This window comes from Phaseolus vulgaris, unplaced genomic scaffold (assembly GCF_000499845.2).
Source record: "Phaseolus vulgaris cultivar G19833 unplaced genomic scaffold, P. vulgaris v2.0 scaffold_16, whole genome shotgun sequence".
Taxonomy (NCBI): Eukaryota; Viridiplantae; Streptophyta; class Magnoliopsida; order Fabales; family Fabaceae; genus Phaseolus; species Phaseolus vulgaris.
The window spans coordinates 402,439-472,163 of record NW_027174085.1 but is presented as its reverse complement, the minus strand read 5'-3'; the positions used below and the strand labels follow the sequence as shown (position 1 = coordinate 472,163).

Below are 69,725 nucleotides of genomic sequence, written 5' to 3'. Positions count from 1 at the left end.
CATACAAAGAAGGCTAAAGCGCTCAAAAGGAGTCAGGGGAGAGAATATCCAAGTTTTGCGATTGAAATAAGTATCCGTTCAAAACACATATGCACGAGTTTTTGTTACAAGGTATATACAAGCAAAATTATAAAGTAGCAGATGAGGTGGAATTGGTTGAGTCTTCGCGGGAACGACCTTTCCATCTACCACTTCGTTGTTTAACGACACCATGCTGAGGTCGAGATCAGGGAATAGGCATGCGAATTGTTCCCGAGCGGCTTCGAATCCAGCAACCAGAATCTGAGCAGAGCTTAACTTAAGTTCGTCAATTTGCCCTTGAAGTTCTTCAACCTGTTTCTTGAGCTCCTTGTTCTGCTGCTCCAGCTCTTCGACCTGTTTTCGGAGTTGTTCGTTGGTCTCTTGAGCATGAAGAAGGTCGTCAGCAACCTTCTTGGATTCCGTTTGAGCTTGGGTCAACTCGGCAGCCATCTTCCCTTTTTCCTTGTTTGCCTCGGCGAGATCAGCCATGGCGACGTCCCTCGCTTTTTCTACTTGCCCAAGTAGCTTCTCGCGATCGATTGACCTTTGCTCCAGTTTTTGTACCTTATCGGCACTAGCTTGAATGTGAGCCTCCAGGTCGCTCGCCTTGGTGCGCAGAGGCACGATTTTGCTTTCTAGCTCAACTTTCTCTTGGGCAAGATCATGAATTCTGCGGCGGAGGTCGGTGGCCTCCTGGCGCGCCAATCTGAGCTCGGTGCTCATCGCGTCTTCTACTCGGGAGTGTTCCATCTCCGCGAGCGTCAGATTGGCAGACAACTTCTCCACCTCGAGCCTCATAGTGCTATTGTCGGTCTTGAGGTTGAAGAGTTCATCTTGAAGCCTCCTGGTGGAGCTCTCCACAGCCCTCGTTATGATCGATGGGATATCCTCTACTATGTTTTTCAGTTTAGCAGTCAGAGGTTCCCACATCCTTGTGACCTCGAGGGAAAGGTTTGCGGCTTGGAGAGGCGCCAGGGGGGCTTGTTGAGGGTTCTCGCCGCCACCTTCCTTAGCAATATTTTCAGTGGTAGCTTCCTGGCGTGGCGACGCAATCGGGGATTCGGTAATTAGGATTGGAGAGGTATGAGCGACCTCATCCCCGATTGGAACGATTCCTGCAGCTGAAGTGTTTGAAGGGGGGCCCCCTCCTGCTGACATATGTGGCGTAGAGGCGCTCGGGGGGTCCTCCAAGAAATTTGGCTCTTGGGCCTCAGCTGCAGGTGGCGCAGTGGCCAATGGAACTGCTTGGACTGGTGATGAAGGGGCTTGTGGTGTTGGCGATGAGGGAGGAGGAGCAGGCGTTGATGGTGGTGGTGAGGTTGGAAGAAGGGGTTGAGCAGGTGGAGAAGATGGTGCCACACTCTTCCTTTTCGTGACAAGGCCATCCTCTGTGACCTCGTCGTCCTCTTCTTCCTCCTCTTGGACGATTTGGGGGGCTTTCCGTTTTGGCCTCTTAAGGACCAGTTTCTTGCGCTGGGTGGGTTCCTTGGGCGGTGATCGCCCATGAACGATAGCCTTCTCGACCGCCGAGTTGGGAACCGTCTGGGAACCGGTCGCCAACCCGTGGTTTCGGGCGAGCGCCTTTAAGTCGGCGAGCATGTTCTTACCCAACATGGTGTCTGCATGAAACGAAAGTGCATGAGTTAGCTCAGAGAAGAAAAAGATAAGTGCATGAGGTAATGAAACAGCAAAACAGGTATATGCAGAAAAGGTAAAACCAAAGTCTTGTGCGTATCGCACAAGACGCCCAGAAGCAGTATCAGAAGCAATATCAAAACAAGAGTGTAGCGTCCTAACCTATTAGGAATTCCAACTGGTCCTTGAAGAACTCGAAGGAGATCAGGGTGGGGGTCAGGAATGTTATGTTGGCATCTGCCACCCTCTTCCATAATAGACAGAGGTCTCGGTCCAAAGCTCCCATGCTATCAGGACTTCTGGGCCTCCTGAAGCAGCTCTTGGACTCTTTTTTCCCCTTGTCCACCCAGTACAAGGGAAAGCCGTCGAGAAGGGAAGTGTCTTTATCGTTTGCGCGTACTTGGATGAACTTCCCCTTCCCGTCTTTGTACGATTGCTGGAAGATGGTAAAAATGGATCTCCCAGCAATGGCATTCAGGCTGACCCACGGGCGGTCTCCTGGGTGTTTGGCCTCAAACAGGAACAAAAACACGTCCACCGACGCGGGCAACCCCAGGTGGGCGCACGTTATTTCAAAGGCTCGAACAAACGCCCAGCTGTTGGGGTGAAGCTGGGCGGCAGCGATGTTGAGCTCGGTCAAGAGTTCCCTCTCGAATCGGGTGAGAGGGAACCTGAGTTTGACCTTCTTGAAGAAAGTGGTGTAGACAAAGCAAAAGGGCCCGTCGGCGCTTACTTTGTCATCGGCACACACTGGCAGAGCGGCGGGGCAAGGCAGCACCATCATCCTCTCGTCGTGCTCCTTGTGAAACGATTGATAGGCCTCGTCCCCCTTAGTCAACCGCAGAACTGCTCCCGCAGTGTTCACCGACGAGGTCTCCTTTAGAAGGGTTGGGTTAGCCCAGGGGTATAGAGTTTTGAAGTCTGGCAGAGGGACGGGGGCTCCTCCAGCGTTAGATGGAGTCGCCTGAGCCAGGGCAGTTTGGGAAGATGCAGGCCTCTCAGCCTGCGAAGAGGAAGCACCACGAACTTGTGTTGAGTCGTGTGCTTGTGAAGGAGGGTTTCGCGCTGATGGAGGGGGGTTCGGGGTAATCTTGGTGCGAGTCATGATAGCAACTGCAAAGGAAGAAGAAAGAAAAAAAAAATAATCAGGAGGGTTACAAAGGCTGACTCGATCATAGAAGGAAGGTGAAAGACGAACGAATGTGAGTTCGTTGCGACGATCGACAAAGCCCTAAGTTACGCAGAAGGAGAAATGGAAAAACAACCCACAGCGTATGCACCAGGCAGTTACAGGATGATGCAAATCGGTGAAAATGCAAGGAAACCCAGCAGATGAAGGAAAGTAGTTACCTTTCGATGATCAGGAAGACGGTGAAGGAAGGTGGTGATCTAGGGCGTTGAAGAGCGTCGAGAGTTTTCGCAGAGGGAAGTGAGAGCGTTTGCAAGCACGAAGAAGGTGATGGAACAGTGGAGCGTAATGGGTTTAAGGGTTTTCGAAATAAGTTAGGAAGCGCTAACGGCAGATGAAGAGAGCCGTTGATGAAGCCACGTGTCGAACGATGGGTGAAGGCTTTGGTGGAGCGTCAGAGCAGCAGAAAGTACAATCGCTTGGAATTCTGCGTCAGTGCCACGTAGATCGGCGTTAACGAAGGCTCTTTCAGTCTTTTCGCTAGACAAGTCTTCGCTTAAAACTGGGGGGCTTGTGTACCGCCCTGGTGGTCGGGTGTGATGACGTGGCATCCTGCTACAGTGTAGGCGTGTTGACAAGGCGCCAGGTTGGCAGATAGGAAGGAAGTCGGAAGGCACGTGTAGTCGCCGATTGTTAAGTTGGCGTGTTCCGAATTCCAGTTTGCCAGAATAGGCGATCGCCAGGTTGAAGATGAAGTCGCCAGATGTAGACTCAGGCGACCAAGCAGTCGGAGATCGCCAGAACAAGCACATCGCCGAAGACGAAAGAGAAGCAGATTATGAAGGCGGTCGGCGAGACCACAGGGAAGGTGTATGAAGGCCCTAACTCGCCAGTTTCCAGTAGAGATCGCACTCCTAAGTTTGCTATGCACTGGGCAGTACCATGCATACGTAACTTAGCCAAAATGAGAGTAGAAGCAGCGCCAAGTCAGGGAGCCTCCAGATGATGGCACGTGTACGGTTGGATGCGGGCCACGTGTCCAAGTCTGCAACTGCCAGGAGAGAGAAAGTCACCAGGTATATAAGAGCTCTTAACAAACTTTCTGAGGTACGCACGTTCAGTTCATACACTTTACGCTTGCGAGTGAGAGAGGATTTGCACGGTTCTCGTTCTTAGTATTTGGTGATACCGTCACTGACTTGAGCGTCGGAGTGCGATCGGCCGCAGCGGCGCCGTATCGTCTCTTTGCAGGTTCTTGAGATAGATCCCGAGGAGGAACGGAGGTGAGAAGCGGTGCGCACGTCGATCCTTTGACGAGGCATTCTCCAGCGCTCCGGTCAACAGGCAGGATCAATCAAAATACTATTGCATTTCATTCATCTAAATCATATATTATTTCACATCAATCAAACTACTATTGCATTTCATTCATCTAAATCATATATTATACTGAATAAATGTTAAATTGTTAACTTCTAGAACATCACAAAAGTTAAAAATTCTCAAACCTTACATTATTAGTATTTCTTCTTAATCAAATCATTATCACATTTCAAATTAAAAATTTTAAAAAAATAGAATCAATACTAAGGAAATAAATACTTATATAAAAAAAATTCTATTAAAACTATTTTGATTTGCTGGTGACTACATCTATAAGGATATAATTTTTCTAAAGAATAAATAACTTTAAAACTCAAACACTCGAAGAAAAATTAGAATTTTAGAGAAAGTAAATTCTTATAAATAAAAAAATAGAAAAATTATAATTCTTGATCCTGCCGGTTGACCTAGCGTAAAAGCGTTGCCTCGTCACGAACGTCCTCACTAGCTTGACTCCACGTGGCTCTCAAGTTCGCACCACAGAAAATCTCTCTGAGAACCTGAAAACACAAGGTGGCGCCTCTGCGGCCGGTGGCGCTCCGACGCTCAAGTCAGTAACAAGAACACCCAAAAACTCAAAGAAAATATGCCATGTAGAACCGTACTAAAGGCATACAACCCTAGCAAAATGAGCCGTAATGAAAACGTACCTCTGCAAATTCTGTTAAGTTTACCTTTATAGTTAGGTTTCTTCTCTCTCCAGGCCGTTATGCTTTTGGACGCGTGGCTCGCATCTAGCCCTGCACGTGTTGACATCTGGGCTGGGACAGCAGGTAGCGCCCAGCCCTACACGTGTCATCATCTCAGCTAGGATAGCTTGAGCGTCATTTCTCAATTGCATCCAACCTTACACGTGTCATCATCTGGATTGGAATAACAGGTAGCATCCAACCCTACATGTGTCGTCATCTAGGTTGAGGCAACTTGAGCGTCATTTATGTGTAGTAACCAGTCGCGCGGCTAAGTCCTCTACTCAAGGAATAAGCTAGCACGCGACATGCTCTAGAACACCACCTGACAAGGCGAGTATCGGGTGCAGCAAAGTGCACCATCTCTGTGATATCGCTTGTCGCTAATGGCACCCTCCTTATCACCGCGCCATGCATGTTCTGGCTGAGGAAACCTTGCCATCCACGAATGTCCACTCTGGGAATCCTGTCGCTGATAGGCAAGATGTTCCCTTCAACCCACACGCCCTTCACGCCCTATGCTGGCGCAACAATCACCTTACTGAAATTATACGCTTGAACTTACTCTTTTGAGCCTTCAGTAGCTTCAACTGAGTTTACTGGGAAATCCGGCGATGTGCTCCTCGCGGCGGCGTCGGACCACCTGATCTCCCATTGCCAAATACGTCGATGACAGATAAACCCGGCGACAGCCGATCATGTTCACTACAGAACGCCAGTTCCATGAACCGGCGACTACGCTCACCTCTGAACCATCCATCTTTCTCTTGCCCACGTGTTCCGCTGAGCACGCCCCACATAGTCACGTGCAAGACACGTCATCACACCCGATGACCTGGTCGGTACACAAGCCCCCCAGTCTCGAGCTGTGTCTTGTTCAGCGAGGAGACTAAAGAGGTTTAAATCCGGCGGCTTACGTGGCTTTGCGCGTTGGCGCTCATACTGTTCACTGACTAGACATTTCACCAACTTCTTCGATCATTCGACACGTGGGCTCATCAACGGCCATTATTCACTGTCGTTTGCGCTTCTCGCAACGTTCGAAACTCTTCGAAACTCTTAAACACTTCGTGCCATTTCACTGTTTCATTATCTTCTACCTCTCTTCAAACTCTCGAAACGCTCTAGAGAACGCTCTGATTCCCCCAACAACCATCTTTTTGAATATTCTTCTGATCATCTAAAGGTAACTTTTTTATCACTCCTACTGATATTTGCTGCATTTTAATCGGTTTGCATCATCCATTACCTGTCTGGAGCATATGTTGTGGGATGTTTTTCTCTGCTATGTTTTCTCTTTTCTGCGTTTAGGGTTTCTAAACCCTTCTCTGCGAGCCCCTCTTGTTCTTCCCTCTCCTCTTCTTCTGTCGAGTCTTTCTGTTTATGAACTCTCATACCTTTTCGTCTTCTTGCAGCTTCCACGATGACTTGTTCAAAAATCACCCCAAACCCTCCTTCATCTCCTCGCAACCTTCCGGCGAAAACCCGTAGGGCAAACCCTTCCTCTTCCCGCGACCCCCCAAGGGATCCCAACGTCCCTTCCGACCGAGTCGCGAGACCCGTGTCCTCTCATCCTAGCCAACCCCAACCAAACCCACCACAAACCAGCGCGATGGTGAAGCCTCTTCCAGATTACAAACGACTATACCCGTGGGCCTCCGCAACCCTGCTGGGTGAGACTTCATCCGTCAACTCCGATCGTGACATCCTTCGCCTCAAGAAAGGTGATAAGGAAAACCTCTCTTTCAGTAAAGAGCACGATGACAAAGTAGTTGTGCGGCCTTGTCCTCCCGGTGAGCCAATCTGCACCGACGATCAGGGGAGCGACGACGCCCCCTTCTGCTTCATATACACTACTATGTTCAAGAAGGTCAAGCTCCGGTTTCCCTTCTCACGCTTTGAGAGGGAGCTCCTGACCGAGCTCGACATAGCCCCCGCCCAGCTCCATCCCAACAGTTGGGCGTTCGTACGGGCTTACCAAATAATCTGCGCACACTTGGGACACCCCGCCTCGGTGGATGTGTTCCTTTACTTGTTTGAAGTGAAGAACCCGGGCGATCGTCTATGGGTCAGCCTTAATGGGGTCACTGGGAGGTCTATTCTCTCCATCTTCTAGCAATCCTATAAGGATTGGAAGGGGAAGTTCGTGCGTGTATGCTGCAGCGATCAAGACCCTTCCCTTCTCGACGGGTTCCCCTTGTACTAGGTGAACAAGGGGAAGAAGGAGTCAAGCTTCAGGAAGGCCAGGGGGCCAGAGAAAATGGGAGACGTCGACAAGGACTTGTGCGGCTTCTTGAAAAGAGTCGCCTCTTCCAACGTGGTTCTGCCCACTTCCGCCATCATCGCCTACGAGTTTCTCGAAGGCCAGCTAGACGTCCACATAGGTTTGTCCTTAAGTCCTTGAGTTCCCTTAGCTCATACTTGTATCGCCCTGCCTTTGCTTTGATGTTGCTGTTCTGACTTGTGTGTAGTTTTAACTTTCCCCATGCACTATCTTATATTGCTTATCTTTCTGTGCATCGTTAACTGCCGAAATTCTGTGTTGATTGGTAACTGTGGGCCACTAATGCAGATATGATGCTGGGGATGGATAGGATGGCTGAGCTATGCGTCATAGCCAAATCCCATAAGCTTGCGGCGGGCTCCCAAACGATCCCAAACTCTGTTGCGGAGGCCGCCGTCGCCCAGGGCCAATCTCCGCCAGCTGGTCCACCCACGGCTGCCGCTCTTCGAGCCCCCCAACGCAAGAAACTACCCCTCAAGAAGGCTAAGAGGAAAGCCCCCAGGGTAGTGTCAGACGAAGAGGCGGACGAAAACACCGAGGACGGGCTAGTCTGCAAAACGAAAAGGATGGTTGTGGTCGAGCCCCCAGCAATTGAGAGCGCCGCCCCAAACTTCATCGAGAACCCCCCAGCGCCTCCACACCATTCGAGTTCGCTGGGGATGCTCTCGTTTCAAACGCCTCAGTTGCTGAAGCCGCTCCTGAGCAACTTGCTGATACGCAAGCCTCCAACCCAGTCGCCGAATAACTCTCTGCCTCACTACCACGCCTCGAAGCTGCCCCCGCAATCCAACCTTGTGAGGGTGGTGGTGAGCACCAACCTCCGCCTCCTCCAGCAACCTCAAGCCTCCCAGCTGCTCTTCAAGAAGCATTGAAGTCCTTCACCGTGCGCCTAAGTGCCATGGTTGACGATTGTCTTCCCCAAATCGTCGGCGAAGGGCTCAAGGACTCTTTGGAGAAGTTTGAGCTCGATAACCGGATCAACCAGGAGGTGGCAAGCACCGCGAAAGCCGCAGCCGAGAAGACCAAATGCGACATGCTGATGCAAGGCCTCGAGTTTTCGCGGGTCGAAAATGCCCTCAAGGACGAGCTCCAAAGCGTGCGCAAAGACAACAAAGAACTGCGCAAGAAACTCCATGACAAACTCCAAGACGCCGTTGAGCTGGAGAATTGGATCGTCCCTCTGAGGGAGAAGATTGCCACGCTGGAGGAGGCAAAGGAAACTGATGCCCAAAAGATGGCCAACTTGGAGAAGAGGTCCATCGAGAGGGAGACTCTTCTGGGAAAGGTTGAGCAAGATCGGGATAAGGCTTCCCAGGAATTAAGTGAAACCGCTGCTGAGCTAGCCCGAGTTCGCGAAGAGAACAGCGGGCTCAAGAAGAAGGCCGACGAGCTCGAGCTTGAAGTCACCCGGGTTCGTGAAGAGAATGGTGGGTTCAAGACGAAGATCGACGAGCTTCAGCTTGAGGCTGCCCAGGTTTTAACTTCCGGCTTTGGCGCTGCTTTGGAGCAGTTTGCTTGCAAGTATCCCAACCTTGATCTCTCTGAGTTCTCGGTATACAACGAGGTGGTGGACGGCAAGATCGTACCCCCAATTGATTTATCGCCTTGAAAACTCTTATGTTTTACCTTGGTCTGTAATAATTTTCATTCTGTTCGAACTGTTCGATACTCATGTGCACATATATATATAATCTTCTAATTTATCAGCTGTGCAATCAACTGGTTTAGCTGGATGGTTTTTTCTCAACTCAACGTACTTTGCACCAACCGGTACTTAACTTTCCGCAAATCACCTTAACTTAAACAAATAGTTAATTCGAAGCAATAACGTTTAATACGAAATCACTTACTTAGCATCTGAAACTTCTTTCGCCCGACCCGCCAAGGGCCAAAGGCATTTCTACATCGTCGCTCAGAACTTTGCTGACGCGGCCTCCGCCGTGCGATTCTCTTTCTATTTCAATCCCAAACCATGGGCTTCTGGCGACGTCATCTTCCCTTTAACTGAAAACGTCCCTTGCGGGACCACCTTCTGATTTCATCTTTACCCTAAGATAACTTACACCATTGTTCCCTCATCTGGGGGTAGAGCCGCCTTTCGGATCCTTCTCTACCTCCCTGAACAATGATTTGGGTGGTGGGGTGTCCTCTGTGAACGTTCCCCAACCACACTTCACCTCTGATTTAACTGGTCTTACTAGGTCAATATTGGTGTCTCTCTCAAGGGGGAAAGAGTCCTTCTCCAACCCTCCTTTCCCACACTTGAGATCGTTAGCACCCCTGACTTTTCGGTTTCATCTTGCCTGAACTCACTCGAGGGTGAGAAGGACTTTTCCTGATGCCTCAACTTGCCCAGGGGTTACATCTCCTCCTCCCCGGATGCACTGAGGGCTTTCAACTTGCCTCAATTCACTCACGCAAAGAGGTCTTGTGATCTGTACTTGCCTCCGCTCGTTCAGGGCGAGGAGGACTTTAAAATCTCTTTCTCGCATGCGCTCGCACAAGGCGAGGAGGTCTTTTAAATCTCTTTCTCGCCTGCACTCGCTCAAGGCGAGGAGGTCTTTTAAATCTCTTTCTCGCCTACACTCGATCAAGGCGAGGAGGTCTTTTAAATCTCTTTCTCGCCTGCACTCGCTCAAGGCGAGGAGGTCTTTTAACTCTCTTCCTCGCCGGGAGGAAATCTGATACCTGTGCCTCCGATCGCCGGAAGGCGGTGAGGACTTAAAAAACTTTATTCTTGTGCCTCCGATCGCGATATGGCGATGAGGACTGATCCTGTCGCCAACTCTAACGTGGAGGAATTGCTTTGTCGCTTCCTTACCCCGCCTATGCAACTGTGGTATCTGCAAGAATGCTCTTAGAACCTTCCCCGGGAACTTCAAACGCAACCTGCAAAACACACAGACGGCACCTCTAGCGGCCGTTTGCACTCCGACGCTCAAGTTAGGTCACAGAATCACCAACAAAAATAATCTCACTCAATCTCGTTCTGATTCTCTCTCTGTGTCTGTGCCTAACAGAATTCTGTTACCTATTCTCTGCGTGTGTCAGAATTCTATTACGCTCTTGTGCGAAAACGTACCACAATGAGTAAAAACGTAGGTGTCTGTGTTTTCTGTGTGTACCTTTCACGACGCGGAGTGCACCTTTATCTTGGTCGCGCCCCTCTCAGATGGTGACACGTGGAGGCATGCAACTCACATCTAACCGTACACTGCCACTACCTGAAGGGCTCTAGCGCATCTCTTTGTGCGCCTAAGTTATTCTCTTGCGGAGTAACTTAGCGCGTTTCTTCCATCTGGGTGAATCGCACACTCCCAGGAAAACGCCAGGTGTGGCTGGACTAGGCACACTCACCAAGCATTGCTCTCTGCATACACGATTTCCCCTTCACATGTCATGCACGTAATGGGTTAAGAGAGTCACCAATCACTGACTGGTTTACTAACTCCTTAGGCCACTCTCGTGCACGATTCTTCCGGCGAGCAGCTCCTCTTTCTCTGAGATATGATCATGCGAAGTCCATGCGTAACGCTCTCGCTGGGAATCTCAGTCCCAGTTTAACTGCGTGTAACACGAAACCCCGATGACCATGCACTCGATGACTGATCGGTGCTCTATTGCTTCTGCGTTCTCCCCCCAGGTGTTTATCTTGGAACTGATCTGTCGGTGGCCACTCGGTTACTGACCACCGATCACCGTTCTGGGTGATCTCCTCCCTGGTTTCTCTGCCACCTGATCCACGTGTCACCCTGCGAGTGGTCCACGTGGTTATCTGCTGCTGATGTCATCGACTACCGATGACCGACCGGATCACAAGCCCCCCAGTCTCGAGCTGTGAACTCGTTCTCAGCAAGAGGCTAAGTGGTCGCGCCCTCGGTCCACGTGGCAAGTGGGGCCACATCACGTGCCACCTCACGTGTTGCCTTTTGACGTTATGACTTCCTCCGTTAATCTTGCGACACGTGGACGCATCAACGTCAGCATGGAGTGTCGCTAATGCTTCCCTTATTTAAATAGGCGCGCGCCTTCACTGTTTCATCATCTTCTTCAATACTCCAACTCTCAGACTTACTTCGAATCTCCTCTCTGCGCGCCCAACTTTCTTCAAGCTTTCTACCTCAAGACCTTCCGTGATCATCTAAAGGTATGAATTTTCTTCTTCCTTGATCCATTTAGGTTCTTTTCACCGATTGCATTCACCTCTTTCACTACCATGCATTCATCTTCTCTGTTTTTCTTCTTCTCAACCCGCACTAGGGTTTTTTGCGTTTCTCACTTGCTTTCTACTTCTCCATCTTCCTCTTCTTCGCCTGGACCTTTCTTTCTTCTTCCTTCCTCTGTTTTTCACGAACCATTCATCATTCCCTCTTCTTCCGTTCATCTGACCTTTTGCTTTCCTCCATTGCATTATCTCGCAATGGCTCGCTTGAAGCAAACTGCTCGGCTCTCTGAAGCCTTAGCAAGTGCACCAGCGTCACCTCCACCTGATGCAACTCCTATAAGGACCACGCCAAGGTCTATGACTGGGCTCCCCTGGCATTGCTGGCTGAAACTTCCACTCAACTACCGAAAGGCCACCTCAAAACCCTTCTGAGCCACGACCCTGATGAGCCCTCCTGCGCCATCGACAGGGAGAATGACTTCAACGTTCGTATACGCATTCCTCCTCGAGGGATGCCAATCTGCGCGGACGATAGGGCTACCAATGGGGTGCCCTTCACCTTCATATACTCTGCCATCTTCAAAAGGTTGAAGCTGCGTTTTCCCTTCACCTTCTTTGAGAAGGAGCTGATGATGGAGTTGAATGTCGCCCCTTGCCAACTCCATCCGAATGCCTGGGCCTTCATACGGGCATTCGAGATCCTCTGCAACTACTTTGGGCATAACGCCTCCGTAGACGTCTTCCTACATTTCTTCGAGGCGAAGAACCCTGGGGATAGGTCTTGGGTCAGCCTGAATGGAGTTGCTGGACGAGTGATCTTGGGCCTGTACCAGCAATCGTTTCAAGATTGGAAAGGCAGGTTCTACATGATATCTGTTACCCAGCAAAGCCCAACGCTGCTCGAGGGGTTTCCCCCTTATTAGGTTCCTGGAGTCGAGTTTAAGAAACCCCGGGGCCTTGAAGCCATGGCTCCCTACGAGCGCGAGCTGTGTAGGTTGCTCTTAGGGGCAAAATATAACTCGGCCCTTCTCATCAAAAACGAGTTTGATGTGGTGTCTCTAAAGAAGTACATAGGTAGGCTCTTCTTCTTGCACCTCTTAGAATACTTGCACACTCTCATGCATACTTGCATAACATTTTATCCACTTGCATAATTATGCCATCTAACTCTTCTTTTCACCCTTGATGTAGACATGACTTCAGGGAAAGATAGGAGGAGGGCATTACTGGAGCTTGCCCGGACCAGGGGTGCCAAGGGGACTAGTTCTTCCTCCTCTACCATCGAGCCCATCGCAGCTCCCCCTCTCTCAGTCGCGCCAGCTGAAGGCCCCGAGCCAGAGAAGAAGAGAAGAAGGCTAGTAAAGGCCTTTCCCGCAACTGTGGCGGTCGCTGCTGCTCCTACCCCCTCAACCGAGGAGGAGAATTCTGGCTCTCCTCTTATTCATCGCAAGAGGAAACACCAAGAGGTTGGGGGGGCTTCGTCTCTTAGGCCTGGGGAAATTGAAGTTGTGCAGATCGAGGAGGGTTCACCCCCACCTCCTCCTACTCAACCTGCCCCAACACCAGCTTCCTCCCCCTCCCTTCAGCGCCTACCATCTCCGACTCCTCAACTTCTGTCTCCAGCATCACTTCCACCCCCACCCTCAGCGGGCCAAGCTATTGGTCAACCCACTCCACCTGCTGGGAGTGATTCTGCCCACTCGGGGGTTTCTCAAGACTGCCTGCATCACCACCATCGCCAACCTCTGCTGCTACTGCTGAAGGTGGTGAGGCCAGCTCGCAGCAAGCAGCTCTGGTGCTAGCAATGAAAATTTCAGTCGAGTCATTGCCTTGGTTCGACATTTCATACGCAGCCGGGAGCTTCTCGAGTGGAGTGGGCAGGAGGTGGACATGCACTTGGCCAAGCAGATAGTGCTTTCCCTAGAGTTTTCCACCCAGCACCGCAATCAACTGGTCCTGGAGAAGAGGATCAAGGAGCTTGAGAACGACAAGGAGTCACTGCAGAGTGACTTTGAGGCTGCCCAAGGGTCCGTAGACCTGATGAGGGACATGGTGGAAAAATCCAGGAAAGAGTACCTATCGCAGGTCCAAGAGACCATCAAGACTGAGATCTTGATAGGGCAAGCTGTCAACACTCTGGACGGCGAAGTGGTGGAGCTGAGGAGCCAGGTAATCAACTTGGAGGCTGAGACTTCCTCCCTACGCCAACTGAACTCACAACTAGCGGGGGATCTCAAGTCTACCAAGGAGGAGGCCACTGATGGGAGGAAGAAACTTGAGAAGGCAGTGAACGAGCTTTCTGCGGTGAAGGTCGAGCTTGCCGAAGCAAAGGGCAAACTGGGAGAAGCTGCCTCTTCCATTGCTTCCCTCACCACTGAGAAGAACGCCTTGGAGACTTCAAAGCAAAAGCTCGAAGCTGAGAACGCCGATCTTATGAACGTGGGTGCTGACGCCCTTGCGGATGGGTTCGAGTTGGCATTCGAGCAGATTTGTTGCGTTCTTCCATACATGGACCTTACGCAGTTCAGCATCTACCACGAAGTGGTAGATGGCAAGCTCATTCCTCCTTCTTGAGTTTTCTTCTTGTAATTTCGTAGGCGTGTCGGGACACCTGGCTGACAGAAGGGAAGGAAGTCGGGGAGCTCGTGTAGTCGCCAATCGTTAAGTTGGCGTGCTCCGATCTCTAGCATATCTAAACCGGCGGTCACCAGGTTTGTATCGTAGTCGCCGGATGCGAACCCAGGCGACCAAGTGATCAGAGATCGCCGAGAGGAGGACATCGCCCAAAAGATCAGGAAAGCTTGTTCAAAGCTTTCAAAGGGCACGAGTGCGAAGGATGAAGTTATCAGATGATCATTCCCTAGCTAGCCAGAGGTTGAGGCCAGGGAACACCTTACCAGGACATGCACGGTGAAGCAAGTGAAGCAGATTATGATGGCGGTCGGCGAGACCACAGGGTAGGTGTGCCTGGTGACACCCCGTACTCGCCACGCAGAAGAGATCGCGCTCCAAGGCAGCTATACACCGAGTTACTCCTTGCATGGGTAACTTAGTCGAACAACCTGAAGAGTAAGAAGTGACGCTCAAGCAGAGGACGCTCCAGATGGTGACACGTGTACAGTTGGATGCGAGCCACGTGTTCAGATGTGTAACCGTCAGGAGAGAGAAAGTGCACATGTATATAAGAGATTCTAACGAACTTCTGAGGTACGCGCGTTTAGAATACTTTTTTACGCTTGGAGAATACTTCAGTGACTGAGAGAGTTTTTGCACGGTTCCTTGAGTTCTTAGTTTTCTCTCTTAGAGTTTTGGTGGTTCCGTCACTAACTTGAGCGTCGAAGCGCGATCGGCCGCAGCGGCGCCACTCTGTCTTTTGCAGGTTCTTGAGGTGAATCGAGGTGTGAAGGACGGAAGCTAGCGTGGTGCAAAGCCGATCCAAAGGAAGAATACCTTTGACGAGGCGAGGCTCTTGCGTTCTGGTCAACCGGCAGGATCAGCTGCCATCTGCAGGTCCTTGGCTTGGAACTCGCCAGTTACTTGTCCAGTGACCAACAACGAATCGCTCTTGGCCATCAGCACCTTCGCCCCCATTTCTTTTGCCAACAAGATACCGGCGATCAAAGCCTCATACTCTGCTTGATTGTTGCTTGCTTTGAAAGCAAACCTTAGTGATTGCTCTATCAACACGCCGTTGGGTCCCTCCAAAATGACCTCAGCCCCGCTGCTCAGCTGGTTAGACGACCCATCCACCGAGAGTACCCAACGAAAGTCATCCTTGGCGTTTTGAGCTGTTTCGGAAGACAGCTCGACCACGAAATCAGCGAAGATTTGCCCCTTGATCGATCCCCGGGGCTCATACTTGATGTCGAATTCTGACAGTTCCACCGCCCACTTCACCATTCTTCCAGCTACATCCGGTTTCTTCAAAACCTTCTGGATGGGCAAGTCAGTCATTACCAACACCGTAAAGCTCTGGAAGTAATGGTGCAACCTTCTCGCCGAAAATACAACCGCTAACGCCGCCTTTTCTAAGGCCTGATACCTCACCTTTGGGCCTTGCAGCACCTTGCTAACAAAATATATGGGTTTTTGGACCTGATCTTGATCTTGGACGAGCACTGCGCTTATTGCCCTCTCAGTTATGGCAAAATACAGCCTGAGTGGCGTTGCTGCTTGGGGTTTGCATAGAACTAGCGGGCTCGCCAAATATTCTTTGAGATTTACGAAGGCCTCCTCAAACTCCTTCGTCCAGACAAACCTGTTGTTCCTCTTCAAGCACTGGAAGTATGGGTGGCCCTTCTCCCCACTGGCCGATACAAATCGGGACAGGGCGGCCATTCGCCCCGTCAGCTGCTGCACCTCCTTCACAGTGGCAGGGCTCCTCATCGCCAAAATGGCGGCACACTTCTCGGGGTTACCCTCGATTCCCCTCTCTGACAGGAGAAACCCCAGAAATTTCCCTGCCTCCACACCAAAGACGCACTTCTCAGGATTTAGTTTCAACTTGTACCTGGCGATGGTGACGAACAACTCTTCTAAATCGGCGACATGCTTGCTTTTCTCCAGGGACGTCACGACCATGTCGTCAACGTATGCCTGCACATTCCTCCCGAGCATAGGTGCAAGCACCTTGTCCATCAGCCTTTGGTATGTGGCTCCCGCATTCTTCAGCCCGAAGGGCATCACCTTGTAGCAGTAGCATGACCTTTTCGTCATGAAGGCAGTCTTCTCTTCGTCCATGGGGTGCATTTTGATTTGGTTGTACCCTGAGAAGGTGTCCAGAAAACTGAGTAGTTTGCACCCTGATGCACTGTCTACCAGGGCATCTATACTCGGCAAAGGATAAGAGGCCTTTGGACAGGCCTTATTCAGGTCTGTGAAATCAACACACATTCGCCATTTTCTGCTACTCTTCTTGACTAGAATGACATTGGCGAGCCATTCTGGGTATTGGATCTCCCTGATGTGGCCTGCTGCAAGGAGTTTTTGCGTTTCATCCCCGATCGCCTGCCTTTGTTCCTCGTTGAACTTTCTCCTTCTTTGGCGGATAGGCTTGACTTGGGAATCCATTGCTAAGCGATGGCACAAGAAATCGGGGTCGATCCCCGGCATGTCCGAAGCAAACCATGCAAATGCATCCAGGTGTCTACTTATCACCTGGGCGATTTGGTCTTGCGTCTTGCTGTCTAAGGTTCTCCCCAGCTTAAACGTCTTGTCGTTGATCTTCCTCTCGAAACATTCCTCCACTGGCTGAGGCTTCTTTTCGCTGGCGATCAACGCCCTCGCGATACCTGTTTCCCTGGCGGTCTTCGAGCAACTTCTCTCTCCCTCCAAACGAGCGGCGCTCTTGGGCCTTGCCTCTATATCCTCCATAGGCACATCGCCCTCAGCGGCCACCTCCAACACTGTATCTGAAACTTGCCGGGTTTCCTGCGCAGGCTCCGCGCCAGGGGGAGGCGTTGTGGTTACGTGGCACACAGACCTCTTGTTCTTAAGGCTGTTTTCGTAACACTTCTTCGCCTCCTTTTGGTCAGAGCAAATGGTTATGATCAAACCCTCCATAGACGGTAGTTTGACCTTCATGTGCCTTGTCGAAGGCACAGCTCCCGTTCTGTTGAGCGTTGGCCTTCCCAACAGTATATTGTATGCCGACGGAGCGTTTACAACAAGATACCTGATCTTCTCTGTTCGTGAGGCCAAACCATCTGTGAAGGTCGTCCTCAACTCAATATACCCCTTTACCTCCACCTGATCGCCAGCGAAACCGTACAGGCAGCCCCCATATGGCCTCAGCTGATCGGGGGACAGTTGTAATTTTTCAAAAGTCGGCCAAAACATTACATCTGCCGAGCTCCCTTGGTCGACCAGTACCCGGTGGACAGTCCTTCCCGCCGTGACAAATGAGATCACAATAGGGTCGTTGTCGTGAGGTACAACGTCCCTAAGGTCTCCTTTGGTGAACGTGATGTCCACGTCGGGTGAGTGGTCCTCAAAAACTTCCACTGACATCACCGACCTCGCGTACTTCTTGCGCTGAGATGCAGTGCACCCTCCACCTGAGAATCCACCAGCTATGGTGTGGATCTCGCCGTGGACGGGCACCTCGTGCTGCTGTCCTTCGTTGCCCGCTGGTTGGGAACCTGCTGATTGGCCCGCTTGCTTTTCCAGCAAGTAATCTTTCAGGAACCCGCACTTGACCAACTCAGCGAGTTGGTACCCCAAAGCCAAACACGAGTTGATGGAGTGGCCAAAACTCTTGTGGAACTCACACCACGTGTCTGGTTTTGGACCCAAAACCTTCTCTGTCGTCTTCTCAGGCACTTTGAGCCTGGCAGCGATATTCGGGATGGCGATCAGATCAGCCAACCCCATCACGAACTCATACCTTGGCGGGCGATTAGTCTCTCTGGGCCGCCCCGACCCCTTCCCCTTACTCTTCTTAGGGTCATAAGGATGACGCATCCTCTGGTCCCTCTTTCCCGCCGCTGCCTCCATTACTCTTTGCGGCTGGACCCTCGTCTGGGCGCGCGGCTGGACCCTCGTCTTTACAGCATCCTCATCTGTCGACGGCGCGACTGAACTAGATCGCGTTGTCCTCATCCTTTCTCAGCAGCTCAAAGAAACTCCACACAAACGGTGAAAACTCCAGAAATCGACTGCGACAGCGAGCAGTCAAACAAAAAGCACCAAAAACTCAACAAACACAAACTATGGTTGGGAATCACCTTTTATACGCCCCCACGGTGGGCGCCAGATGATCCTGCCGGTTGACCTAGCGTAAGAGCGTTGCCTCGTCACGAACCTCCTCACCAGCTTGACTCCACATGGCTCTCAAGTTCGCACCACAGAAAATCTCTCTGAGAACCTGAAAACACAAGGTGGCGCCTCTGCAGCCGGTGGCACTCCGACGCTCAAGTCAGTAACAAGAACACCCAAAAACTCAGAGAAAATATGCTCTGTAGAACCGTACTAAAGGTACACAACCCTAGCAAAATGAGCCGTAATGAAAACGTACCTCTGCAAATTCTGTTAAGTTTACCTTTATAGCTAGGTTTCTTCTCTCTCCAGGTCGTTATGCTTTTGGACGCGTGGCTCGCATCCAGCCCTGCACATGTCGCCATCTGGGCTGGGATAGCAGGTAGCTCCCAGCCCTACACGTGTCATCATCTGAGCTAGGATAGCTTGAGCGTCATTTCTCAATTGCATCCAACCTTACACGTGTCAGCATCTGGGTTGGAATAACAGGTAGCATCCAACCCTACACGTGTCGTCATCTAGGTTGAGGCAACTTGAGCGTCATTTCTGTGTAGTAACCAGTTGCGCGGCTAAGTCCTCTACTCAAGGAGTAAGCTAGCACGCGACATGCTCTAGAACACCACCTGACAAGGCGAGTATCGGGTGCAGCAAAGTGCACCATCTCTGTGATATCGCTTGTCGCTAATGGCACCCTCCTTATCGCCGCACCATGCATGTTCTGGCTGAGGAAACCTTTCCATCCACGAATGTCCACTCTGGGAATCCTGTCGCTGATAGGCAAGATGTTCCCTTCAACCCACACGCCCTTCACGCCCTATGCTGGCGCAACAATCACCTTACTGAAATTATACGCTTGAACTTACTCTTTTGAGCCTTTAGTAGCTTCAACTGAGTTTACTGGGAAATCCGGCGATGTGCTCCTCGCGGCGGCGTCGGACCACCTGATCTCCCATTGCCAAACACGTCGATGACAGATAAACCCGGCGACAACCGACGATGTTCACTACAGAACGCCAGTTCCATGAACCGGCGACTACGCTCACCTCTGAACCATCCATCTTTCTCTTGCCCACGTGTTCCGCTGAGCACGTCCCACATAGCCACGTGCAAGACACGTCATCACACCCGATGACCTGGTCGGTACAATTCTTTATAAATTGTTCATTCTTAATCTATTATATATGCTCTAACCTTGTTAAACACAGAAGAAGATAATTAAAAAAATAGACAAATGGCTATGAATGCTAAAAATCAAATTCAATGTCTTCAAAAGACAAAAAAAAACCCTAGTTGAAGTAATGAGAAAAGATGGGTAAAAAAATTTCACAAAATTTGAAAATTTTCCTTTTCAAATATGGAGATCTCACTCCCTTTTATTTATTATTGACAAAGGTTAGTTATCGTTTTCCTTTAACTTTTAGGTCATTACTTTCTTCAACTTATATATTTCGTCTTGGACCCTTATAAATATGAAAGTTTATATTTTTACTTTTTTAATTGTATAACTCATAAGTTATTTTTGACTTTTGAATTGCACAATCTGAAAGTCATTTTGGCTTATGGATTGCACAATTCATAAGTCATTTGGGTTGTGCAATGCATAAGGTTTTTTTAAGAAAAACAACGATTTCTAAATTGTGTGATCTAGAAATCTTTTTAAAAAAAAAATGACTTTCGGATTATAATCCGAAAGTTTTTCTAAATTGCATAGTGCAGAAAACATTTTTGACTTCTAAATTGTGTCCTTTTAATTTCTAAATCACACACAATTTGAAAAGAAGAAAAAAAAGGAATTTGTATATTTTTAGAGCGGCAAGACAAAAATATGGAAGTGGAAGAAACAACCTCACTTTATCCTAACATTTACCATCCAAATAGCCAAGGAAATTCATGCATTTTCAAATAAATAACATCAAAGTAATTAATCAAATTAAATTAAAGTATATTCTTTTGAGATTTTGAGAGTTACTTCAATTCTTATTGTATTACTCCTAAATAATTACTCATGCATTCTTAAATTTTTTAAGTCTCTATTTTAATTTTAAATTATTTTTCATATATTTTAGTAATCAAATTTTCTTTTAGTACATCTTTTTGAGGTTTTAATTTTTATAAATTAATTTATATAAATATATATTTTATATATAATTTTAAATATTTCGCCCTAAATTATTATTTTTGAATTTTATTTGAATATATAAATTTATTAAAATATACATTAATTACTGATTCCTCAGTATTTCAAAATAAAGTAAATGGTTCTCAATTATTTGCATGCCTAATAATTAATTGGAACTTAATGCGAAGCACTTATAGTATGTAGGCACTCCTTCGTCCCTATTTGTTTAAAAAATATATAATAAATTGAAGAGAAGAATGATAGTTGTACCGCCCTGGTGGACGGGTGTGATGACGTGGCATCCTGCTACAGTGTAGGCATGTTGACAATGCGCCAGGTTGGCATATAGGAAGGAAGTCGGGAGGCACGTGTGGTCGCCGATTGTTAAGTTGGCGTGTTCCGATTTCCAGTTTACCAGAATAGGCGATCGCCAGGTTGAAGATGAAGTCGCCAGATGTGGACTCAGGCGACCAAACAGTCGGAGATCGCCAGAATAAGCACATCGCCAAAGACGAAGGAGAAGCAGATTATGAAGGCGGCCGGCGAGACCATAGGGAAGGTGTATGAAGGCCCTAACTCGCCAGTTTCAGTAGAGATCGCACTCCTAAGTTAGCTATGCACTGGGTCGTACCATGCATAAGTAACTTAGTCCAAAATAAGAGTAGAAGCAGCGCCAAGTCAGGGAGCCTCCAGATGATGGCACGTGTACAGTTGGATGCGAGCCACGTGTCCAAGTCTGTAACTGCCAGGAGAGAGAAAACCACCAGGTATATAAGAGTTCTTAACAGACTTTCTGAGGTACGCATGTTCAGTTCATACACTTTACGCTTGCGAGTGAGAGAGGATTTGCACGGTTCTCGTTCTTAGTATTTGGTGATACCGTCACTAACTTGAGCGTCGGAGTGCGATCGGCCGCAGCGGCGCCGTATCGTTTCTTTGCAGGTTCTTGAGATAGATCCAGAGAAGGAGCGGAGGTGAGAAGCGGTGCGCACGTCGATCCTTTGACGAGGCATTCTCCAGCGCTCCGGTCAACAGGCAGGATCAATAGTAATTAAATAACGAATTATTATAATGGAGTGTAATTATTTCAAAATTTGATTTTATTTGTACTCAATGTGATGTTTTTTTTTCATATTCAATTAAAACATGATTATAATGGAGTTTATGATGTTAATCAAGATGCCATATAGTTTATTTTGTGTTTGGTTTTCTGAATTGTAATCCATTGGGTTGATGTCCAACCTCTTTCCATATATACTGTGAATTCTTTACAAATTTTTGACCAGTGAGTGATAGTGTTCTGTAAATTTTTTATTGTTCTTTGTTTTTGAATAAAAGTTGAGGCAATAACTCAACAAAAGGGGTAATTAAAAACAAAGCAATGGATTCAAAATGAAGGCTAATTTATTCTTTCGAATGCATAGTAGTATGATAATTATTTTAGATTAAAAGAAAATATCTATACTTCAAATTGAATCTAAAACTTCTAATTGAATCTCATTTTTTTTATTGAAGAGAAACTTTTTTCCATGAGTTCTTTTAATTGTTTTTCTCATTTACTAATATAGTGCGAGGATTATTTTCTATGATCTCATTCATTTTTGGGTATAAAATTTAGTCAACATATCTTAAATCGAAAGCTTCAGATATTCACAACCCAATCTGATTTTAAGAACATTAAATATTTTAGCCATTTATTTTGTGGCTATAGAAACGCGTAAACTGTAATAAAACGAAAAGGAAAAAAGTTTACTTTGACATCCATACAGTAACATGACAGCTAATTATAATAATATTTTAAATTAATATATAAAATAAATATAATTAAAATAATAACTTATTAATGTGTAGAGTGTATGTATTTTACTGTATGGGACCAAAACGAAAACTAGTCAAATATTGGAGAGGGAAAGAATTTTCAGATCTGAGACAACAAAAGCAACCAATGTTGTCCCTAGCTTTCGTTTTTATTTTTATATTGTTAAAAAAAAAAAAAACTCTTGTGCCCACAATCATCATTAAAAGCCTAACGTTACTATTTTCGAAATTGTTTGGAGCCAAACGGCTTTTAAACTTGTCACATGTTCTTCACTTCTCTCTCTGGGGTGGCATGCATGTCAGTTTCTGACTGAGTAGCTTTCTTTTATTATATGCCACCTTGTCAACAACTTTCCTCACCCTCCTCCTCTTCCCAACAGAGATGGGTTGTTTCATGGCATGCTTTGGTTTATCCCACAAAAGGAAGCGTAGAAAGACTCTCTACAAAGTCCTAGCTGGACACCAAGTAAGTACACTCCATTCTTTTGTTCTTAATTTCTGATATTCATAAGAAATACTTAAGCTAGATCATCACTTATCGCTTCAAACTTTGAAAATAATTGTGTTATCTAACAGAGATATGGAAATTATGAAGTTCTTGCCCTCACAGAAAAATCCATTATGCCGGATTCTGATTTCCGGTTAGTATTTATTGCTCTCCATTATTTCTCTTGATATATATTATGTGTATGTGTAGATAAAGATAGACTATTTATTTAATTTGTTTCTTAGAGGCGGAGACGAAGTTAAGGAGCAGAACAGTAATAAGAGCAAGAAGAAGAAAGTTACCTTCAATTTGAATGTACAGGTATATGAGCCAAACCCCACTGCTTATCAGGTATTGCATAATGAGGAAGAAGAGGATAAGAACAATACTGCTGAGCCAGAAAGCTCTAAAGTCTTGCCAGTGAGATACCCTACAAATCACAGATATTACAACTGTGGAGATGGTCATGGTGAGGAGGATGAAATGGCATATGAGGATTCTGACATTGATGACTATGATGATGATGGTGAATTTGATGATGATGATGATGAGTATGATTGGGATGATGGTGGTAGTGATGGAAGTTTAGAAAATGATGAGTCTGAGATATTTGATGAAAATCCTAGACAGAAGGAGTTCTCTGAGTCATGCTATCGTTCTCTGAAACAAGATAAGGAAAAGAATCAGATGCCAGTTGATCCAAGTCATGCTGAGGTGAAATCCAGTGGACGAGACAGAAGCATGGACATGCATTCTGTTCTGAGCCCTGTGGAGAATCTCTCACAGTGGAAAGCAATCAAAACAAAAGTTGCAGCATCAAGTAAGAATAGGAGGAAGGAGAATGTTCCATCAAATCAACAAACAAGCATGTCCTTAGTCTCTGAAGCAAGCTTGAATTTCTCACCTTGCAGCTTGGAATCAAATGTACTTCAGTCCAAGCCTCTGTTGCCAGAAATGGCAGTTAACGCTAGCCTTTCAAACTGGTTGGTTTCTCCTAATTATCATGTCTCCTCGACTACAATTCATTGCCAATGATGCGGTCATGTCATTGAAAGAAAAAAAAGAAACTTCAAAAATATCAATTCTGTGGACATAACAAAGCATTTTTTGTCAGCAGAATGGGCAACAACTTCAAAGGAGGACGCATCAGATTTCGATTCTTCAGTTGATCATTCATTCAGCAAATCAGTATATGCCAGTTGGGATGGTTTCATTGTATTTATGTGTGTAATTCTTGCCCTGTATTTTGTTGTTTTGTGAATGGTTACGTTGTAAGCCATGGAGAGTGTATTTGTCTATTTTTATCTTCATGTCGCAGCTATACAATTTGAAATGTTATCAATTTTCATGCTCATAGTATAGATTGTATTCGTTATGACATTCTCCAAAGTGATAGTTCAATCAATCAAGAGTTTCGTGTGTATAAGCAACAGGGGTTGATATATAAACTGAAAGCAAACTGAATCAAAGAACCCTTTCGACAGATAACTGGGGAACAGATTCTGAGAATCATGAAAATTTATTCCACATAATGAGTAATTGGGAATATGAAAGGAAAAAAGAGTGATGCATCCCTTTAATTCGAAACATAACCAAAGCAATTGTATAAGCAACAGGGGTTGATAAATAAGAGGGTAAATTGAAAGCAAGCATCAAAGAACCCGTTCAACAGATAACTGGGGAACAGATTCTGAGAATCATGAAAATTTATTCCACATAATGAGTAATTGGGAATATGAAAGGAAAAAAGAGTGATGCATCCCTTTAATTCGAAACATAACCAAAGCAATTGTATAAGCAACAGGGGTTGATATATAAGAGGGTAAATTGAAAGCAAACATCAAAGAACCCGTTCGACAGATAACTGGGGAACAGATTCTGAGAATCATGAAAATTTATTCCACATAATGAGTAATTGGGAATTTGAAAGGAATAAAAACTGATGTATCCCTTTAATTCGAAACATAACCAAAGCAATTGAGTGCATACTTTTCAGAGAAACAGTGCCCGTACTAAGCATGAAATGCTCAACCTACAAGGAAGATGTGCTACCATCAACGCTTTCCAAATAATTTTGTTGGAAGCAGTGTGTACTTATCTGCTAGAGAGCTCACAAAAGGCCACTAAAAAATCATGTCAAAAAATCCAGTAAGATAAACTGGATACACAAATTGGAACACAAGGAGCTGCTTATGTGGGTTACTGGAGAGTTAGTCCCAAGTCATCATATCTACTCAAATTCAGGTTGCACAGGCCCCGATGATGCTCCACGGTTAGTCCAGCAGAAAGTTTGACATGGCTTATCAAGATTATCTCTACATTATTGAACAGACACAAGAATCCCCACCCTCATCCTCTGAGTCTGAGTCACTAACATCACTGCACATATAAAATTGGGAGACCAAATGTGAGATAAGATAATTATGGATATATGACACATCTAGGCTTGATTATCATACTCAATTTTGTTTTACTACATTAACATTGAACACCAAATACTTCTAAGTTACCAACTACTAGGAAAGAAAATTTTGGTTATTGTTTTTGTAATTTTTTTTACTTTTTTCCAACAGCATACTTGGGAGCAGCTCCCATCAATGTTAACCTCTGAACTAACCACAGATGTAATCACACATTTATGTAAATCAAGAAAAAAGAAAGACGAAGTGCAACTTTATTTCATAAGTTCTTCGTTGATTGGGGTGCCAAGGCTAGTATGACCCACTTTCGAAGCCATAAAAACAAGAATATTTCTCGAAATTTCTTTCTTGTGTTAATTTCTGCTCGAACTTCATCCATTTTAATGGAAGAAGCAATTTCCATTGCTGTTTCTATGTAGATAATAACTAAATTGCCTTATCTCCTAATATTTGTCTTATTATATTAGCTAGAAAGCACAGATATGACGGAAGATGAGTATGGTTCCAATCATTATAACAAACTTTGATATTTCAAAATTGAGCACAAGTCATTGTAGACATAGGGAAATGCTATAGTTACATAATTCTAATTGCAAATGTTCATGCCGGGTGCTAAAAAGAAAGAAAACAACAAAGTCACTTCCCAGGAGCCTTTTGACTGGACTATAAGAGATTTAGCATTTTCATGAAACAGTCACAGAAAGAACAAAGTGAAAAAACACTGAAAGCCTATGAAAAAGGATTCTTATAGGGAAAACTGCACAATTAGTCACATTGATGCCTCCATAATGAAGTCATCCTGATATAACAATAGAGGACAGTGAATAAAAAAGAGAAAAGAAAAAGAAAGCAAGACAACACTGTAATTCAGTGATCCACCATTGCATCCATCAGTCACACAACAACAACAACAAAATTCAAAGGAGGCACGCATGAAATTTGCCATTTGCAGAAAATAAGGGAAACAAAAAACCATTTCAACGTTCTCCTTTCTCTTTCTCTCTTACTGTGTTTTTCATCAACATAAAACTGAATTGAGCAACGCACATATTTATTTATTTACAACATGTGATGTGACTGTGTGAACTAGGTGAGCAAAATTCGACACAGAGAGAGCACAAGTTAGTTAATTACCTTGGAACGTATTCCAAAACCTCAACAAGCTTGTTTCCTATCCTATCGTTCCACTGCACTTTCCTTTTCCTGTAAGTCTTATCCAACTTCCGTGACATTCCTCCTCTTCGTGCTGGCAACAAAGAATTGGAATCATTATCATCTTCTCTATTGCTATGATCTTCAACCTTTCTACCCTCTAAAGAAGCCACAGTCAACGTCACAGTCAGAGCCATAGACTTGTTAACGCAACCATTAGTATCCTTGGATGATTTCGTATCCATCAATAATAACACTATGCTCTCGCTGGTACGTTTGGTGACACAGACCCAATAAGAAAAACTGAAAAAAAAAATTGAATCGAAACTTCAGGGAATTAGAAAAACTAGGAAGAAACCCATTCGACTCGTTGACCTCTAAATCACAGCGCAATTCCTATAACCCTCCAAAACGGAAACTTCAGAGGAAGCTTACCAGAATTGAAGCAAGACAAAAACAGGGGAAACAGAAAGGAAAGCGGAAGAAAAGTTAAACTTCGAGACGACCCACTTAATGAAAGAGCAGTGAGAGAATCCGAGTGTCAAGAAACAAGAAAACGACATTAATTTGTATGGATACAAAGTGAAAACAATCCACAACCAGAATCCGAATTGATGCTATTACAGTTCCCACTGTTGAAAAAGATGAATACACACGATTTCAGTTTTTATTTTCATTTTGTTTTATACAAATTATTAATTTTACATTAATGAAAAGTCTTTTTTATTGTTTCTAATAATTAATAATTATTTATTTTCTATAATTTTACCAAAAATATAATAAATATGATCAAACTAAAACATAAATTAAAAGGTCTAATTGTGCGGAAATTATTGTAAACTTCTAAAACATTTTTTAATTTTCACTGATAAAAGAATTAACACACGACGATACTTTTAGAAGAATAAATAAATGGAAAGGAAATAAAATATATAAATAGAAAAAAATGAAGGTCTGAAATCTAAATTATACATATTAATATAAAATTTAGAAATAATTAATTGAATAATCAAATTAATTGAAGTTCAATCCATTAACAAATTAAATATGATTTGAATTTAAAGTGAAAACACTATCGAACCAAATTAATTTACTTTTGAACTATGGAATCCATCAAGTTAATCTGATCGTATTAACAGTTTATTTAATTTTGTTCTTTGTTTTAAAATTGGGAAAGTACTGAGTGAGTGTGTGCAATCATTGGTGGAAGAAATAAGGGCAATTATTTTTTTTATAGAAATAATATAAAATTATTGGTGTATTTTTATTACTTTTTATTATCATTAGGGCACTGTTGATGACAGTAATGCTTATTATAATTTTCTTCGTCAATTCAGTTTGGAATACATTTTTTTTCTAGTTCACACCTTCTGTAGTTCCTCACCTACCAATAGAAAAAAAATCTATATTTAGATATATTTAACTTTTATAAATAAATATATTAATTTTTATCGTGATATTTTAAGACATAATTTTATTTTAATTGAATAATACAAATACATTTTGTTCTTGAACAGGTTGGAACAAGAGAATGATTGATCAACTCCTTGGTTGGTCAGTTGTACCTCACTCCCTCTTTTCAGAGGAACTTCTGCTACACTCACTCTTCCACTCCTCTCTTTAAATTTTGAACTCGGATAATAACTGCAAAAGACACTCTGATGCTCAAGTCAGACTTCAGCACTCGACACCCAGTATTTAGTATTACATGATTGCGTACCTAATCCTTTGGGATTTGTGCTTATTTATATAATTATTGTGGGCCATTTGTCATTCATGGGCCTAATAAAAGCAAATTAACAAATGCTGGGTCATTAATCAGTTTTGTTGTTTATCATGTCGATCAGTCTGGATTGGGTGTCGAGTCTCATGTTTGGTCGTGCGAATCCTACCAGTACAATTGCCCCCAGACTCGAGGATGTTTAATTTGAAGAGTCTTTATCTGAGGTCATTGTGACAGTTGGGCTTCCCGAGGTGCGATGTGACGTTGGTGGCACCGAACGCATGATGTGATGTGCAATATGACAGGTTTTTTGGCGTCATTCAGCGTGAGCCGTTGGATCGAGGAAGATTGAACGGTTGAGATGAGAGTGACGCTCAATCTTCCTCTCTCCTCGAAGGCTATAAATAGTGGACCCCACTGTTTCGAGTCACTGCTTTCCCGCTCTGACATCTGAAACCTGTTCGTTCTGGCACAGTGCTTTCCTTACACTCCCAGAGATTAGTCATGTCTTCTTTCAATTCTTCGTCTTCTTCCTCGTCTTCTTCTCCATCTTTGTCTTTGTCTTCCTCTTCTCTTGGCTCCTCCACGACCGAGTCCTTGTCGATTGAGGCAATTCAGACGTTGCCCCCCGTGGAGGTTTCTGTAAGGGCTGATGACCCGAAAGGTGTTGCCGATAGGTCAAATCCCATAAAGAGTCATCCCATCTTTTGGGGCTTGACTGGGTAGACCCTAAGGTGACCGAGTTTACCTTTGTATTTCTGGATGGGCCTTCCATCTCCTTCTTTATAGGAAAACATACTATTTTGAAATCGGATGCCAGTGATGGTATCTTAGCTATTGATTATTATCGACCGATCGATACCATATGTATAGGTCGATCTTCCTCAGAGGGTATTTTCTTCTTTGTTTACTCTTGCCTTTTTTCTGACTTGCATGTCGCTCTCCCTTTTGATGATTTCACCAAGGGTGTCCTTCGGACACTCAATGTGGCTCCCTCCCAACTTCACCCAAACACTTGGGCTTCTCTCCAAACTTTTTGTCTTATCTGCGACATGTTTCGCCTATCTCCAACTTCTTCCATTTTTCTAAGTTATTATACCTCTCACTAGACCGACCATTTAGCTGGCTGTCACTTATCAGTCGGTCGGGTAACATTCTTTTTATCCCTTACACCACCTCGTACAAAAATTTTAAAGAAAAGTTATTCAAACCTTTTGTTGAGCCCGAGGGTACGGGGCTTTTCTTTGACGAAACTGGTCGGTCCAATTTTTCTCTACCCAACCTGGTTTAAGGAATGGCCTCGTTCGGGTCCTAGCATTGAGGACTTGGAGATTTATTCTCTATTTGACAACCTCCCTCGAAGGCTCCCCCACACGGAAAATGTTAACCGTGTTCAACTCTTCTCAACGGTGAACGAAATTTTATGGTATGTTTACATTGTCTTCTACCTCGGTCGATCAAAGATTTTTAACTTATGTATTTTTAACTTGTTGTAGATATCATGACAAAAAAGGCTTCCCAATCAAGTAGTCGAGAAGGGTAAATCGTCATTGTTCCGGCCGGTTGACCGGGATCGTCTTTTGCGCGTGGCTTGTCCTCGCGAGCTAGGGCACCTTCGTTCTGCTCCGTCTGTGAGTACCTGAAAAGAAGTGAACAAAGGGGCGCCCTCGCGGCCGTTTGCACTTCGACGATCAAGTCAGCTAGCGAGAAACATCAAAGTGACGCACCCTTGGGAGGTGGTCGAAGAAACTGTGCTGAGTGACTAAAAACTGTGAACTAGAATGGTGTTGCCCTAATTGCCTTGTGCTCACTGTGAGTGCGCCGCGAAGACAACTAGGGTTTTTCTCCTCTGTGTAACTGTGTGAATTTAGGTTAAAAACTCGGTCCCCTTTCAAATGCCCCAAGGTCCATTTTTATACACCTCTAATCTTTAAAGCGCGTTAAAGCGCATTGAAAGCGTATAAAAACATTCCTTGGAACATTCGAATCTTAACTGAATTAACGCGTCCCTTGGCAAACTTTCACTGAAACCTTTAATGAGCACGTGTGCCTTGCCACGTGTCCCTTTGACTTGATCGTTTATTCAATGTGGAGGGTCCCACAGCACCGTCACCCAACTTAGGGTTATTCTATCGTGTGAGCCCTCTTTCCTGCGAAGTGCTTCTGGCTCGTGGGTTGATGTTCTGGGTGCCAACTCATGTCCCCCAATCACTGGTTACTCGCCTTGGGGTATATCTACCTTTCTCTCGTACTATGCACGTGGTTCTCCCCTGGTTATGGCCCTCTCATGGGTCGTATTTGTTCCAGGGTCTCCCAGCAGTGGCGTGGATACTTCATGAGTTAGGGCATCCCCTTATGGTGCTAGACTTGCGGCCTTGAAGTCGCCTTTCTCTTCTCCTTACTACTGTTCTGGATTGTCGAGGCCCGAAGCCTCTCTTTGGGCGACGCCTCACTTTGGGCGACGCCTCACTTGGGCGACGCCTCCTGATCCTGCCTGTTGACCGGAGCGCTGGAGAATGCCTCGTCAAAGGATCGACGTGCGCGCCGCTTCCCACTTCCGTTCCTCCTCTGGATCTATCTCAAGAACCTGCAAAGAAACGATACGGCGCCGCTGCGGCCGATCGCACTCCGACGCTCAAGTCAGTGACGGTATCACCAAATACTAAGAACTGGAACCGTGCAAATCTCTCTCTCAAACAGCTCTGTCACTCGCAAGCGTAAAGTGTATGAACTGAACGTGCGTACCTTAGAAAATCTGTTAGGAACTCTTATATACCTGGTGGTTTTCTCTCCCCTGGCAGTTACAGACTTGGACACGTGGCTCGTATCCAACCGTACACGTGCCATCATCTGGAGGCTCCCTGACTTGGCGCTACTTCTACTCTCATTTTGGCTAAGTTACTTATGCATGGTGCTGCCCAGTGCATAGCTAACTCAGGAGTGCGATCTCTACTGAAACTGGCGAGGTAGGGCCTTCATACACCTTCCCTGTGGTCTCGCCGGCCGCCTTCATAATCTGCTTCTCTTTTAACTTCGGCGATGTGCTTGCTCTGGCGATCCCCGACTGCCTGGTCGCCTGAGTCTGCATCTGGCGACTTCGTCCTCAACATGGCGATCGCCTATTCTGGTAAGCTGGAGATCGGAACACGCCAACTTAACTATCGGCGACTACACGTGCCTCCTGACTTCCTTCCCAACTGTCAACCTGGCGCCTTGTCAACACGCCTACACTGTAACAGGATGCCACGTCATCGCATCCGACCATCAGGGCGGTACACAAGCCCCCCAGTCTTAAGCGAAGACTTGTCTAGCGAAAAGACTGAAAAAGCCTTCGTTAACACCGGTCTACGTGGCATGGGCGCAGAATTCCAAGCGATAGTACTTTCTGCTGCTCTGACGCTCCACCAAACTCTTCGCGCATCGTTCGACACGTGGCTCTTATCAACGACCATTTTCATCTGCCGTTAGCGCTTCCCAAAACCGTTCGAAAACCCTTAAACCCCTTACGCTCCTACTGTTCCATCACTTTCTTCACACTTGCATACGCTCTCATTTCTTTCTGCGAAAGCTCTCGACGTTCCTCGACGCTCTAGATCACCACCTCCCTTCAACATTCTCCCGATCATCGAAAGGTAACTACTTTCCTTCATCTGCTGGGTTTTCTTGCATTTTCACCGATTTGCATCATCCTGTAACTGTCTGGTGCATACGCTGTGGGCTGTTTTTCCATTCCTCCTTCTGCGTGACTTAGGGCTTTGTCGATCGTCGCAACGAACTCACATTCGTTCGTCTTTCACCTTCCATTCATGATCGAGTCAGCCTTTGTAACCCTCCTGATTATTTTTTCCTTCCTCCTTCGTTTGCAGTTGCTACCATGACTCGCACGAAGATCACCCCGAACCCCCCTCCATCAGCGCGAAACCCTCCTTCACAAGCACACGACCCCACGCAAGTTCGTGGCGCTCCCTCTTCGCAGGCTGTGAGGCCTGCGCCTTCTCAAACCGCTCTGGCCCAGGCGACTCCACCAAACGCTGGAGGAGCCCCCATCCCTCTGCCAGACTTCAAGGTTTTATACTCATGGGCTAGCTCAACCCTCTTAAAGGAAACGTCGTCGGTGAACACCGCGGGAGCGGTTCTGCGATTGACCAATGGGGACGAGGCCCACCAATCATTCCACAAGGAGCACGACGAGAGAATGATGGGGCTGCCTTGCCCCGCCACCCTGCCAGTGTGCGCCGATGATAAAGTGAGCGCCGACGGGCCCTTCTGCTTCGTCTACACCACTTTCTTCAAGAAGGTCAAACTCAGGTTCCCTCTCACTCGATTTGAGAGGGAACTCTTAACCGAGCTCAATATCGCTGCCGCCCAGCTTCACCCCAACAGCTGGGCGTTTGTCCGAGCCTTCGAGATAACATGTGCCCACCTGGGGCTGCCCGCGTCAGTGGACGTATTTTTGTTTCTGTTTGAGGCCAAACACCCAGGAGATCGCCTGTGGGTCAGCCTGAACGCCATTGCTGGGAGATCCATCTTCACCATCTTCCAGCAGTCATACAAGGATTGGAAAGGGAAGTTCATCCAGGTTCGCGCAAATGACAAAGACCCTTCCCTTCTCGACGGTTTCCCCTTGTACTGGGTGGACAAGGGGAAAAAGGAGTCCAAGAGCTGCTTCAGGAGGCCCAGAAGTCCTGATAGCATGGGAGCTTTGGATCGAGACCTTTGCCTATTCTGGAAGAGGGTGGCAGATGCCCACATAACATTCTTGACCCCCACCCTGATTTCCTTCGAGTTCTTTGAGGACCAGTTGGAATTCCAAATAGGTTAGGACGCTATACCCTTGTCTTAACATTGCTTCTGATATTGTTTCTGGGCGTCTTGTGCGACACACACAAGACTTTGGTTTTATCTTTTCTGCATATGCCTGCTTTTGCTGTTTCATTGCCTTGTACACTTACTCCATTCTCCTTTGAGCTAACTTATGCACTTTCATTTTACGCAGACACCATGTTGGGTAAGAATATGCTCGCTGACTTGAAGGCGCTCGCCCGCAACCACGGGTTGGCGAGCGGTTCCCAGACTGTGCCCAACTCGGCGGTCGAGAAGGCCATCATTCATGGGCGATCACCGCCTAAGGAGCCCGCGCAACGAAAGAAACTGGTCCTGAAGAGGCCAAAACGGAAGGCCCCCCAAGTTGTCCAAGAGGATGAGGAGGAGGACGACGAGGTCACTGAGGATGGCCTCGTTACAAAGAGGACAAGGGTGGCACCGCCTTCTCCACCTGCCCCACCCCCTCTTCCAGCTTCAACACCACCGTCAACACCTGCCCCTCCTCCCTCATCGCCAACGCCACGAGCTCCTTCACCACCAGTCCAAGCAGTTCCATTGGCCACCGCGCCACCTGCAACTGAGGCCCCGGAGCCAAACTTCTTAGAGGACCCCCCGAGCGCCTCTACACCACATATATCAGCAGGAGGGGGCCCTCCTTCCAACACTTCAGCTGCAGGAATCATTCCAATCGGGGATGAGGTCGCTCACACCTCTCCAATCCTAATCACCGAGTCCCCGATTGCGTCGCCGCGCCAAGAAGCAACCACCGAAAATATTGTTAAGGAAGGCGGCGACGAGAACCCTCAACAAGCCCCCCTGGCGCCTCTCCAAGCTGCAAATCTTTCCCTCGAGGTCACGAGGATGTGGGAACCTCTGACTGCTAAACTCAAAACCATTGCAGAGGATATCCCATCAATCATAACGAGAGCTGTGGAGAGCTCCACCAGGCGGCTACAGGATGATATCTACAACCTCAAGACCGAGAACAGCACAATAAAGGTCGAGGTGGAGAAGGTGTCATTCAGCCTAACGCTCGCGGAAATGGAACATTCTCGAGTGGAGGATGCCCTAAACACCGAGCTTAGGCTTGCGCGCAAGGAAGCTGTTGACCTTCGCCGCAAAGTCCATGAACTTGCCCAAGAAAAAGTTGAACTTGAAAGCAGAATCGTGCCTCTACGTACCAAGGCAAGCGACCTGGAGGCTCAAATTCAAGCCAATGCCGATAAGGTACAGAGGCTGGAGCAAAGGTCGATCGACCGCGAGAAGCTACTTGGGCAAGTAGAGAAAGCCAGAGACGACGCCATGGCCGATCTCTCCGAGGCAAACAAAGAAAAGGTGAAGATGGCTGCCGAGTTGGCCCAAGCTCAAACAGAATCCAAGAAGGTGGCTGACGACCTTCTTCAAGCTCAAGAGACCAACAAACAACTCCGAAAACAGGTCGAAGAGCTGGAGCAGCAGAACAAGGAGCTTAAGCAGCAGGTTGAAGGATTTCAAAAGCAAATCGAAGAACTTAAGCTAAGCTCCGCTCAGATTCTGGTTGCCGGGTTTGATGCCGCTCGAGAACAGTTCGCATGCCTATTCCCTGATCTCGACCTCAGCATGGTGTCATTAAACAATGAAGTAGTAGATGGAAAGGTCGTTCCCGCCGAAGGCTCAACCAATTCCACCCCATCTGCTTCTTTATAAATTCACCTATATTTGCCTTGTAAAAAACTCTTGCACACGTATTTTGAACAGCTTCTTATTTCAATAGCGAAACTCGGACATTTCTTCTGACTCCTTTTGAGCGCTTTACTTTCTTTGTATGTTTAACTCTGCTGCGTTTAACTTAGCGATTTTGCAAACATGACGTTTGACGTAACTGCTTCGAGCCGATTCAAACTTAAGCAATAATCGCTTTAAACAACTTGTACCCCTGAGGCACTAACCTGATCGTAAGAAAAGTTCCAAGCAACGAACTGTGATCCAAACATCGGTTCAAACAACGTCCCACTCGACCCGCTTTATCAAACAAGTCTTTCAACCTTCTCGCCGTGTTTGAACTTTTCGCGATCGCCTAGACCTCTTGGTGACACCAGCTTTCCTTAGCCTCAGGCTTTGGCAGTCATTTCTTTATCTGAGGCAGAAATGCCCTTTGGGATCTTCCTTTACCTCCCTGAACCCCAGAGCTAGAGACTGGCTGGCTAGGCGTTCTCTTCGAACCTACCTTAGCCACCTTCCAAGCTTCTTCCACCCTCTTCGCCATACCTGAACTCGTTCAAGACGAGAAGGATTTTATCTTGCCTATACTCGCGCACAAGCGAGAAGGTCTTTTAACTCGCCTGAACTCGCTCATCGGCGAGAAGGACTTTTACTCGCCTGAACTCGCTCATCGGCGAGAAGGACTTTTACTCGCCTGAACTCGCTCATCGGCGAGAAGGACTTTAAACGGCCTTAACTCGCTCGACGGCGAGAAGGACTTTGTCTGGTGCCTCAACTTGCCCAGGGTGTACATCTCCTCCCCCCTGGATGCACTGAGGACCTTTTCTTTCTCACGTCTGCACTCGCTCGGCGGCGAGGAGGTCTTTGATGGGCCTTAGTTCGCACAACGGCGATAAGGACTTTATCCGGTGCCTCAACTTGCCCAGGGCGTACATCTCCTCCCCCCTGGATGCACTGAGGACCTTTCTCGCCTGGGCCCGCACAACGGCGAGGAGGTCTTTAACTTGCCTCTACGTTGCCCCGGGAGTTACATCTTCTCGCTCCCAGAAACACGGAGGACCTTTCCTCTTTCTCGCCTGCACTCGCTCGACGGCGAGGAGGTCTTTCATCTGGTGCCTCCGATCGCCGATAAACGATGAGGACTTAACAACTTAACTGGTGCCTCTAATCGCCGAAAATCGATGAGGACTTTAAAACTTTAGGAAACACGCGACATATCTTTTCGTGCCTTAAATCATGTACGAATGACAAGGTCTTTCTTCGAAACTTTTGGAAATAACACATATGCAATCTGAAAACACCTTATACTTTCGAAAACTCTTCTTTTATTGGGTGGCCTCATTAAAAACCCTCCTTAGGGAAAAAAGAGTGCCCCCTTGAAACTGTTTTAACAGAGACATTGCAATGTAATATTTGTGTTTATCTTTACTCACAAAGCTCTTAGCTATAGTACAACTTCAGGTGTGTGGCGTTCCAGGTACGAGGGATCGCCCCCCCTTCCAACGTCTCCAAGCGATAGGCTCCGTTCCCGAGTGCCTCGGTTATTCTGAACGGTCCAGTCCACTTGGGTGATAGCTTATTCTCCATCTCGTACTGGTGGGCCTTTCTCATCACCAGATTGCCTTCTCTAAACTGCCTTGGCATCACCTTTGAGTTGTACCTTCGCTCGACCCTTCTCTTCACCGCCTCAGCCTTCAGCCTTGCCTCCTCCCTGACTTCGTCCAGCAGATCCAGGTTCAGTCTTCTCTCTTCATTCGAGTCTTCCTCTACAAAGTTCTGGAATCTCGGCGAGCTCTCCTGAATCTCGACTGGAATCATGGCATCACACCCATAGACCAAGCTAAACGGGGTCTCATGGGTTCCTGACTGCTCGGTGGTGTGGTACGCCCAAACTATTCGGGGTACCTCCTCAGCCCAACTTCCCTTGGCTTTCTCGAGCCTTCTCTTCAAACCTCTCAGCAACACCCGGTTAGCTGATTCCACCTGGCCATTAGTTTGAGGGTGCTCGACGGATGCAAACACTTGCTGAATTCCGACCCCTTCGCAAAGCTTCTTCAACAGGTGGCTCGCAAACTGAGTCCCATTATCTGATACCAGGCGCTTAGGCACTCCAAATCGGCACACAATATTCTTCCATACAAAGCCTTCGATCTTGTGCGCGGTGATCTGGGCCACTGGTTCTGCTTCAATCCACTTGGTGAAATACTCAATCGCCACCACCAAGTACTTCATCTGCCTGATCGCCAGTGGAAAAGGTCCCAGGATGTCGATTCCCCAAGTATGAAACGGCCAAGGGCTATAGATCGACTTCAACTCCTCGGGAGGTGCCTTGTGCCAATCGGCGTGCTGCTGGCATTGTTTGCAGCACTGGGCGTACTTCTTGCAATCTTCTCTCATGGATGGCCAATAGTAGCCTGCACGGAGAGTCCTCGCGGCCAGAGCTTGACCCCCGACGTGACTTCCACATATTCCTTCGTGGAGCTCTGCCATAATCCTCGTGCACTTCTCGCCGTGTACACATTCCAGGAGTGGGTGAGTGAATCCAAACCTGTACAGATCGCCATCAATCAATGTATACTTGCTGGAATTTTTCTTTACCTTCCTAGCTTCTGTTGGATCTAGCGGGAGGAGGCCATCCGCCAGGCACCGCTTGTACTGTGTTATCCAAGTGTCTGGCTCGTGGGTGGCACAGACATGCATCACGTCCACCTTCTCTCCTCGACAAGCTCTAACTCTCGGCGATCTCAGAGTTTCTTGTGTCAAAGACTTGTGGCTTCTCGCTGCTCTCTCCGTCGACCTGCTTATCTGAAGGACCAGGTGATCTGCTACAAATGCCCTCGGCGTCTTCAAAGTTTCTTGAATCACTGTCCTCTGCCTACCCCCTTGCCCGAACTGGCGAGCTTGGCAAGCAAGTCAGCTCGGGCATTCTGTTCTCGGGGCACATGCACCACTTCAAAAGAGGCAAAGGAACTCTTCAATTCCTGCACATACGCCAAGTAAGCCGCCATTTGTGGATCTTTAGCCTGGAACTCGCCTGTTACTTGCCCTGTGACTAGCAGCGAGTCACTCTTAGCCATCAGCACTCTGGCTCCCATTTCCTTAGCCAGCAGAATCCCGGCGATCAGCGCCTCATACTCTGCTTGATTGTTGCTGGCTTTGAAGGCGAATCTCAACGATTGTTCGATCAGCACGCCGTTGGGTCCTTCCAATATGACCCCAGCACCGCTACCCTGCTGGTTTGACGATCCATCCACCGAGAGTACCCAACGGAAATCGTCTCCTTCAACCCGCGTCGCCTCTGAAGAGAGCTCGACTACAAAATCTGCAAAGATTTGCCCTTTGATCGGGCCTCGAGGCTCATATTTAATGTCAAACTCTGACAACTCCACTGCCCACTTCACCATTCTTCCTGCAACGTCAGGCTTCTTCAAGACCTTCTGGATGGGCAGGTCAGTCATCACCAGTATTGTGAAGCTGTGGAAGTAGTGGCGCAACCTCCTCGCCGAAAACACCACAGCCAATGCAGCCTTCTCCAGGGCCTGATATCTCGTTTCTGGGCCCTGCAACACTTTACTCACGAAATAGATAGGCTTCTGAGCCTGATCCTGGTCCTGGGCGAGCACCGCACTCACCGCCCTCTCAGTCACAGCGAAATACAACCTGAGAGGGATTCCCGCCAGTGGTTTGCACAGAACCGGCGGGCTCGCCAAATATTCCTTCAGCTTGACGAAAGCTTCCTCGCACTCTTTCGTCCAAGCGAACTTGTTATTGCGCCGCAGACACTGGAAATAGGGATGTCCCTTTTCTCCGCTCGCTGACACGAAGCGGGATAGGGCCGCCATCCGACCCGTCAGCTGCTGCACCTCTTTCACTGTAGTCGGGCTTCTCATCGCCAAGATGGCGGCACACTTGTCCGGGTTGGCCTCTATTCCTCTTTCAGTCAAGAGAAAACCCAAAAATTTTCCAGCCTCCACGCAGAAAATGCATTTCTCCGGGTTGAGCTTCAACTTGAACTTGGCGATCGTCGTGAACAATTCTTCCAAGTCTGCAACGTGCTTGCTTTTCTCCTGCGAGGTCACGACCATGTCATCGACGTAAGCTTGCACGTTCCTTCCCAGCATTGGTGCAAGTACTCGGTCCATCAGCCTCTGGTACGTGGCCCCCGCATTCTTCAGCCCAAACGGCATCACCTTATAGCAGTAGCACGACCTCTCCGTCATGAAGGCTGTTTTTTCTTCATCCATGGGATGCATCTTGATCTGATTATAGCCCGAGAAGGCGTCCAGGAAACTCAGCAGCTTGCACCCTGCAGCACTATCAACCAGGGCATCAATGCTTGGTAAAGGATACGAATCCTTTGGGCAAGCCTTATTCAGGTCGGTGAAATCGACGCACATGCGCCATTTCCCGTTGCTCTTCTTCACCAGCACGACATTCGCCAACCACTCAGGGTACTGGACTTCCCTGATGTGGCTTGCAGCGAGGAGTTTCTGGGTCTCATCCTTGATCGCCTGCCTCCTCTCTTCATTAAATTTCCTCCTTCTTTGCCGCACCGGTCTCACCATGTTGTCCATCGCCAGATGATGGCACAAGAAGTCGGGATCGATCCCGGGCATGTCTGAAGCGGACCAGGAAAACGCGTCCAGATGTCGTTCAATCACCTTGGCGATCTGGTCCTGGAGATCGACCTCCAGAGATCTTCCGAGCTTGAAAACTTTCCCCCCGATCTCCTTCTCGAGCCACTGCTCGACGGGCTTGGGCCTTGATTCTCTGGCGATCACCGCCTTGGCGATTCCGAGTTCCCTTGCTTCCTCCGGGCAATTCCGCGCCTCTTCCTCCTCCAGGGCAGCATTCCTCTCCCCCAGCTCAGCATCTACCATCTCTACGTCCCTTCCGGCGGCCTCCTCCATTATCGGCGGTCTGGGCTTCACACCGGGCGGTGGGGTGGTTGTGACATAGCTCACTGATCTTTTATTTTTCAGGCTATTTTCATAGCACTTTTTCGCTTCCTTCTGATCAGACTTTATCGTGATTACCACCCCTTCCATGGACGGCAGCTTCACCTTCATGTGCCGAGTCGATGGAATTGCGCCTATCCTGTTAAGGGTGGGCCTTCCCAGCAGGATGTTATATGCTGAAGGGGCGTTTACGATGAGGTACTTGATTTTCTCCGTCCTCGACCCAGCCTCATCGGTAAACGTGGTTCTCAGCTCAATGTACCCCCTGACTTCCACCTGGTCGCCAGCGAACCCATACAAGCACCCTCCATAGGGCCTCAGCTGGTCAAGGGGCAATTCTAGCTGCGTGAAAGTCGGCCAGAACATCACGTCTGCCGAACTTCCTTGGTCCACCAGAACTCGGTGAACCTTCCTCCCCGCCGTGATCAACGAAATAACAATGGGATCGTTGTCGTGAGGCACAACGTCCCGAAGATCCTGCTTGGTGAACGTAATGTCCACTTCGGGCGAGTGATCTTCAAACATGTCCACCGACATCACCGATCGCGCGTACTTTTTCCTCTGCGATGCGGTGCATCCACCACCTGAGAAACCCCCTGCAATGGTGTGGATCTCCCCATGGATAGGCATCTCGTGTTGCTGGGCTTCTCCCCCTGCCGGCTGGGAACTCGACGCTCCTCCGGTCCTTCTGTCCAGCAGATAGTCGTTTAGGAACCCGCTCTTAACCAGATCGTCGAGCTGGTACCCTAAAGACAAACACGAGTCCAGGTTGTGGCCAAAGCACTGGTGGAACTCGCACCAGACGTCCGGCTTCGACCTCAGCACCTTGTCGCCCACCTTCTCGGGCGCCTTCAATCTAGCAGATATGTTAGGGATAGCGATCAGGTCCGCTAGTCCCATGACGAATTTGTGCTTAGGCGGGCGATTGTATTCCCGGCGTGCTGGTTGTTGGCGTGCTGGCGGTTGGCGCGCTTGGCTTCTTCCCTTGTTTCTCCTATCGTAAGGATAGCGAGTCCTTTGATCCTTTCTGGCCGCCGCTGCCGTTTCCAGCACCCTCTGTGGCTAGATCCTGGTCTGGGCGCGTGGCCTGACGGGAGCCACACTGCCTCTCTTCTCGGCGACCTCACTCTCGTCGGCGATGTGAGCCACCACAAGTCGCCTGACTTCAGCAAACGTCGCTGGATGAGCCCTGATCAAGGCTTCGCAGAATGGCCCTGGCTGCACGCCCTTCTTGAAGGCATAAACCAGCATTTCTTCATCCTTGGCCGGCGATCTGACCATCTGTGCTCCGAAGCGATTGAGGTAGTCTCTGAGGGACTCCCCATGGTATTGCCTTATATCGAACAGATCATAGGACACTCTGGGCGGTGCCTTGTTCACAATATACTGCTCGACAAAGATTTTCGAGAATTGCTGAAAATTAGTTATGTGGCCATTAGGCAGGCTCACAAACCACTCCATCGCCGTTCCCTGGAGCGTGCTCACGAACATCTTACAATAGACAGCATCCGACCCCCCTGACAGCATCATCTGTGTATGGAACGTGGTCAGATGAGCCTCTGGATCTTCCACGCCAGTAAAAACAGCTTTAACCGGGACCACGCTCGTGGGAATTGGCGTGTCGGTAATCGCCTGAATGAAAGGCATTGGGAAAACACGAGGCGGCGTCGACGGTGCCACCTCTTCAGCGGAAGAACGAACCTGCTGCTCCTGAAGAGCTCGACGTAGCTCCTCAGCTACCTTGCTGAGCTCCTCGTTTCTGGCGCGAGAGGCGACCAGGTCTTCATGTATCCTTGCCTGCTCGGCGCGCGAGGCTTCTACAGTGGCCTGCAATGAGCGCATCATTTCTGCCATCTGCGCCATGGTCATGGCGGCGTCGCCTTCAGCTGCGACGGGAGCCACGGGACTGGAACGATTGCTTCTCATCTTTCTCATCAACTTCAGCGAACCACAGAAATACAGCAAATAACACTTCAACCACGAACAAACCAGCTACCAATCGGGGAAAACTCAAGAAACTGCGCAAGAACCCAAAAACACCGCAAACCTTCGCAGAAAACCACCAAAGAACTCGAACCTCCACCAGACAGATTGCGCGCAAGCAACAAAAGACCTCACTCCACCGATTGAAAGACAAACAAACGGCACAAACACAAACTCACCGACCGAAACTCAAAGAAACTGCCAACGACGGTTGCACCAGCACACAACCGCGCAGAAAACCTCGAAAAACTCCACGAACTCACGCTGCGGATGGGAGCACGTTTTACACGGCCCCACGGTGGGCGCCTGATGATCCTGCCTGTTGACCGGAGCGCTGGAGAATGCCTCGTCAAAGGATCGACGTGCACGCCGCTTCCCACTTCCGTTCCTCCTCTGGATCTATCTCAAGAACCTGCAAAGAAACGATACGGCGCCGCTGCGGCCGATCGCACTCCGACGCTCAAGTCAGTGACGGTATCACCAAATACTAAGAACTGGAACCGTGCAAATCTCTCTCTCAAACAGCTCTGTCACTCGCAAGCGTAAAGTGTATGAACTGAACGTGCGTACCTTAGAAAATCTGTTAGGAACTCTTATATACCTGGTGGTTTTCTCTCCCCTGGCAGTTACAGACTTGGACACGTGGCTCGTATCCAACCGTACACGTGCCATCATCTGGAGGCTCCCTGACTTGGCGCTACTTCTACTCTCATTTTGGCTAAGTTACTTATGCATGGTGCTGCCCAGTGCATAGCTAACTCAGGAGTGCGATCTCTACTGAAACTGGCGAGGTAGGGCCTTCATACACCTTCCCTGTGGTCTCGCCGGCCGCCTTCATAATCTGCTTCTCTTTTAACTTCGGCGATGTGCTTGCTCTGGCGATCCCCGACTGCCTGGTCGCCTGAGTCTGCATCTGGCGACTTCGTCCTCAACATGGCGATCGCCTATTCTGGTAAGCTGGAGATCGGAACACGCCAACTTAACTATCGGTGACTACACGTGCCTCTTGACTTCCTTCCCAACTGTCAACCTGGCGCCTTGTCAACACGCCTACACTGTAACAGGATGCCACGTCATCGCATCCGACCATCAGGGCGGTACACCTCCTATTGGCGATGACTCGAGCGGTCGACTTGCTGACTTCTCTTCCTTGGGTCCCTCGAGGGGCCCCCATTATGCGTTGACTCTGACCTTCGGTCAACGCCCGATGACGGGACGGTACACAAGCCCCCCAATCTTGAGCTGAAACTAGTTTCAGCGAAAAGACTAAGGCTAAGGCCTCGCCCCTTTGTCCTTGCGATATCTTGATGACGTGTCACTCCCTGACTGGTTGACGTGACATTTTCTGCACCGCCGGCGCTACGTACCCTCAAGGACTCTGACGATGTGATATTTTCTGAGCGAGAAAAGTGATTCTCCAGGTCATGCCTTGATCTTATGACATGTGGCTCAATCGCACGACCCCCTTTTGGCGTCTTTTGGCCCCTCAACTGTAATGTTTGGGTCTTTGAAATCCCGTACTTGCACTCATCGTTCCCATATTTTTCATATCTTCCCTGCGCAGTTCATCTTTCCTTCTAAAGAGTTCTTCTTGCGTTCTTTTATCGTCGACTTCTCCCTTCTGTGTTACTGCCGATTCTCCTTCTTTGATCATTTAGGTCCTTTCTTGACATCTTGTCTCAACATGTCTTCTAACCCTTCTTCCTCCAGAGTTAGCCCTAAGGATCTTTACGCGTGGGCCTTGCGCGAACTCCTTGATGAGTGCTCGAGCTTACTTTCCACCAGAGCCTGGAGGGAACACGTGGGAGACTCGAGCACCTATGATCACCGCACCTTCGCGAAGGGCACGACGACGATATCACCGTGCTTCCCTGCACCCTATGGGAGCCGGTATGCAAAGACGAGTGGGCCAACGATGGGGTCCCCTTTTTCAAACTCCGGGGGCCACTGAAGAGTGACCTGTTTTTGCTTCCCGTGCGAACATTAAAATGTGTATAGGATTATCTTTTCACCTAGCTTGACACTCTCGGGACATCTGACGCGACGTTCTCCATGTTCGACGTTTAAGTTATGTTTTAATCTCTTGACACGTGGTGCAATCCAACAACTGAGGATGAGCGTCGCTTGCGCTTCCAAGTTAACATTACATCTTTCGAAAACGCACGCTCTAATCCACTGTTTCATTCACCCCTTGCATTTTCTCTACTGTTCATCTTCCCCAAACTCTCTCTGCAATCTTCGGTTTCTCTCTCGCGTTTTCAATCCTCGAATCTCCAGATACTAAAAAAGGTATGATCTTTCTCCATTACTGGCCCTCCCTTTAACTTTCGTACTGATACAACTGCCTGGGACTGTTTATTTTCCTCGTATCTCTTGTATTCTCTTTCGCATTTCTCTGTTCCTGTTCCCTCTTCCCCTTTCCTGAGCTTCTTCATGCGGGTAGGGATTCTCGTAAGGTTTTTGTTTCTTCCCCCTTTCCTATCCTTTTTTGCTAAAACTTTTTCTCATCTTTATTCTTCAATCTCTTCGCCAATGGCTCGTACTAAAACAACAGCCAATTCTCCACCCCTCAACGTTAACTATAGAGACCTTTACTCGTGGGCTCCAGTCGAACTGCTCGACGAGTGCTCAAGCTTAGTGTCCACTAAAGCCAGGAGGGACCACGTAGGGGAACCATGTACCTACGACCATCGTGCCTTCGGGAAGAGGCATGATGATGACATTGCAGTGCTCCCTTGCACTCTAGGGGAGCCTGTTTGTGGGGATGAGCAGGCCAATAACGGGGTCCCTTTCTTTTATTTCTACCAAGTTGTCTTTAAGCGTATCGGGATGCGTCTGCCCTTCTCCTGATTTGAGAGGGAGCTGTTGACGAAGATTAACATCGCCCAGCCCAACTGCACCCAAATGGTTGGGCTTTCGTCAAGGCCTTTGGTGTTTTGTGCGGCTTCTTCGGGTGCACACCTTTCGTCGACATCTTCCTACACTTCTTTGAAGTGAAGAAACAGGGTAAGAGTCTCTGGGTGAGCCTCAGCAACATCCCTGGGAGGGTCCTCCTCTCTCTCTTCCAACAATCCTTCAAGGGGTGGAAGGGCAAGTTTTTCAAAATTTGCTGCTCTGATTACGACCCTTCTGCCCTTGACGGTTTTCCCCTGTACTGGGTGAATGAGGTCAAGACCATGAAGTCCAAGTCGCTGGACGAATTGCCCTCGAACGATCGAGAGGCTTGCAAGATCTTGACTAGTGCGGGGGGCTTCGACACTGCCACCCTGATAAGCCTGGAGTTCAACGCCGACGCTTTAGAAAAATACATAAGTATGAATGTTCCTCTCTGTAGCTTTCTGGCCTTTATTTCTGTTGAATTCCTGCTTGATGCCTGATTTGTCTGCTCCTTTGCGTTATAACTTTAGCCTGTGCCTAACTTCTGCTATACTTGTCTTTCTTGGTGTAGATTCTAGAATGGATAGGCAACGACGGTTGCGACTGGCCCAAGTGCTGAAGTCCAAGGATGGGGCTTTGGCGTCTCCAGCATCAACCTCTTCCGCACTTCCATCTTCTCCTAACCCCCAACCTCAACTTGCAACAACACCAACGAATCCAACAACCCCAGCTTCTCCCCGTCCACTTCCAAGCTCTCCACCTCCCATCGCCGTCGTGCCTCTCGCGCTGGTTGAGACGGGTGCTTCCTCAGCCCCCCTTGACAAGGGCAAGCGGGTGGTGGAGGTTGTTTCTGATGATGAGGACTCTGCTGAGGGGCAAGTCTTCAAAAGGACCCAACATGCCCCTCAGATGGTCATCTCCGCCACTTCCTCTTCTCATGGGGTGGAGTCCTTAAGGGAGGATCCACCGAGCGCCACCTCCCCTCCCCAACCAGTGCATCAGGAGAGGGGGTTCGAATCTGAACCCGTGGACGTTCTTCCCCCTGCCCCAGAACTCCCTCTTCCCATGCAGGAGTCATTGAGAGGGTTCCTGAGCCTGGGATCTGCTAGTAGCCAAGCTGAAGAGCCTTAGAGGGAGAGCATGTACTATTACATGGGCCTCTTCATGTCTTGTGCCTACACTTGGCACAAACAGTCCAGGGCCAGGACCGCCCAAGCTTCTGCCTTCCAAGCTCTGGAGAAGGAAGTTGCTTCTCTGAAAGAGGGGCAGGAGAAGCTCAAAGAGGAGAAAGAGAGGTTGGCCGCCCACTGGGGGCGTCAAGAGGGTGCCTACAAAGAGTCCTTGAGGATGGCACAAAAGGCCAGGGAAGAGGCCAACAAACGGCTGCACGAGGTGGCCCAAACCCATGCAGAGCTTTTTAATGAAGTGGTCCCTCTTCGCACTAAAATTGCTGATCTTGAAGCGGTTGCACAAACTTCGAAAGCCTACCAGAAGAAACTCGAGGACCAGTGCGTCGATCGGGAGCAGAAACTGGGGAAAACTGAGGCTGCGCTCGAGTCCAAAACTGACGAATGCGCCCGGTTAACCACTACAAATGCCACCCTTCAGGCCAAGGTTCAAGAGTTGTCGGCTGCCTTGGCCTCCAAGGGCCAGGAAATGACTACCCAAGCTGCCAATTTCAAGGCTGAGGAGGAAAAACTACTTAGGGAGTCTGCTGCTAGTTTGGCCGAAGGGTTTGCTGAGGCTCTTGTCCAAGCTGCCTGCGTGAACCCGGGCATCGACGTCACTGGGTGCAGCCCTTTGAACGAAGTGGTTGATGGCAAGCTCGTGCCTTTGGAGGCCCCTGAAGAATAGCCTCACTGTGCATATGATTTCTTTTTTGCTTAATTTGCAACTGTTGCGAACTTTGTCTGTAATTATTACTCTTGATCCTTACTTATTTTAAACTTTTTCTTCATATGTTTCCCACTTCTCTTGAATTTTTATCTGCTTTCCTTCCTACATCAAAGGCATAGTTGATATTTTCCTTTGGCTCGTCTCTTCATCGTTTCGCTTCAACTCTTTAGGTAGCACACGACCTTCTCTCTTCATTCTTCCCTTCTGAGTTGCGGTGCATACCCTTCTCCTGATCTTTTCACTTAGAACTTCGCTCGGCCTTCGTATCTGTGAGGGATCCTCACGTGCTTGAACTCCCTTGCCTGAACCCCCAACAGCTTCAACTGAGTTTACTGGGGAATCGGGCGATGTGCTTCTTGTGGTGATGCCAGGCCACCTGATCTTCCGTTATCTTTCTCTTGTCCAAACTGCTTCAATACATCTAAATATGCACATGGTTTCCGCCTTTATCTGTTGTGTAATCATCTGTTATGACTGACTAACTCTTGCCTTAAAGAAATCAAGTTAGCACCCATCGGTGCTTAATCCTGTGAAAATCAACTTAACTGAACACACTATTAGTTCGTAGCGATAACACTTAATGCAAGATCACTTACTGGGCAGTGGCTTGGGTCAATCTTAATATCTGAAACGCTGTTCGCCTGAACTGCTAAGTGTCATGCACATTTTTATGTTAACGCCTAAAACTTTGTTGGCCTAGTTCTGCACTGAGGACTTTCAATCTTGCCTCCATTTGCTTAAGCAAAGAGGTCTTCTAATATGTTCTCGCCTGAACTCACTCGAGGGTGAGGAGGGCTTTCTCTGGTGCCTCCACATTGCCCAGGGGTACTCCCCTTTTCCCGGATGCACTGAGGACTTTAAACAGTTCTGAACATCAGACGCTGGAGCAAGCTGGTCCTACTTGAGGAGGGGGCGTCCCGAAGGAATCCCTTCTCCCCTGGTCAAGGACTAGGCACCCAGATTTAACTTGTATTTATCATCTGATACCGGCGCTAGCTATTCCTACTTGAGGAGGGGGCGTCCCGAAGGAATCCCTTAACCCCTGCTCAAGGACTAGACGCCCAGATTTTAACTCATCTGGTACCGGGGCTAGCTATTCCTACTTGAGGAGGGGGCGTCCCTAAGGAATCCCTTAACCCCTACTCAAGGACTAGGCACCCAGATTTTAACTCATCTGGTACCGGGGCTGGCTATTCCTACCTGAGGAGGGGGCGTCCCGAAGGAATCCCTTAACCCCTACTCAAGGACTAGGCGCCCAGATTTTAACTCATCTCGTACCTGGGCTAGCTATTCCTACTTGAGGAGGGGGCGTCCCTAAGGAATCCCTTAACCCCTACTCAAGGACTAGGCGCTCGGATTTTAACTCATCTGGTACCGGGGCTGGCTATTCCTACTTGATGAGGGGGCGTCCCGAAGGAATCCCTTAACCCCTACTCAAGGACTAGGCGCCCGGATTTAACTTATACTGGCATACCCGTTATCTTACCCTGGGCTTGACTTCTGCTTGACTATTTGGCGGCGATGCTTATTTCTGGCGACGCCTTATCTTGGTGATGCTATCTGGGCGACGCTTTATCTTGGTGGCGCCTTATCTTGGCGATGCCTTGCCTAGGTGACGCCTTACCTTGGCAACGCCTTATATTGGCGACGCCTTACCTCGGCGGTGCCTCATGTTGGCGACGCCTCATCTTTGTCTTTGTTTCTTTGATCTTTGATCTTTGATTTTACATGAAAGGGAAAAACTAAAGTAGGAATATCTTAAACTTTTCTTTTCTTTATTTGGGTGACCTCGTTAAAAAACCCCCGGGAGGGAAAAAGAGTGTCCCTTTTACAAAATTTCAACTAAAATAAAACTTTAAATTCGCCGCATTCCAACTGCGTGGGATGGGGCCTCCTTCTAGAGTTTCTAACTTATACGAATCATTCCCTTTGGCTTTGGTTACTCTGAACGGTCCAGTCCACTTAGGAGACAACTTGTTCTCTAATTCGTAGGGCTGAGCCTTCCTCATGACCAGACCACCAACCTGGAATTGTCGCAGTTTCACTTTGGAGCTGTACTGGCGCTCCACTCTTCTCTTCACGGCCTCAGCTTTAATCTTCGCTTCTTCCCTAGCTTCATCTATCAGGTCCAGGTTCACCCTTTTTTCTTCGTTGGATTCTTCCGGCACAAAACCCAGGAAGTGGGGCGAGCTTTCGTGGATCTCTACTGGGATCATGGCATCTGATCCGTATACTAGGCTGAAAGGCGTCTCCATGGTAGAGGATTGAGGCGTGGTGTGGTAAGCCCATACAATCCTTGGCACTTCCTCTGCCCATGCCCCTTTAGCCTTCTCTAATCTGCGCTTCAACCCTCTCAACAAAACTCTGTTTGCTGATTCGACCTGCCCATTTGTCTGGGGGTGTTCGACTGATGCGAATACTTGCTTGATTCCCATTTCTGTACATAACTTCCCCAACTGCTGGCTCGCGAATTGGGTGCCATTGTCTGAAATAAGACGCCTTGGCACTCCGAAACGGCACACAATGTTCCTCCAAACAAAGTGTTGTACCTTGTGCGCGGTGATCTGCGCTACTGGCTTGGCCTCTATCCACTTGGTGAAGTATTCGATGGCAACGATCAAATACTTCATCTGCCTTATCGCCAATGGGAATGGGCCTAGGATGTCAATCCCCCAAGTATGGAAAGGCCATGGGCTGTATATGGATCTCAGCTCCTCTGGCGGCGCCTTGTGCCAATCAGCGTGCATCTGACGCTGCTTGCAATGTTGGGCGTATCGCACGCAATCCTCTCTTACTGTTGGCCAGAAAAACCCTGCACGTATTACCTTGGACGCCAAGGATCTTCCTCCCACGTGGCTTCCACAAGTACCTTCGTGGAGCTCAGCCATTATCCTGGTGCACTCCTCGCTGCTTACACATGTCAAGATGGGGTGCGTAAACCCGTGCCTGAACAATATCCCGTCTACTAGGGTGTACCTGGTGGCGTTCCTCTTAATCTTCTTGCCCTCTTCTGGCTCTGCTGGGAGGATTCCATCTGCTAGGTATTGCCTGTAAGGGGTCATCCACGTGTCGCCTTCCTCCATAGCACACACCTGTACACTCCTTTCTTCATCTGGCGAGGCTGCGTAAGTACTAATGCAGGGTGCCCTCACCGTATCTTGAATTAACGAGCAATGACTCCTTAGTTTTCCTCTTGTCGTACTAACATGAAGGACGTCCACCCTATTATCTGCAACGAATTTTCGCAGCGGTTTGAGGGTCTCCTGTATTACTGTCCTCTGCCTTCCCCCTTGCCTGAGCTAGCCAGCTTGGCGAGCAGGTCAGCTCTGGCATTTTGCTCCCTGGGGACATGTACCAGCTCAAACGCAGCGAAGGCTCTTTTCAACACCTCGACATACCTCAGGTATGCTGCCATCTGGGGGTCCTTTGCTTGATATCCCCCTGTTACTTGTCCTGTGACCAATTGTGAGTCACTCTTTGCCAAGAGGCTCTGAGCACCCATTTCTTTAGCCAAAAGCATCCCCGCAATCAACTCCTCGTACTCTGCCTGATTGTTGCTTGCCTTGAAGGTGAAGCGTAAAGCCTGCTCGAGGATTATTCCAGCGCCACTCCCTTGCTGGTTGGAGGATCCATCCACTGAGAGCACCCACTGTGCCCCTAATTCCACCTCTTGAGGATCTTCTCCTAGTGAAAGTTCCGCTACAAAGTCAGCATAGACCTGGCCTTTGATGGATCCCCGGGGCTCATACTGAATGTCAAATTCTGACAACTCCACTGCCCAACGTACCATCCTTCCGGCCACGTCTGGCTTTTGGAGTACCTTCTGGATGGGAAGGTTCATCATTACTACCACTGTAAAACTGTGGAAATAGTGGCGAAGCCTTCGTGCTGAGAATACCACTGCTAGTGCTGCCTTCTCTAGCGATTGGTACCTTGACTCTGGGCCTTGCAAGGCCTTGCTTACGAAGTATATGGGCTTCTGTACCTGGTCTTGTTCCTGGACCAGTACAGAGCTAATGGCCCACTTTGTTACTGCAAAGTATAGGCGGAGGGGGACGCCCACCCGTGGCTTGCAGAGCACGGGTGGCGTCGCCAAGTACTCCTTCAGCTTGATAAATGCTGTCTCACACTCGTCTGTCCACGTAAAACGACTATTCCTCTTGAGGCATTGGAAGTAGTGGTGGCCCTTTTCCCCACCAGCTGATACGAATCTCGATAATGCTGCCATTCGCCCTGTCAGTTGTTGAACTTCTTTCACTAAGGCTGGGCTCCTCATGGTGATGATGGCTGCCCATTTGTCAGGATTCGCTTCTATCCCTCTTTCTGTGAGCATGAATCCTAGGAACTTTCCCGCCTCTACTCCGAAGACGCACTTCTCTAGGTTTAACTTCAGGTGGTATTTTGATATGGTGGCGAACAATTCTTCCAGATCAGCCGCGTGTCGCCCTCTCTCGCTCGAGGTTACCACCATGTCATCTACGTAGGCCTACACGTTTCTTCCTAGCATTGGTGCAAGGATTTTGTCCATCAATCTCTGGTAGGTGGCACCTGCATTTTTTAAACCAAACGGCATTACCTTGTAACAGTAGCTACATGTGTCTGTCATAAACGCCGTTTTGCTCTCGTCCCGGGGATGCATCTTGATCTTATTGTAGCCTGAGAACGCATCCAGGAAACTCATCATCTTGCAGCTCGAGGCACTGTCTACTAACGTGTCAATGTTGGGGAGTGGGTACAAATCCTTCGGGCATGCCTTGTTTAGATCCGTGAAGTCTACGCACATTCTCCACTTCCCATTTGCTTTCTTGACTAGGACTACATTGGCTAGCCACTCAGGGTATTGTATCTCCCTGATGTGCCCCGCGTTTAGTAGCTTCTGAGTTTCTTGCTTCACGACGAGGCATCGCTCCTCATTGAACTTTCTCTGTCTCTGTCGCACAGGGCGGACCTTAGTGTCCATGGTAAGGCGATGGCACAAGAAATCTGGGTCGATGCCTGGCATGTCTGTCACGGTCCATGCAAACGCGTCGAGGTGTCGTGAGATCACTGTCATTACCTCTCTACGTTCTTCCCGGTTCAAGTGGCGTCCTAATTTGAACGCCTTTCCTCCTATTTGGTTTTCCACTACGTTGTCCTCTGGTTGGGGCTGTTCACGCTGCGCGTTTACCGGACGAGACTCGTTCATGGGGTCCTCTTCCATAGGCGTCGCATCGTCGAGCGTCGCCTCCTCTGACTCTTCTTCCATAGGCGAGGCGTCAAGGCGTCTTCCATTTGTGCATGCGTCATCCCCAGGCGTCGCTTCTTCCATGGATTCTGGCTCTGCTAATGAACATGAGGCGGGTGGTCATTCAATTACCATGACCACGCCTCTCTTTGTTTTTAAGCTGTTCTCATAGCACTTTCGGGCTTCTTCCTGGTCCGACTTGATGACTATCACTTTGCCGCTAAGGGCTGGCAGCTTCATCTTCATGTGGCGAGTGGAAGGTACTGCCCTCAACCTGTTTAGGGCGGGCCTGCCCAACAAAATGTTATAGGCTGAGTTGGCGTTAACCACCAGGTATCGGATGCTTTCGGTACGCGACGTCGTTCCATCAATGAACGTCGTCCTCAGCTCCAAGTACCCACGTACCTCCATTGGGTTATCTGCAAATCCATACAAGCATATGGTGTAGGGTCTCAAGAGGTCCGGGGACAACTGTAGCTTGTTAAAGGTCGTCCAGAACATGACATCAGCGGAACTGCCCTGATCGACGAGAACCCTATGTACCCTCCTTCCTACTGTAACTACTGAGATGACCACGGGGTCATTGTCGTGCGGGACGACATCCCGTAGGTCAGCCCTTGTGAACACGAGGTCTGATTCCCAAGGATCGTCCAGGAATTCTTCTGCAATTGAACATACTGACCTCACATACTTTTTACGTTGAGAGGCCGTGGGCCCACCTCCAGAAAATCCACCAGAAATGGTGTGAACCTCCCCATGGACTGGCATCTCGTGTGCCTGGCCCTCCTCTTGTACTGCCGTGGCTGCCGTTGTAGGGGATCCTACGAGGTAATTCTTAAGGAAGCCACTCTTCACAAGTTCATCCAACTGATAGCCCAGCGCCAAACAGTTGTTAATATGATGTCCAAATGCTTCGTGGAATTCGCACCACGACTCCTTGTGGGGCCCCAGAATTTTGTCAGACTTCGCTGGTGGCCTCAACTTGTCTGCTATGTTGGGCACAACGATGAGGTCTTTGAGCTCCACCACAAAGTTGTGCCTCAGCGGTCTACCCCTCTCTCTCCTTCCTTCAGTTCGGGTCCTTGGCGGGGTCCTCCTCGCCTCGTAGGTGCGCTTTCTGTCTGGGTTCCGTCTCTCTGTGGCAGCTTCGTGGACCCTAGCGGGTTGCGTGCGTATCTGCGCCCTTAGTCGTGCAGGTGCAGTAGGTATGCACTTCTTGTATGCCTCGCCCTCTGAGGCAATGTGCTCCAACGCTCGTCGCCTTACTTCAGCAAAAGTCTTGGGAAGCCTGCAGTTAAGCGACTTACCAAAAGACCCGGGTCGTACTCCCTTCCTGAATGCGTATACAATCATGGGTTCATCGGTAGTACCCACCTTCACCACTTGTGCTCCAAAGCGGCTTATGTACTCCTTCAGGGTCTCCCCTTGGAATTGTTTCACGTCGAAGAGGTCGTACGAGACCGGGGCTGGGGCCCTGTTGGCTAAGTACTGCTCTCTAAATAGTCGTGAGAGTTGAGCAAAGGACGTGACCTGACCCTCTGGAAGGCTGACGAACCAATCCAGGGCCATTCCGGTTAAAGTGCTCATAAAGAGCTTGCATTTTACGGCGTCAGAGCCTCCGACCAACATCATCTGTGTGTGGAACGCCGCAAGGTGCGCCTCAGGATCCTCCTTTCTTGTAAAGTTCACCTTGGGCCATGTGAACGTGTTAGGGATTGTTGTTCCTAAGATCGCTTGTGAGAACGGTGTGGTGAATTCCCTAAGTGGGGAGGCAGTCTCAGGCTCATCTACATCGCGCCGATCGCGACGTAGCTCCTCGTTGGTACGGTGGAGTTCCTCGTTTCTCGCCAGAGAGGCTGTGAGATCCGCCTGCATGCGTTCCTGATCTGCTCTTGAGGCTGTCATTGCTTCTTGCAGCCCTTGCACCATGCCCACAAGTTGTTGCATGGTCATCTCTTCGCTCCTAGAGCGCGGAGGTCTTGTGGTCATGGCTTTCTGGAACTGTGAAACGTGTGTGGTGGGACTGACGTTTTAAATCAGCCCCACGGTGGGCGCCAAATGTTCCGGCCGGTTGACCGGGATCGTCTTTTGCGCGTGGCTTGTCCTCGCGAGCTAGGGCACCTTCGTTCTGCTCTGTCTGTGAGTACCTGAAAAGAAGTGAACAAAGGGGCGCCCTCGCGGCCGTTTGCACTCCGACGATCAAGTCAGCTAGCGAGAAACATCAAAGTGACGCACCCTTGGGAGGTGGTCGAAGAAACTGTGCTGAGTGACTAAAAACTGTGAACTAGAATGGTGTTGCCCTAATTTCCTTGTGCTCACTGTGAGAGCGCCGCGAAGACAACTAGGGTTTTTCTCCTCTGTGCAACTGTGTGAATTTAGGTTAAAAACTCGGTCCCCTTTCAAATGCCCCAAGGTCCCTTTTTATACACCTCTAATCTTTAAAGCGCGTTAAAGCGCATTGAAAGCGTATAAAAACATTCCTTGGAACATTCGAATCTTAACTGAATTAACGCATCCCTTGGCAAACTTTCACTGAAACCTTTAATGAGCACGTGTGCCTTGCCACGTGTCCCTTTGACTTGATCGTTTATTCAATGTGGAGGGTTCCACAGCGCCGTCACCCAACTTAGGGTTATTCTATCGTGTGAGCCCTCTTTCCTGCGAAGTGCTTCTGGCTCGTGGGTTGATGTTCTGGGTGCCAACTCATGTCCCCCAATCACTGGTTACTCGCCCTGGGGTATATCTACCTTTCTCTCGTACCATGCATGTGGTTCTCCCCTGGTTAGGGCCCTCTCACGGGTCGTATCTGTTCCAGGGTCTCCCAGCAGTGGCGTGGATACTTCATGAGTTAGGGCATCCCCTTCTGGTGCTAGACTTGCGGCCTTGAAGCCGCCTTTCTCTTCTCCTTACTACTGTTCTGGACTGTCGAGGCCCGAAGCCTCTCCGGCGATGCCTCTCTTTGGGCGACGCCTCACTTTGGGCGATGCCTCACTTGGGCGACGCCTCCTATTGGCGATGACTTGAGCGGTCGACTTGCTGACTTCTCTTCCTTAGGTCCCTCGAGGGGCCCCCATTATGCGTTGACTATGTCCTTCGGTCAACGCCCGATGACGGGACGGTACAGTCATATTTATATTTTGTACTAGTAATTTTTGTTTACTCTAGGTTTACATTCTTTACTTTTGTTTTTTAGTTTTCTTTTCCAAGTAATAGTGATATGTAAAAGGAATATATATAACAATTTCTACTAAAATGTTACTGGAATCATATGTGAGTTTTATAACTAAAACTAACTCAAACAAATTAAATTAAGTTTCCTTTTTTTCAACGAAGTAAAATCAAACCTAATCTAATCAAAATTGACTAAATTTCTATGAATTATGTTGAACCTAAAATCAACCTTAACCAAAGTTATTATGAAAATATATTTATGATATTTAATAATTTCATTTATTATTATTATTATTGTTTATTTATTTATTTTAGTTTTGATATTTAATTTATAGTTATAAATTTTTGCTTAATTTTTATAAAAATTATATAATTTACTTTTTAAAAAAATCTTAAATTGTTAAAGAAAGGTTTGAAAATTACATATTTTAATAATTTTTTTTACTTAATTAATTCAATTGAATCCAGTCCGATGAAAGAGTGAGTTAGGTTTAAAAAAACCAAAAAAAACAAAATCATCTTAATTCAATCCAAAATATTATTTATTAAGTTGAATTAGGAGTAAATATGAATATTGAGTTGAGAATGCAAAATCCGAGAGCATAGGTGGAAGAAAATGATAGAAAATAAACCAACGTATAACTCCCGGCATTGCACATAAACCAGTAGAAACCAGCATATTGTGTATTAACTAATTAGATTAATTATGTGCTTATCTATGCTTAATTTATTTAATTTGTAGATTAGGAATCCAACCTCTTCATATGTGGTCCTACCAAATGGCCTTCAATTGTCTTGCACCATTTAAATTGTAGTAGTTTTGACCATCACTACTGAATCTGCCAGAAGGGTTTCCACTTATTAAAAAGTGCAGAATGGTTTTGCATAGTACACACTCATTTTCATTGCATTAATTAGTGGTGTAGCTATAGCTGCTTCTTGGATGCATGAGACCACCCTAAAGTTAATAAACATATTTTATTAACTTTAACCATGTAAGCCGTGTTCCAATACATTCTTTTATATATATATATAATTTGTTTTAACATTTTCTTGTCTTATGTATAATTGTCAGAAAAAAAAACTAAATTTGAGGAGTCATTTATAAAAGTACCAATTAAATTAGTTACAAAGTGAAAGTACATTTGAGGAGTCATTTATTAAAGTACCAATTAAATTAGTTACGAAGTCAAAAGACACATGTTAGTTTCACTTGTTTAGTTGAAGGTCATTCTAGTTCTAAACCCTAACCTTAAACCCTTCAATTATATCATATTTGATGGATATAAGTAAATTGCTTAAATTTTAACAATGTTAAATTTTGTTCAAATTTTATATCTAACATGTGTTCATAGTTGTAATATTGTGTAGATTCTTTTCTTCATATTTTGCAGCAAATGCCATTGATGTTATCATCAAAGTCATTATAGTAAACCAGGACTATCATAGAAAATGTGTCTGAAATTACTAGAGACATGTGGTTCATAGAGTTCATAGCATTGGCGCAGAATTCCAAACGCTCGTACTTTCTGCTTCCCTGACGCTCCACCAAACACCTTTCCAAACGCTCGACACGTGGCTTCATCAACGGTCATCTTTAGCTGTCGTTTACGCTTCCAAAAAACCGTTTGAAAACCCTTAAACCCATTTCATTTCTACTGTTCCATCATCTCTTTGCCTTCTCAAACGCTATGAGTTTCCTCTGCAAACCCACGACGCTTCTTCAACCCTCTCAATCCCCAACTCCCTTCAGCGTTTAATCGATTATCGAAAGGTACCTCTTTTACTTCCTCTGTTGATTTTTGCTGCATTTTAATCGATTCGCATCATCCATTAACTGTCTGGTGCATACGCTGTGGGTTGTTTCTTCTTCTTTCCCCTTTTCGCAACTTAGGGCTTCGCCTTCCATTTCTTCCATCACAACGAACTTTCGTTTGTTCGTTTTTCATCCTTCATTTACAATCAAATCATCCCCTGCAACCTTCGCTCACCTCTCTTTTCCTTTTTCCTTTGCAGTTCCCGCGATGGTTCGTACAAAGATCACCGCAAATCCTCCCCCTTCGTCACAAAACCCTCCATCACAAGCGCATAACCCATCGCGAGCACCTGGTGCTCCCTCTTCCCAGGCTGAGAGGCCTGCAACCTCTCGCCCCGACCTGGCTCAGGCTACTCCACCGGTCGCCGGAGGGGCCTCCATCCTTACTCCAGACTATAAGAAGCTTTACCCCTGGGCCAGCTCGGCCCTGCTGAAAGAAACTTCTTCAATAAACTCTGCGCTGGCGGTGCTCTGACTAAGGAAAGGGGACCAGTCGGACCTTTCATTTCACAAGGAGCACGACAGTAAAATGGCCGTGCTGCCTTGCCATCTTGATGAGCCAATCTGTGCTGACGACAAAGCGAGCAACGGCGAGTCGTTCTGCTTTCTCTACGCGAAGTTTTTCAAGAAGGTGAAGCTCCGACTTCCCTTTACTCGTTTCGAGCGAGAACTGCTAACTGAGCTCGACATCGCCCCTGCCCAGCTTCACCCTAACAGCTGGGCGTTCGTAAGGGCGTTCCAGATTGTGTGCGCACACCTGGGACTGCCAGCGTCAGTGGACGTTTTCCTCTTCCTTTTTGAAGCTAAGCATCCAGGAGATCGCCTTTGGGTGAGCCTTAACGGAATTGCTGGGAGGTCGACCCTTTCTATCTTCCAGCAATCTTACAAGGATTGGAAAGGAAAATTTATCCAAGTACGCCAAAACGACCAGGACGCTTCGCTGCTTGACGGCTTTCCCTTGTATTGGGTAAACAAGGGAAATAAAGACTCCAAGGGAAGCCAAGGAGCCCCGATAACATGGGCGCTTTGGATAAGGACCTGTGCCTCTTCTGGAAGAGCGTGGCAGACGCCAACATCACCTTCCTCACCTCTGCGATCATCTCCTTCGAGTTCTTCGAAGGCCAACTCGAGGCTCGCATAGGTTAGACCTTACCTTAACATCTAAGTTATTGCCTCGTGCTGCACCTCTGTTATCTGTTACTGGGTGTCTTGTTTGTTGCGCAATAGACTTAGTCTTTATTCTCTGCACCACTTGTTTGTCTCATTTGCATATTTATCTTCGTCTTTGAGCTAACCTGTATACTTTCTCATTGTGCAGATCTCATGCTGGGTAAAGGCAAACTAGCCGAATTGAGGGCGCTCGCCCGAGCTCATGGGTTGGCGTCGGGCTCCCAGACTGTGCCCAACTCAGTGGTGGAGATCGCCGCTGCTCAGGGCAGATCGCCCCCTCAAGGTCCAGCCCCTTCAAAAGCCTTGCCCGCCCAACAACGCAAGAAACTCATCCTCAGGAAGCCAAAGAGGAAAACCCCTCAGGTGGTCCATGAGGATGAAGAAGAAGACGATGAGGCAACTGAGGATGGCCCCATCACCAAAAGAAGAAGGGTGGCGCCTTCTTCACCACCTGCTCCACCTCCTCTTCCAACATCAACATCGTCCTCACCACCAGCCCCCATTCCACCACCGCCTTCTCCCCCAGCTGCAACACCGCCGGTTCAAGCAGTTCCTTTGGCGGCTGCGTTTCCCGTGGTTGAGGCTACTGAGCCCAACTTCATGGAGAACCCTCCGAGCGCCTCCACGCCATTTGTATCTGCTGGAGGGGGTCCTCCTTCAACCGCCTCAATCGCCGAAGCTGCAGCAGGTGGGGATGAAGGTGCTCACAACTCACCCATCATCATCACCGAGTCCCCCTCGTCACCACCACGCCAAGAAGCTCCAACTCACCAACCAATTCAAGAAGGTGGTGGCGAGAACCAGCACCAAGCTCCTCCAGCGCCTCCGCGAGCAAACCTTCCCCTTGCAGTCAAAGGGATGTGGGAACCCTTCTCAGCAAAACTCAAAATGATGGCAGAGGACCTTCCCTCCATCATATCAAAAGCTGTGGAGAGTTCCAACAAGAAACTCCAGGACGACATCTCCGTGCTCCAAGAGGAAAATCGCCTAATAAGGATCGAGGCGGAGAAGTTGTCCTGCAACCTTATGCTGGCGGAGATCGACCATTCGCGAGTGGAGGATGCTATGAGCACTGAGCTGCGGGTAGCGCGCAAGGAGGCCACCGATCTACGCCATAAGGTGCACCTCTTGGCTCAAGAGAAAATTGAGCTGGAGAGCAAACTGGTCCCCTACCGTCTCAAGCTGGCTGACCTGGAGGCGTCGATCAAAGCGGATGCCACCAAGGTAGAAAGCCTTGAGAAGAGGTCAGTAGATCGGGAGGTCCTCTTGGGGAAAGTTGAAAAAGAGAGAGATGACACCATGGCTAAACTTGCTGAGGCCAAAAGGGAGAATGAAGGGATCGCCGCAGAGCTGGCCCAGGCGCAGGCGGAAAACAAGAGGATTACTGAAGACCTCCTTCAAGCTCGTGAGAGAGCTGAAGAACTAAAACAGCAGACTGAGGGGCTCAAAAAGCAAACTGAAGAACTCGAGCTGAGCTCTGCCCAAATCCTCGCTGCTGGGTTTGACGCCGCCCTGGAGCAATTTGCCTGCCAGTACCCTGATCTGGACCTTTCCATGGTGTCGCTAAACAATGAAGTGGTGGATGGGAAGATCGTTCCCTCTGAAGACTAGCTGCTTCCCTCCATCGCTTATTCATCTGTCTTTCTCTTACACAACTTACTTGTAATAATTTTTCCCCCTTTGGTACATGTAATTTAAACTGATTTATATAATCTCCCTGTTAGCTTTATTTCCTCTTGTATAAATCGTTTAAACGAAATTGACTTAGCAATTCTGAGAGCGCGACTGTTCAATAACTGCTTCAAACTACCGACTTTCGAATGATAGTCTTCTAACAACTTGGGAATTCTTAAGATAACGAACCTCAGCGCGAAACCACTTTCCAAACAACGAGCTTCAACCCAACTAATAGTTTAAAACATAGCTCACCCGACCTGCCTTATCAAAACGGGCCTTAACTCTTGCCATCGCTTGAATTTCTTCTGATCGCCAAAGATCTTGGCGATACTAGCTTCCTCCCGCCTTCATAGCTTTGCCCTTGTTCCCTCATCTGGGGGTAGAGGCGTCTTTCGGATCCTTCTCTACCTTCCCTGACTTTTAGGACAGTGAGCTCGATAGCTAAGTGTTCTCTTCGAACCTACCTTAGCTATCCTTTAAACTTCTTCCACCCTCCACACCGTACCTGAACTCGTTCGAGACGAGAAGGATTTTATCTTGCCTGAACTCGCTCGACGGCGAGAAGGTCTTTAACTCGCCTGAACTCGCTCATCGGCGAGAAGGTCTTTAGCTCGCCTGAACTCGCTCATCGGCGAGAAGGTCTTTAACTCGCCTGAACTCGCTCATCGGCGAGAAGGTCTTTAACTCGTGCCTCTACATTGCCCCAGGGGCTACATCTTCTCTCCCCCGGAAGCACTGAGGACTTTTTACTGGTGCCTCTACATTGCCCCAGAGGCTACATCCTCTCTCCTCTGGGAGCATTGAGGACTTTTTACTGGTGCCTCTATATTGCCCCAGAGGCTACATCTTCTCTCCTCCGGGAGCACTGAGGACTTTTTACTGGTGCCTCTACATTGCCCCAGAGGCTACATCTTCTCTCCTCCGGAAGCACTGAGGACTTTTTACTCTTTCTCGCCTGCACTCGCTCGACGGCGAGGAGGTCTTTATCTCTTTCTCGCCTCAGGACGCGCGAGGGCGTTGAGGTCTTTTAACTGGTGCCTCCGATCGTCGAAAGACGATGAGGACTTTAAACTTTAACTAATGCCGCCAATCGCCGAAAGACGATGGGGACTTAGAAATTCTTTAGAAAGCTTGCGACATAACTTCAAAACTCGCCTTAGATCACTTTTGGGTGACAAGGTCTTTCTTTTTTCAAAAACTCTTGCAATAACAATAAGCATGCAATCTAAGACACTTTGAACTTCGAAAACTCTTCTTTATTGGGTGGCCTCGTTAAAAACCCTCCTTAGGGAAAAAAGAGTGCCCCCTGACCTCCACCTGATCGCCAGCGAAACCATACAAACACCCTCCATAGGGCCTCAACTGGTCAAGGGGCAACTCCAACTGCGTGAAAGTCGGCCAGAACATCACGTCTGCCGAGCTTCCTTGGTCCACCAGAACCCTGTGGACCTTCCTTCTCGCCGTAATCAGCGAGATGACTATAGGGTCGTTGTCGTGAGGCACAACGTCCCGAAGATCTTGCTTTGTGAACGTAATGTCCACATCCGGCGAGTGGTCCTCGAACATGTCCACCGTCATCACAGACCTCGCATACCTCTTCCTCTGTGACGCGGTGCATCCACCACCCGAGAAACCTCCTGCAATGGTGTGGATCTCTCCGTGAGTAGGCATCTCATGCTTCTGAGCCTCGCCACCTGCGGGCTAGGAACTCGACGCACCCCCGGTCCTTCTATCCAGTAAGTAATCATTTAGGAACCCGCTCTTGACCAGGTCGTCGAGCTGGTATCCTAAAGCCAAACATGAGTCCACGGTGTGGCCAAAGCCCTGGTGGAACTCGCACCAGGCGTCTGGCTTTGGTCCCAACACCTTGTCGCCCACCTTTTCGGGCGTCTTCAGCCTGGCTACTATATTAGGAATGGCGATCAGATCCGCCAATCCCATCACGAACTTATGTTTCGGCGGGCGATTGTACTCCCGACGCGCTAGTTGAGGGCGCCCCGGGCCTCTACCCTTGTTTTTTCTTGGATCGTAAGGATGGCGAGTCCTCTGATCCCTCTTGGCCGCCGCTGTCTCCAGCACCCTCTGTGGCTGGATCCTGGTCTGGGCACGTGGCCTAGCGGGGGCCACGCTTCCCCTCTTCTCGGCGACCTCACTTTCATCGGCGATGTGGGCCACCGCAAGTCGCCGAACCTCAGCAAACGTGGCGGGGTGAGCCCTAATCAACGCCTCGCAGAAGGGTCCCGGCAGCACGCCCTTCTTGAACGCGTAGACCAACATCTCTTCATCCTTGGCCGGCGAGCGGACTATCTGCGCCCCAAAACGATTCAAGTAGTCCCTGAGGGACTCTCCCTGGTACTGCCTTATGTCGAACAGATCATAAGACACCCTAGGCGGCGCCTTGTTCACTATGTACTGCTCGACGAAGATCTTCGAAAACTGTTGGAAGTTGGTTATGTGACCTGTAGGCAGGCTTACAAACCATTCCAGCGCTGTTCCCTAGAGTGTGCTTACAAACATCTTGCAGTACACAGCATTCGATCCTCCTGACAGCATCATCTGCGTGTGGAACGTGGTGAGATGTGCCTCAGGATCCTCCACGCCGGTAAAAACAGCTTTCACGGGTACTACACTCGCAGGGATAGGCGTCTCCGTAATTGCCTGAGCGAAAGGCATAGGGAAAACGCGAGGCGGCGTTGACGGCGCGACCTCTTCAGCGACTGGACGCCCTCGTTGCTCCTGAAGAGCTTGACGCAATTCCTCAGTCACTCTGCTAAGCTCTTCATTCCTGGCCCGAGAGGCGACCAGGTCCTCGTGCATTCTTGCCTGCTCTATGCGCGAGGCTTCCACATTCGCCTGCAGCGAACGCATGATTTCCACCATCTGCGCCATAGTCATGGCGCCTTCAGCAGCAACGGGCGCAACTGGACTTGAACGGTTGCTTCTCATCTTTCTCATGAAAACTTGACAGATCGCAAGGAGTGACGAACAACACCTTCTTCAGCGCCGATCGATTCAGCGATCAATCGGTCAGAACTTCGCTACACTCTGAAGAACTTCAAGAGCACAACTTCGACAGCAAAACCTTCACAGAAACTCCCGACTCCACCACAAACCACCGCTTCTTCCACAAAAATCCGAACGAGCGGCGAAACTTAGATCTCACCGATTAAAACTCGCGTAAGCAGCGAAAAACCTCACCTCACAGAACAAGAACTCAAACAAACGGCGGGAAACGCGAATCTACCGAACAAAGCTTAGATGAACGGCGAAAAATGGTTGCACCAGCACACAACCACACAGAAATTGCAGAAACTTCCAAGAACTCACGCTGTGGATGGGAACAGGTTTTACACGGCCCCACGGTGGGCGCCCGATGATCCTGCCTGTTGACCAAAACGCTGGAGCCTTGCCTCGTCAAACCTGGATCGACTTCTGCGCCGTGTTAGCCTCCGTCCTTCACCGCGATCCACCTCAAGAACCTGCAAAAGACAGAACGGCGATCACGCTCCGACGCCCAAGTCAGCGACTGAACCACCAATTACTAAGAGAAAACTCAAGAACTCTAAGGAACCGTGCAAAGTTCTCTCTCAGCGTACTCTCGTTCTCGCAGTTGTAAAGAAGTAATCTAAACGCGTGCGTACCTCAAAGTTCGTTGGAAACTCTTATATACCTGGGCACTTTCTCTCTCCTGGCAGTTACACATCTGGACACGTGGCTCACATCCAGCTGCACACGTGTCATCATCTGGAGCATCCTTGACTTGGGCGCCACTTCTTACTCTTCAGGCTTTCGGCTAAGTTACTTACGCATGGAGCGCAAAGCTGCCTTGGAGCGTGATCTCTCCTGAGTGGCGAGTTCGGGTGCCTTCATATACACCTTCCCTGTGGTCTCGCCGGCCGCCTTCATGATCTGCTCTACCTGCTTCATCGTGTATGTTCAAGTAAGCTGTCTCCCGACCTCATCCTCTGGTTAGCTAAGAAATGACTATCTGACAACTTTATCCTTTGCTTCGAGGGCCTAGAACAAGCTTCCCTGATCCTTCGGCGATGTCCTTCTCTCGGCAATCTCTAACCATCAGGTCACCTGGGTTCGCATCCGGCGACTTCATCTCGAACTCGGTGACCGCCGGGTTAGGTACATAGAGATCGGAGCACGCCAACTTAATATCTGGCGACCGCTCGAGCCCCCCGACTTCCTTCCCTTCTGCCAGCCATGGGCCCCGCCCAACACGCCTTCATAATAGCTTGCTACCACGTCATCACTTCCGACTACCAGGGCGGTACAATATATATATATATATATATATATAAATTTTTAATATTGAAGTAATTGTAAATTCCTGATTTTAACTTGTTTTATTTTATTATAAAGAAAATATACTATTTTCCCACCTAATCACATGTGGACAAGAAGGAACTTTGAAATGCGAGGTGCAAACATATTGAAAACTTCATTAAATAAAGCTCACAATACAATGAAGAAGCCAAATTGGTTTGGGGAAGATGTATGGTGATCCTGCCTGTTGACCAGAACGCAAGAGCCTTGCCTCGTCAAAACTGGATCGACTTTGCACCGTGTCAGCTTCCGTCCTTCACCTCGATTCACCTCAGGAACCTGCAAAAGACAGAACGGCGCCGCTGCGGCCGATCGTGCTCCGACGCCCAAGTCAGCGACTGAACAACCAAAATACTAAGAGGAAACTAAGAACTTCAGGAACCGTGCAATATTCTCTCTCAGCGTACTCAAGTTCTCGCAAGCGTAAAAGAAGTATTCTAAAACGCGCGTACCTCAGAAGTTCGTTAGAATCTCTTATATACCTGTGCACTTTCTCTCTCCTGACGGTTACACATCTGGACACGTGGCCCGCATCCAGCTGTACACGTGTCATCATTTGGAGCATCCTCTGCTTGAGCGTCACTTCTTACTCTTCAGGCTTATTCGACTAAGTTATCCATGCAAGGAGTAACTCGGTGTATAGCTGCCTTGGAACGCGATCTCTTTTGTGTGGCGAGTACGGGTGTCATCATACACACCTTCCCTGTGGTCTCGCCGGCCGCCATCATGATCTACTTCACTTGCTTCATCGTGCATGCTCGGGTAAGCTGTTCCCCGACCTCAACCTCTGGCTAGCTAGGGAATGATCATATGACGACTTCATCCTCTGCTTCGAAAGCCTGGAACAAGCTTTCCTGATCCTTCGGCGATGTCCTCCTTTTGGCGATCTCTGATCACTTGGTCGTCTGGGTTCACATCCGGCGACTACATCACAAACCTGGTGACCGCCGGTTTAGGTATGCTAGAGATCGGAGCACGCAAACTTAACGACTGGCGACTACACGAGCCCCCCGACTTCCTTCCCCTCTGCCAGCCAGGTGTCCCGTTCAACACGCCTATACTATCGCTTGCTGCCACGTCATCACTTCCGACTACCTGGGCGGTACACAAGCCCCCCAGTCTTAAGCGAAGACTTGTCCAGCGAAAAGACTAAGAGGTCACGTCACTGCCGATGTACGTGGCGCTGGCGCGAAATTCCAAACGTTCGTACCCTCTGCTTTTCTGACGCTCCACCAAACCCCTTTTTCCAATCGCTCGACACGTGGCTTCATCAACGGTCATCTTCCGCTATCGTTTGCGTTTCCAAAAACGTTTGAAAAACCCTTAAACCCCTTCATTTCTACTGTTTCATCATCTCTATGCATTCTCGAAACGCTCTGAGTTTTCTCTGCAAACCCACAACGCTTCTCAGCTCCCTCAATCTCCAACTCCCTTCAACGCTCATCTGATCATCGAAAGGTACCTCTTTTACTTCTTCTGTTGATACTTGCTGCATTTTAACCGATTCGCATCATCCATTATCTGTCTGGTGCATACGCTGTGGGTTGTTTCCTCTTCTACTTCCTTCTCGTAACTTAGGGCTTCGTCTTCCATTACATTCATCACAACGAACTCCCGTTCGTTCGTTCGTTCTCCATTCTTCGTCCACAATTGAGTCGATCTCTGCAACCTTTGTTCATCCTTTTTCCTTTTTCCTCTGCAGTTCCCGCGATGGCTTGCACGAAAACCACCGCGAATCCTCCTCCCTCCTCACGAAACCCTCCATCCCAAGCGCATAACTTGCCACGAGCATCTGGTGCTCCTTCTTCCCAGGCTGAGAGGCCTGCAACCTCTCACCCTAATCTCACTCAGGCAACTCCACCAGTCGCCGGAGGAGCCTCCGTCGCCACACGAGACTACAAGAAGCTTTATCCGTGGGCCACCTCTGCTCTGTTGAAAGAAACCTCTTCCATAAACTCAACGTTGGGCGTGCACCAACTAAGGAAAGGGGACCAATCTGATCTTTCATTCCATAAGGAGCATGACAGCAAAATGGTCGTGCTGCCCTGCCACCCGGATGAACCAATCTGCGCTGACGACAAAGCGAGCAACGACGAGTTGTTCTGCTTTCTCTACGCGACATTCTTCAAGAAGGTGAAGCTCTGACTTCCCTTTACTCGCTTCGAGAGGGAATTACTAACCGAGCTCGACATCGCCCCGCCCAGCTTCACCCCAACAGTTGGGCGTTCGTAAGGGCGTTCCAGATTATGTGCGCACACCTGGGACTGCCAGCTTCGGTCGACGTTTTCCTCTTCCTCTTTGAAGCCAAGAATCCAGGAGACCGCCTCTGGATTAGCCTAAATGGGATCGCTGGGAGGTCAATCCTCTCCATCTTCCAGCAATCTTACAAAGATTGGAAAGGAAAATTTGTGAAGGTGTGCGCCAACGACCAAGATCCTTCCTTGCTCGACGGCTTCCCCTTGTACTGGGTGCACAAGGGGAACAAAGACGCCAAAGAGAGCTTCAGGAGGCCCAGAAGTCCCGACAACATGGGCGAGCTAGACAAAGATCTATGCCTTTTCTGGAAGAAAGTAGCAGCCGCCAACATCACCTTTCCCACCTCCGCAATAATCTCCTTCGAGTTCCTCGAGGACCAACTCGAAGCTCACATAGGTTAGCACTTACCTCGACATTTAGGTTTTCGTCTTGTGTTGGAATTGATTGCGCATCTCTGTCATCTACTATTGGGCGTCCTGCTTGTTGCGAACTGGACTTGGTTTTTAATTCATGCACCATTTGTTTGCATCATTCGTTCACGTACTCGTATATTTCGCTTTTGCCTTTGCGCTTACTCGTATATTTTTACCCTGTGCAAATAACATGCTGGGAAAAGGCAAAATGGCCGAATTGAGGGCGATCGCCCGAACTCACAAACTGGCGGCGGGCTCCCAAACCGTACCAAACTCGGTAGTGGAGATCGCCGCTGCCCAGGGTAGATCGCCTCCTCAAGGCCCAGCTCCTCCATAGACACTGCCCGTCCCTCAACGAAAAAAGCTCTTCTTAAGGAAACCAAAGAGGAAAACTCCTCAAGTGGTTCAAGAAGATGAGGATGAGGATGATGAGGCGACTGAGGACGGCCTTGTCACCAAAAGGAAAAGGGTGGCACCTTCTTCACCACCCGCTCTCCCAACACCAACACCGTCCTCTCCCCCAGCTCCAATACCGCCAGTTCAAGCAACACCCTTAGCGATCGCGCTCCCTGCAGTTAAAAGCAATGAGCCCAACTTCATGGAGAACCCTCCTAGAGCCTCCACGCCGTTTGTATCTGCTGGAGAGGGCCCTCCTTCAACCGCCTTGATCCTGCCTGTTGACCAGAACGCTGGAACCTGCCTCGTCAAAGGATCGACGTGTGCACCGCTTCAAACTCCGTCCTTCCTCAAGATCCACCTCAAGAACCTGCAAAAGAACAGAGCGGCGCCGCTGCGGCCGATCGCACTCCAACGCCCAAGTCAGTGACTGAACCACCAAATACTACGAGCGAAAACACTCAAGAACTCTCAAGGAACCGTGCAATATTCTCTCTCACAGTATGCTCAAGAACTCGCAAGCGTAAAGAATATAATCTGAACGTGCGTACCTCAGAAAGTTCGTTGAGAACTCTTATATACCTGGTTACTTTCTCTCTCCTGGCAGTTACAGACCTGGACACGTGGCTCGCATCCAGTCGTACACGTGCCATCATCTGGAGCCTCCTTGACTTGGGCGCTGCTTCTGACTCCCTTTTTGGCTAAGTTACTTATGCATGGTACTGCCCAGTGCATAGCTAACTTGGGAGCGCGATCTCTACTGGAAATGGCGAGTTAGGGTGCTCTCGTACACCTTCCCTGTGGTCTCGCCGGCCGCCTTCATAATCTGCACCACCTTCATCTTCGGCGATGTGCTTGCTCTGGCGATCTCCAATCACTTGGTCGCCTGAGTTATCATCTGGCGACTTCATCTTCAACTGGGCGATCGCCTGGTATGCTGGAGATCGGAACACGCCAACTTAATAACTGGCGACTACACGAGCCCCCCGACTTCCTTCCCTTCTGCGGATCTGGCGCCTTGTCAACACGCCTACACTGTAGCTTGGTGCCACGTCATCACTTCCGACTACCAGGGCGGTACACAAGACCCCCAGTCTTAAGCGAAGACTTGTCCAGCAAAAGACTAAAAGAGTCACGCCAATACCGATCTACGTGGCCCTGGCGCAGAATTTCAAGCGGTTGTACTTTCTGCTTCTCTGACGCTCCACCAAACCCCTCACCCATCGCACGACACGTGGCTTCATCAACGGTTACCTTCAGTTAACGTTTGCGATTCCCAAACCCATTTCGAAAAACCCTTAAACCCATTTTCGCTCCACTGTTCCATCACTTTTCTTCGTATTCTCGAACGCTCCAACCTTCTTCTTGCAAAAAAGCTCTTGACGTTGTTCAACTTCCCGAATCACCAACATTCTTCATCGCCTTCTTGATCATAAAAAGGTACTTCCTTTCCTTCTTCTGCTGGTTTTTACTGCATTTTAACCAATTCGCATCATCCTGTAACTGCCTGGTGCATACGTTGTGGGTTGTTTTTGCTATTTCTCCTTCTTCGTAACTTAGGGCTTCGCCAACGTTCACAACGAACATACGTTCGTTCGTTTTTCACCCTTCCTTCATGATCGAGTCAGCCTCTGTGAAACCTGATCGTTTTTCCTTTTCTTCTTCCTTTGCAGCTTCGACAATGACTCGCTCAAAGATCACCCCAAATCCTCCACCTTCAACACGAAACCCCTCTTCTCAAGCACTCAACCCACCGCGAGCACGCGGTGCTTCGTCTTCCCAGGCTGAGAGGCCTGCACCTTCTCGCCCCAACCTGGCCCAGGCCGCTCCGCCTGCCACCGGAGGAGCCTCCGTTCCCCCACCAGACTTCAAAACCCTGTATCCCTGGGCCAACTCGACCCTCTTGAGGGAAACATCTTCTGTGAATACTGCTGGGGCAGTTTTGCGCTTGACGAAGGGGGATGAGCCTCACCAAACATTCCACAAGGAGCACGACGAGAAGATGACAGTGCTGCCTTGCCCCCCCGAGCTGCCAGTTTGCGCTGACGACAAGGCGAGCAATAACGGGCCCTTCTGCTTCGTTTACACGACTCTATTCAAGAAGGTGAAACTAAAGTTTCCCTTTACTCGTTTCGAGCGGGAGCTCCTCACCGAGCTTAACATCGCCGCCGCCCAGCTCCATCCCAACAGCTGGGCGTTTGTGCGAGCGTTCCAAGTGATGTGCGACCATCTGGGGTTGCCAGCATCGGTGGATGTATTCCTGTTCCTTTTTTAAGCCAAGCACCCAGGAGACCGCCTGTGGGTAAGCTTGAATGGGATTGCTGGGAGGTCGATCCTCTCTATCTTCCAGCAATCCTATAAAGACTGGAAGGGGAAGTTCGTCCAAGTGCGTCCCAATGACAAAGACACTTCCTTACTCGACGGTTTCCCCTTGTACTGGGTGAACAAGGGGAACAAGGAGTCCAAGAGCTGCTTCAGGAGACCCAGAAGTCCTGATAGCATGGGTGCATTGGACAGAGATCTCTGCCTCTTTTGGAAGAGTGTGGCGGATGCCAACATCACCTTCCTCACCACCACCCTGATCTGCTTCGAATTCTTCGAGGACCAACTCGAAATTCGAATAGGTTAGAGCATTTAAGTTTTTGTTTTAATACTGCTTCTGGTAACTGTTTCTGAGCGTCTTGTGCGTTATGCGCAAGACTTTGGTTTTATTTTTCTGCACTGCTCATCTGCTTTGCTGCATATTGCCTTATGCCTTGATTTTCTCTCTTAGCTAACCCATGCATTTTGGCTCTATGCAGATAACATGCTGGGCAAGGGCAAACTTGCTGAATTGAGGGCGCTCGCCCGAACCCACGGGTTGGCAACGGGTTCTCAAACAGTGCCGAACTCGGTGGTGGAGATCGCCGCCGCACAGGGCCGATCGCCACCTAAGGGCCCAGCTCCCTCCGATGTCCAACCCGCCGCCCAACGCAAAAAACTTGTCCTCAAAAGACCCAAGAGGAAAGCTCCCCAAGTGATCCACGAGGAGGAAGAGGAGGACGACGAGGCCACTGAAGATGGCCTTGTCACGAAGAGGAAGAGGGTGGCACCTTCTTCACCACCTGCACCACCCCCTCTTCCCACATCAACGCCACCATCTACGCCCGCTCCTCCTCCATCATCGCCACCTCCACAAGCTCCTGCTCCACCAGTCCAAGCCATTCCACTGGCCACTGCGCCACCTGCGGATGAGGCTCCCGAGCCA

General features: G+C 48.5%; 6 protein-coding genes across 7 annotated transcripts; 4 read left to right on the top strand and 2 right to left on the bottom strand.

Annotated features, from left to right (window-relative positions):
* Positions 1-12,499: 12,499 nt before the first annotated feature.
* LOC137817118 (uncharacterized) lies at positions 12,500-13,880 on the top strand. The gene is made up of 2 exons (XM_068620348.1): positions 12,500-13,101; positions 13,160-13,880. The coding sequence occupies exons 1-2, from the start codon at positions 12,500-12,502 to the stop codon at positions 13,878-13,880; spliced, it is 1,323 nt and encodes a 440-aa protein (XP_068476449.1).
* Positions 13,881-22,243: 8,363 nt separating this feature from the next.
* LOC137817101 (uncharacterized) lies at positions 22,244-23,840 on the top strand. 2 transcript variants are annotated; one of them, XM_068620331.1, is made up of 4 exons: positions 22,244-22,465; positions 22,576-22,640; positions 22,732-23,469; positions 23,604-23,840. In XM_068620331.1, coding segments are annotated over exons 1-4 (888 nt in total). In that variant the 5' UTR covers positions 22,244-22,381; the 3' UTR covers positions 23,605-23,840. The 2 variants fall into 2 exon arrangements, with proteins under 2 accessions (XP_068476432.1, XP_068476431.1); XM_068620330.1 differs by having other exon boundaries at positions 22,732-23,763.
* A 473-nt stretch (positions 23,841-24,313) lies between these two features.
* LOC137817103 (uncharacterized) lies at positions 24,314-26,712 on the bottom strand. The gene is made up of 3 exons (XM_068620332.1): positions 26,494-26,712; positions 26,041-26,361; positions 24,314-24,865 (listed from the first exon to the last, which is right to left on the bottom strand). Exons 1-3 carry the CDS (start codon positions 26,619-26,621, stop codon positions 24,802-24,804), a joined length of 513 nt encoding a protein of 170 aa, XP_068476433.1. The 5' UTR covers positions 26,622-26,712; the 3' UTR covers positions 24,314-24,801.
* Positions 26,713-45,276: 18,564 nt separating this feature from the next.
* On the top strand, positions 45,277-45,978 carry LOC137817117 (uncharacterized). Its single transcript, XM_068620347.1, has one exon. The coding sequence runs from the start codon at positions 45,277-45,279 to the stop codon at positions 45,976-45,978; it is 702 nt and encodes a 233-aa protein (XP_068476448.1).
* A 5,386-nt stretch (positions 45,979-51,364) lies between these two features.
* On the bottom strand, positions 51,365-53,233 carry LOC137817116 (uncharacterized). Its single transcript, XM_068620346.1, has one exon. The coding sequence runs from the start codon at positions 53,231-53,233 to the stop codon at positions 51,365-51,367; it is 1,869 nt and encodes a 622-aa protein (XP_068476447.1).
* Positions 53,234-58,292: 5,059 nt separating this feature from the next.
* On the top strand, positions 58,293-61,625 carry LOC137817115 (filament-like plant protein 1). The gene is made up of 2 exons (XM_068620345.1): positions 58,293-58,900; positions 61,544-61,625. Exons 1-2 carry the CDS (start codon positions 58,293-58,295, stop codon positions 61,623-61,625), a joined length of 690 nt encoding a protein of 229 aa, XP_068476446.1.
* Positions 61,626-69,725: the final 8,100 nt, after the last annotated feature.

What these genes read in the sequence shown, in the direction of transcription:
- LOC137817101 (XM_068620330.1), top strand. Translation starts at nt 22,382, where the DNA reads ATGGGTTGTTTCATGGCATGCTTTGGTTTATCCCACAAAAGGAAGCGT. An exon ending in AAGTCCTAGCTGGACACCAA is followed by an intron (nt 22,466 to 22,575) that starts GTAAGTACACTC and finishes GTTATCTAACAG; the next exon opens with AGATATGGAAATTATGAAGT. An exon ending in ATGCCGGATTCTGATTTCCG is followed by an intron (nt 22,641 to 22,731) that starts GTTAGTATTTAT and finishes TTTGTTTCTTAG; the next exon opens with AGGCGGAGACGAAGTTAAGG.
- LOC137817116 (XM_068620346.1), bottom strand. Translation starts at nt 53,233, where the DNA reads ATGACCACAAGACCTCCGCGCTCTAGGAGCGAAGAGATGACCATGCAA.
- LOC137817115 (XM_068620345.1), top strand. Translation starts at nt 58,293, where the DNA reads ATGGCAGAGGACCTTCCCTCCATCATATCAAAAGCTGTGGAGAGTTCC. An exon ending in GCCCAAATCCTCGCTGCTGG is followed by an intron (nt 58,901 to 61,543) that starts GTTTGACGCCGC and finishes TGTGACCTGTAG; the next exon opens with GCAGGCTTACAAACCATTCC.
- LOC137817118 (XM_068620348.1), top strand. Translation starts at nt 12,500, where the DNA reads ATGACTTCAGGGAAAGATAGGAGGAGGGCATTACTGGAGCTTGCCCGG. An exon ending in GCTCGCAGCAAGCAGCTCTG is followed by an intron (nt 13,102 to 13,159) that starts GTGCTAGCAATG and finishes TTTCATACGCAG; the next exon opens with CCGGGAGCTTCTCGAGTGGA.
- LOC137817103 (XM_068620332.1), bottom strand. Translation starts at nt 26,621, where the DNA reads ATGTCGTTTTCTTGTTTCTTGACACTCGGATTCTCTCACTGCTCTTTC. An exon ending in TTTGTCTTGCTTCAATTCTG is followed by an intron (nt 26,362 to 26,493) that starts GTAAGCTTCCTC and finishes TTTTTTTTTCAG; the next exon opens with TTTTTCTTATTGGGTCTGTG. An exon ending in GTTTTGGAATACGTTCCAAG is followed by an intron (nt 24,866 to 26,040) that starts GTAATTAACTAA and finishes TTATATGTGCAG; the next exon opens with TGATGTTAGTGACTCAGACT.
- LOC137817117 (XM_068620347.1), top strand. Translation starts at nt 45,277, where the DNA reads ATGGGCCTCTTCATGTCTTGTGCCTACACTTGGCACAAACAGTCCAGG.